This window comes from Mus musculus, chromosome 17 (genome assembly GCF_000001635.26).
Source record: "Mus musculus strain C57BL/6J chromosome 17, GRCm38.p6 C57BL/6J".
In the NCBI taxonomy this organism is placed as follows: domain Eukaryota; kingdom Metazoa; phylum Chordata; class Mammalia; order Rodentia; family Muridae; genus Mus; species Mus musculus.
The window spans coordinates 4032199-4104287 of NC_000083.6; the positions used below are offsets into that span (position 1 = coordinate 4032199).

General features: G+C 39.6%; 1 long non-coding RNA gene across 1 annotated transcript; it reads right to left on the reverse strand.

Annotated features, from left to right (window-relative positions):
- Window positions 1–12459: 12459 nt before the first annotated feature.
- 4930470H14Rik (RIKEN cDNA 4930470H14 gene) lies at window positions 12460–50797 on the reverse strand. Its single transcript, NR_045764.1, has 4 exons — window positions 49632–50797; window positions 41096–41272; window positions 39489–39576; window positions 12460–12762 (listed from the first exon to the last, which is right to left on the reverse strand). It is a non-coding gene; the product is annotated as an RIKEN cDNA 4930470H14 gene (long non-coding RNA).
- Between the last annotated feature and the right edge of the window lie 21292 nt (window positions 50798–72089).

Genomic DNA, 72089 nt, shown 5'->3' on the forward strand with positions numbered 1-72089 from the left:
GAGTGAAATAAACCCTTTCCTCCCCAAGCTGCTTTCGGTCCTGGTGTTTCATCACAGCAATAGAAACCCTAACCAGGACACTACTTTTCCAGTTCATAAAAATGCCCCACACATACCCCATACACAACACACAAGTTTAAAAATAGGTTCCATGTATGAACCAAAACACAATGTTTTTCTGTATATGATATATTTTATTCAATTTATGAATGTGTTCTTTTTCAATATAATGATTTATGAACGAGTTGTTTTTAAACATTTCTCTCCAGACTTGGATTTTTCTGAATCCCCTTGCTGAAGGTTCAACCCTGCAGACTGTGTCTGCTCAATATTCACACTCAGGTTTCCAGCATAGAGAAGTCTTATTTTACAGGCAGATTGATGCAGACATTTTGAATAATAAAACATGGTATGTTGTGCTCTTTGTCAGTTCAGAGGAAATAGGCCTGCAGGTTTTACCTTGTACAATTTGAATATTCCAAGCTATAGCAACTATATCATATAATCGTATCTGACAGGTCTAGTAAACTAGATAGGTCTAGACAATTGATAACTAGACAGTTCCCATGGTGTCAGATGAGGGAGGTAGTGTCATGGTAACAAGACCCCTTTCCTGATTATGGCAAAGCAAAGCTTTGATTGTAAACTTTTCCATCAGTTTCATTTAGGCTATGAGATTGGCTTTCAAGAGTTATTTATCTATTTCTATTCAGATAAGCTATCATGCAACACAGGGTGTCCTCAAACATGGAGCTGAGAATGACCTTGGACTTTTGATCTTCCTGCTGGAAGTCCAGGTGTTTCCCAGCAGGGCCTTATGGGAGCTAGGAAACCACCACACCAAGTGAGCTACTCTCCAAGCCCCAAAGAAAATAACAAATACCCTTTTCGTCCTAGGTCTTTTATCCCCTTTCCCTCTCCTGATTCATGATTGAGACTCACTGAATTCTAATGCACAACAAACTATCTCATTACCTAGATGTCTTTAGGGTCATAAAACTAAATTCCTTCTTTGACCCAGAATGAAAAAAAATTGATACTCGATTAGACATATTTTTGTTATTTTATGTATTTCATCTGCATGTACATGTGTGTACCATGCATGCGCCTGGTGCCAGCAGAGACCGTGAGAGAGCATGGAATCTCCTAGAACTATTGTCACAAATGGTTGTGAGCTGACACACAGTTGCTGGCAACTGAACCCAGGTCCTCTGGAAGAGCATCTAGTGCTCTTAACCACTGAGCCATCTGTTTATATTTTTTTATTCATCCACCAGCTTGCAAAAAAAAAAAACTGTAGGTTTATGACATATGTCTTTAGGGTCACATATGCTCATGTGCCTGATGACTGACTCCACAAGAGCCAAATGCCATATTAGGGACTTCCCTGGAACAGAATAGAAAGAAAATCAGGTCTTGATGGGCTATCTATCTAAAGCAGAATTGTAAAAAAAAAGAAAACTAAAACCATCAAAACCAAACAACAAAACAACAACCCCCCCCAAACAACAACAAAGCCAAAGGAAGCCAAAACATAAAATAGACCTGCTGATCAAGAGTCAAAGAGGAAAAATATTTATAAGCTAGGAAAAGAACTATAACACAGTGAACAATGGACTACCTTATAAGTGGAAAATAGAAATATAAAGAAAAGTTGAGTAAAAGCCCCTTGAAAAATTTTATCGTTAACTGTTTTCTGTTTAAAAATTTTGCAACAGAGCACTTAATCCTTGCCTTTATTATTGTAGGTAAGCTATACTTAAGTCCAAGTTAGACATGCATGACTTGCAAAATGAAAATTATAATATCAAAGTGCTTACCAAAATTGATAGTTTAAATTTTCTCATGATATTTCCATTTTATTCATGCAACAGGTAGACTTTATAATTCTTTTGTAAAATATAATTAAGTGTATTCAATAAATGTGGCTCTGTACAATAAATGTGTACAAAAATAACATGCATCACTACCAATTAACAGACTGACTTGTTTATCTGCAATTTCTGAGACATTTGTTATGATATTAACTGGCTGACATAAGGTAGAACATACAAAGGGCCTCAGCATTGGCAAAGGTTTGAATACTGAGCAGAGCAGTCAATGCACAAGGAGGGGAAGGTAAACGAATGGCTGATTTAAGTTGGATGGGTTGATTTGAAATCCATCAATATTGTATTTCACATGCAAACCAGAGCAAAAGTTCAATGTCTGTCTTTCGGCCACCTAATGGACTAAAGCGGTCAGGTGGATCAAGGAGAGTACACCATGTGTACGCCTGAGCTAGGAATGCTTCTCATTTCAGAAAGAAAGAACTTCACGCACTTGTCCTGCTTCACCAGTGCTTGGCCCCTGGATGGTGGAAGATGCTGGTATCAGAACTCTACTGGAATAATTCAGTCACATTTAATTGGCTACAAGTCATTGAGCTTGCTCCAGTGTTTATTTTGCTTGGCCCTAGAAAGTGACCCAATAGTGTATTTTAAGGTTTGGAACTTAGTTATTTTTCCAGAGGTACGGAGTGTTCACAAAACCGTCCTTGAAGCTTGCTTTTATATCACTTCCTTCTAGGTACTAATAAGATTGCTCTCATCGTTATGCTGAGAGCCCCATTCTCTAGGATTCTGGGGCCTGGGCACATTCGTTCTGTGGGGACACTGCTGGTTTCTGATTAGTGTGTGCTTCAGAACAAGGGTCACTTTGATTTAACTCTAGCCAGGCCCCTCTGAGTCCTCTTCCTGATGAGGCTTCCATATGAACTGGGCCTTTGGCTTACTTATTCCAGTTTCAGCAAGAACTCTGCAGAGTCAGTTTAGCAAGAATCCTTCCCCACCCTTGGGATAGTTCACCCTATCTTACATCTGGCAAAAAGTCCTGCTAGATTTGTATGGCGATTTTCATGCTTCTTAGTGCATTTCCATTCACTGACCACTCTCTTTGGCTATAAATCTCAACTTATTGTGTTTGGAATCCAGCCCAGTCTCACTGTCTTGAATGAATCTAGCCTATTTGTCCTTAACAAGTAGCACTGATGGTTTTCTTCTTTAACAATAAGATTTTCCCATAGGAATGCTGCCAGCTATGAAAGAACCTAGAGGCCTTGCTAGAAAGGGTAGGCACTTTGCAATCAGAACGCAATACACACTTTGCAATCTGTCAAGTCATTTAATTTGAGCTGCAGGTTCTGGTGGGTAAATTTGAGTTAACAGTAACAGCTTTTTAGGTTCTGTAAGGATTAAAGTAAGTTGTATATATGACCTTCCTTTGTAAATGTGGAAGTAAGTCCTAACCTTTTGTTATTGTTAAAGCAATTTAATTTGCTGGCCACTCATAGATGTTTATTTTTCATGTTTCAAGATAAAACAATTTGCTTAGAAGGAACTATGCAATACTCAAATAATGCTTAAATTTAATTCTTGAGATCTTAAATATCTGAACACACAGTTGAGTTCCATATTATAGGAACAGCGGAAATTAGTCAGGTGTGGCTGAAGTATGAGATTCAAGGCCAGGATGTCTTCCTATACCTTAATGAGGAAAGAGTTATATAATCCAGGGAAGCAAGATGAACACAGATGATCTGAGGTAGCCACTTCATCATTTGATAGTAAAGGCACAGATATTCAGAATGTATATAGCGTGGAGTGTGCAGTAATGAAAACTTTTGTCCTACTTGATAAACCGCCATACTTACACACTACTCCTCAGACATTAAACCTCTTTAGCTTTCCACCCACCTCCAAACACAGAGGTTAGTGGTCCTTAAAAGGTTCCCCTGGTTGAACTCTTCTGTACAATACTTGCTTAATGAGCTGATTAACCACTGTTACTGAGAATTAATGAATCAAATCACAGTGGTAATCACCATATTGCAAATCGCTTTGTTGAATTAGGTTGTGATAGAGGTATACGTTTTACATTATGCAGAGAGGACTCTTTTGGATGATGAAGCCATGCAAGCAGATTGTAGCTTAGCTCTCCTTGACGAATCTTCAAGGCTGCTTTGGATATAAGAAAGCCTTTTAGAATTCCCTAAACTGAGAGCAACAAGAGATTGCATTTGTACCATTATTAGTCCATTATCATGGAGAGTGCTTTCACGATGAACATCTTATCCTCCGGATCCAAATACCGCAGCAGGATGGAGAGGTGGAAATAGTCCCTGTGAGGGGATTTCAGCTTTGACAATTGATTGCATTTCAAGATCGCTTTCTGCTAGGATATTTAATAAAATCAATTTCCACATTGAAGGTGGTTGTTGAAACCCTGGTCTTAAGTTTTGAATTATGTCAGCGATGCTATAGTAATGATATGACCTCTTAAGAAAGCTGCCATTAAAAGATGGGAAAGACGATCTGCTCTATAAGCAGCCTATGCTACTCAGCTGTATGCTGACATCGAAACTTTAACTAACTATGATTTTCTAAACATTTAGTTCAAAGCAAGATTATCTATTAACTCATAATATTTGCCATTTGCAATATAGCCCTGAAATTTAAGCATTTAAGGAAGTCAATCAAAATGGTTCATTGCTATCATACTGGGAAAACTGCTGATTGAATTACATATTTTTCGTTAATGTGGTTCGAGCTACATATAGGAACTCTATCAAATTCAGAATATTCAAACCAGTTTCAATTTATAATTTATTCTAATAAATAATAATTTATTTTAACAAATGAACATGATAGCACAAGGAAAAAACACACAAAAAAATGTTCCAAGTTGAGGTTAGTAGAAAATACTTGTTGACAACCAGGGTTTCATAATTAAAGAGCAGCTGGCTAAAACTTCTGACAACCCTGCTAAACATACACATTTTCTAGATAGACATTGTTTCAAAGAATACCTCTATCCTCTATTTCATCCAGTTAGTTTATTGTGAATATGTACCAAATTTTCCCTGGCTTTTTTTCCAACATGAATCATTTTTATAAAGCTGCCACTGAAATCCCTTACAAGGGTCAGAGTACAATTACTAAATAGAGAGTCTCCTGGGTCACATTTCCTGGGTCAAAAGCTAGTGACACTAGTGGTCTGTGTGTATATATAACAACTCAGGTTAAGTAAGAGGATGACATGGATGTGAAAGGTAGGGAGGGGTGACATGGGAAGTGTAGTACGGAAGAGGTGGAAGAAGATAATGGAACTGGGTTATCTGAAACCTGAAAATCTTAGGTTTCAGGTCTGTAGTGCACAGTACTTCTCTAAAAGAACCCAAGGTGAGGCACTGTCACCAGGGGAATTAAAAAATGCTAATTTGAAACCACGCATGCCATTTGCTGCAGATATAAATATAAACATTTATATTTATTTATCTTATGTATTATGTTAGATGCTATAAGATATATGTTACATTTTTATATACTATATACTATATAGTATACAATGTTATCTATCTATGTGACTATATTATATTTATATAAATAACACATGACAGCTTCTATTAAGCTAACACAAATCCTGACACAGAGTCCTCACCTCAGTGGCTAGTCCCTCTTAGCAATGCCTGCCTTTCAGTGGGTTAGATTAAACACAATCTGATGAGGCAAGACAATTACTGAAAGCAAAGTCAAGTACAGCCAAGTCTTTTGGTACATCTATTCTGCCTCTCTGATGACACAGAGGAAAGAACAACCCACTGACTTCCTTTCTGTACCCTAGAACCAAGGCGGGCACATTGAGGAAAGGGGCAATGATTAGAATTTGCTCCAATGCTTCCCAGACATTGTTGACACCTCTCAGGATGAGGAAAGACCTACAACATCGTGAATGAAGGAATTCAAAAGGTTATTTTCTAGAACAAAGCTCTTTCATCTGAGTGGATTTAACTACATGTTAATGCCATTCCTTTTATAGCTATAGACAGTTAAATGAGGCTGGCAACTGCTATGAGTTTGAGGCCCACCTATCTTTGTATCGAGCTCCATGTCAGTCATTGCTACATAGGGAGACCCTGTCTAAAAGAAAAACCAGCAAAATAAAGGAGTTAAGTTGGAGACATCTATCTTCCATGATCTGATAAGCTCAAGTGGAATCCGTAGGATGATTGAGGTGGTGTGTATATATTACATACTGGGTAACCAAGACAGTATGTCCTCAGTATTCCAAGATTTATGCACCCAAAATGAAGCTCTGACATGTTCTGTCTTTCTGGTTGTCAGGTATCTCCTGATAAAGAGGCTCTGCTCTCTCTGATGCTAATCTTAGTCAGATCTATCTGTGGTATGCTTTATTGTGTGTGTGTGTGTGTGTGTGTGTGTGTGTGTGTGTATGTGTGTGTGTGTGTGTGTGTGTTGATATCTTGAGTGATGCCAGTCTCTCCTTCAGATAGCTTTCAAATGATACCCCTCTGATCTCCAGTCTCTTGCTTATTGTATCTTCTTGAGTGCAAGAAGGTTTAGATGTTCCATCTCCAAGTAGTTAAGGTCTGCGTCCCTGTCCAGCATGGTAAGGCTTATGGAGCTTAGGACACCTGCCATAAAGGTTGAGAAATCAGGAGTTTAGACAGAATATAAAAATGGGAAAAATTATGGGGACATGAGAAATGATTGGAGTTCTTCTTCCTAGGACCTGGCTGACATCTCATCTCTCTCCAGTAGAAAAGCAAGGAATTCAGCACAGACTACACTCAATACCTTTTCTCTTTCCCAGCTACAAACCTGAAAATTTCTAAGATTCTCGCTAGAAAACATTTTCATTTACAGAGAAGGGTTAGGCAGCACCCACCCACCTGTCACTATGCATAACTCTAGTGCCTCTGTCTTAACTTACTGTATTATAACCTCACCCAAGAACTCTCCAGAACTAACTACCTTATAACTGCACTTAGCAAAAGAGAGGAAGGAGGAAAATGGCAGTGGAGGTGTTTTGAGCAGTCTTTATGTGTCTTTGTCAGCACCAAAATGTTATATATGGTTAATGCCAAGATAATCAATCCTGTTTATCATTTCCATATTCACACTTGGTTGTTTTGCTGTCAACAACTCTTGCTGAAAGAAGCCCACAGCCAAGCTTCCCGCTCTTTATTTCCAATCACCCCCATTTCTCCTGAACCCTTGTGCTTCTGGGAGATATTAGATTTCTAATAAAATCTCCAAATTTACTTCATACTTCCTGCTCTGAATTTTTTTTTTCGGCATCTAAGTCACTCATCTTGGCTTGGCCTGAGACTAGTTCCCTAAGAACCCAGGAGAACCCCTTGGGATGTTGAGGGTAAAGGTGTAAATGGAGCTGGGTCTCTGTCCACTCAATGCTAATGTGAACACATAGGAAAACATCTCATTAGATATATTCCATACAAACCTTTTAATATGCTCACTGAGCAAAGAAATGAAGAAATGGACCCTTTGCCCTTGCCTGTGTTCCCTACTCTTTGTGGTCCGGCAAGCTGTGGAGGTCTGTGAATTTTCCCAGTGTGATGTACAATATCTAGATGACTGACAGGTCCTATCTTCACATGATATAGGTCAATATCACCACTTCTGCCCATATCTGTCAGCTGAGAGGTTGAGTTTTACATGGGGGTTGGGGGCAAAGGTGTGCATAGTTAAACAGCCCTGGAATTACTGACTCAGCATTGCCTCTGCTCATCTCCTCTCCTACATGATAATCTGAAAACTTGTTAGAACACAGAAAAATCTCTTTCCCACAGCCGAGCTATTACTCTGGCTTTTACTGAGCTGCTTGTCTCAGTCTCTCCCCCTCCCCCTCCCCCTCCCCCTCCCCCTCCCCCTCCCTCTCCCCCTCCCCCTCCCTAGCAAGAGATTCCTGTCAAATCCCTTTTTTGTTTTTTTTTTTTTTTGTTTTTTTTTTTTTTTAGGGAACCATTGTTTTCCTAGACAGCTTGCCAGACAGAGGACATGGGTATCTCTTTCCAGTACGTTTCTCTGCCAGGATGGCTACAAGCTGTCCAATAAAAGACTTGAAGAGCTAACAGGCATTTGTTACTTTGTTTCTGAAGATCTCCAAACCACCCATTGAAACCCAGCCTAATTTGAACCCCTGCATTCTTTGTACTCACCAATCCAAACCTCCGCAGAGGACAAGGAGGCAAACACATGCCCAGCAATCAGCAAATAAGGAGGCAGGCAATTGGCAAGTCCGCCCACACCAGCACTGAGGCTGGAAAATAGCGGCCAACAGAATTCTTCAAGGACACTTTAGAGCAGTCTGGGAAGCTCAACATAGCTGTCATTAACTGGGAGGCTGCAAGAGCCAAGGGTGGTTCAGGGGCTCTGCAATCAGCAATAGGGTGGCTTGGTTCCCACAAAAACATCATGCTGATCATACAGCCTGAAATGAAGGACCATGAGTGGCTGGGAGTGGCGAGAGCCCTTAACCAAGCAGCTGACAATACCCAAATCAGTGCGAGGGGCAGCAGGTCACAGGCAATCTTTTCAGAGACCTTCCTTAGAGAGGAAGAAATAACATCAGTATTTTGCAGGCTTCTCTGTGAAGACATGACTTATGTACTGTGGTTTAAAAAGAAAAAATAAAAGGAGGGTAATTTAGAATCTCATGTCCCTTTTGTAGCTATGCAAGTTATAAATTATAGTGTTACAAAATGTAGCCATTTTAGTTCCCAGTGGGTCCTGTTCTTTGTGTGTGTATTTATCCAATTGTCTGATTCGCTTAAGTTTCTAACTACAGGGTCTTGTTCTGGCTTTTCCAAATGAATAGTTCTAAAAAAGGCAAAGCAACAATCAATTTTTAAAACCCAGATTTACTCTGCTTAGAGTCATATAAGGATAGTTACATGGTTATACAAAACTGCTCCGACCTGGAGACAAAAGGCCGGGGCAACACCTGCTAGTGACTGCAATTGTCATTTTTCTTTGCTATGAATGGTTCTCTATCTTTCACTGGGGTCGCAGCTCAGCCTGATATTGATCTCCTGGGCCTTGTTCAAAGTGAGATGACGGGTCTATTTGGAATGATAAGTAGATAAGGATTATAAATTCACCTTGAGAATAAATAAAAATAGCTCTTCTGACAATTTTTTTTTTTACAAGAAAGGGAAGTTAACCTACTTCATAACAAGCAAGATCCTTTCCTTCACGGCGATTTCATTAGTTACTAGCCTCAAAAATGGGCTTTATATTATTGGATTTTAATAATTTTTAAGCCACTAGAAGAATTATAGATTAAAAAAAAAAGATTTCTCCCATTCTGAACCAAACTTCCTTACTTCAGACTTCTTTTGTATTATATTTAGTGTGTGTGTGTGCGTGTGTGCGTGTGTGCGTGTGTGCGTGTGTGCGTGTGTGCGTGTGTGCGTGTGCGCGTGTGCGCGTGCGTGTGTGCGTGCGTGCGTGCGTGCGTGCGTGCGTGCGTGCGTGCGTGTGTGTGTGTGTGTGTGTGTGTGTGTGTGTGTGTGAGGGGAGCATGCATGTATAGATCAAAGGAATTCCTGTTCTTCTTTCACCACGTGGGTCCTTGGAATTGAACTAGGGTTGTCAGGAGTGGTGGCAAGCACCTTTATCTGATGAGCCATGTCACCACCCCATCACTGCAGACTTCTAAAATAGAGATCATACAATCCCACATTTACAAAATAATGTGTTCTGCTTCATCCAGATTCCTGCTATGCCCTACTTTTCATCTGTGATGCAAAAGCTGCTAACATAAATCTCATTTAACCTAGCAGACTACACATAAAGAATGCTTCCAAATCTGAACTGGAGTTAAACGGGAATGTTAATAAATGGAAGTAGACTGTATCATCCCTTGGCTTCTCAATCATCTTGCTGAGGTGTCTGTTTACTTGGGTTAGGGTCAATCTTGATTGTCAACTTGATGGGATTTGAAATTACCATGGAAACAAATCTCTGGGCTTGATGGTGAGATATGATCTCGATTAGGTATGTTGAAGTTGGAAGGCATACCACAAACATAGTAGCTTCACTCCATGGGGTAGGGTTTGGAGCTAAATACAAAGGGAAACTGACATCTGTCAATCATTCTCTGCCTCTTAAAAGAGAATGTAATGGCCCAGCTGCCTCAAAGTCCCGATGCCATGATACCACCTCCATACCCCAGTGATGGACTATAACCTCAAATTAGGAGCTATAATTAATCTTCCCTTCCTTAAATTGATTTTGCCAGGAATTTTGTTGTAACAAAACAACACAAATGATACTTTTACACAGCTTATATATGCACATATGTATTGGATGTCTACCACGTTTCTTATGCTTGTCAAGGTCTTGGGACTGTTTTAAAGCAAATAAACATTTTCCTTGCCTCTTACTGTTAATGTATTAGTGAACAATGTGAGATCAGAATATTCTAGAAACACAAAGAAAGGACATCACAGCATATCAATTAAGGGCAACCTCTCAAGTCTGATATGTTATATGAACTAGAATCGGCTCACCTGTTGTCACATGCTAGAACTCAACAGTAACAATTACTATTTCCTTAATGTGATTCTTTAAGAAAATATGCTATTAAAAATAAATAGAAGGCGAAGTTTACAGGGAGACCTCTCTGCTATATTTTGCAAGATCTTGTGAGCACATAATTATTTTTAAATTAGCTTTTAAAAGGGTCACTAGACAGATGATCCAGAGGTGTCTTGTTTCAATACCTTGTTATGCATATGTGACTTCATGTACAGGTGACCTGCACAGTCACATAAGAGGTCAACTCAGAACATCTTGAAATCATCTTAATGCGCTTCACTGTTTCAAGCATTTATTCTAAAGAATTTTCTCAAGATCCAATGGATTTATATCTACATAGATATAAGTGGTGTTCACACCCCACTTCCAGGAGCAACCAATGCTCTAGTTACTTTTCTGTTGCTGTAAGAAAACACTAACCAAGACCCACAGAAAGAGGAAAGGGTTTATTTTAATTGTTAGATTACAGTCCATTATCAAGGGAAACCAAGGCTAAAATCACGAAACAGGAACTGAAGCAGAGACCAGAGAGTAATGCATAAGTTGGTATGGGTACTAGCTTGCTAACACAGATTGCTTACACAACCCAGGACCACCTAACCAGGAGCAGCACAACCCACAGTATATATAAAAAATGTCCCACATGCATGCCCACCGGCCAACGGAATGAAGGTGATTCCATCTCAGTGCTCCTATGGCAACATTCTCAGTCACTTTAACATGGACCCTGACGATTCATTTTGCTCATGGCTCCCCAAATTACATACTTGAGTCTGCCATCCTCAAGTAAGTTTCTTACATTTTAAGAAATGAAGGTCTGGTTGGGAGGTTTTCAGAGAAAGAGGTTGAGGTTTGAGAACTGTATAAAGAAAGAACTCAGAATATTTGGAGTTTGAAATTAGATACCCAAAGGCATATCAGTTTCTGAAGTCAACTGTGTCCAATTATGCTTCTGCCACAGCATGAATTATCTAGAAGAGACTAAAGGATTCTGTATACCACTCGTCATAAGAAGTGCCTGTTATTAAGTCCAGTGACAAGGACTTGGAGATATGATAAAAGAACTTTCTGTGGTGTTAAGCTAACAAGTTTGTGGGAGATTGTTATGACATCACACAAAACTGATATATTAATGTATAGGTTGTATTTTAAGATCTATTTGTGCTATTGTAAATTAAATCTGAATATGTTCTATACACACAATGTGTGTGTGTGTGTGTGTGTGTGTGTGTGTAGGCACATATGTATGTGCAGGTGTCCAAGTAGGCCAGAAACAACAGATCATCTGGAGGAAGAGTTACAGGCAGTTGTGAACTGCCTGGACCGGGGCTGAGAAGTTAACTGTAGTCGCCTGGCAGTGAATGCACCTTATCACTGAGCATCTCTGCAGCTTGACAGATGATATTTAAGGATAATGCCATTTACTAGGAAAGAATGTTGGGGCATAAATAAGTGTGGATAGAAAAGAGAGATTTTTTTAACGTTAATCTGTGAGGTCTCCAACATTTATAGATAGAGAAAAATTGACCTGAATGAAGAAGCAACTGCTTCGTGTGCAATACCACATGTGTAGAGTTGGAAATGCTCAAATAGAACCAATTCTCCAATGAAGGTAGTAGGAGAATTTCTCTTGGAGTTTGCATAGTTCTTAGGAAATACACAGACTTTCTGAAGCTTATGAATTCTAATATCCATCTCATGTGTATCCCAAAGGATGGGCCACCATAGCTAAGATCTGGGTGTTGCCCATGGGAAAGTCACCCGGTAACTAATTGATTTATCATTGCAACAAACATGCATTAAAGAGAAAGGATTGATAGCAACATTGAGAAACACTGTAAATAAAATAATTCATTACTCCTCAATTCAAGCTCATCATGCATCGGATAGTTATTCTTGTCACAGTTCAACTTATGATAGAATATGTAAGCCTTCAACTAATTTAATCTCTGCTTCGAAAACAGGAGCTTCAGGCTGAGTCGTGGACTGGGTGTGTGTTCACTTTTAGTGATTTGGGTTCATGTTTTTTTCTGGCAAAGCAAAAATAAATGATGCCGTATGTAGCCTTTTAATGAAATAACACAAGAACATTTGAGCAAATAGAATGCTCTTGATTAAGTTGGATTGTTTGACCGATATGAAGGGAGATGGGAGCTGGTTTTGAATACTTGCTTAAAAACCAATCCTCCTTTCAGAAACTGTAGCGTAGGAAGCACGAAATTTACACTCACGTCACCAAAGCCACGGCTAGAGGCCAGAAACAACGCTGAGTGTGGACAGCTGGATCCTATGATGATTTCAAAATTATTATTTCTTCCTTTTGCTTCTTTTCTGTCATTTCCACTCCTTCTCCTTCTTTCTAAAAAATGAAAAGAAACAAAAAGAGAAAGAAAAACCCATTACCACAGACAAACCAGGCAAGTCCCTAACATCCTGCCAAATAGACAGGATATATTGAGCCAATTCAAAGGCGGTGAGCAGCAGCTGTGGTCCTACCCATGAGATGAGTTCAGAGGTGGCCTCTGCACCACCCACCATCAACAGGCACTTTCCTATCAACATTGAAAAAGTGTAGACTTAGAGAAAACCTATTTGCTGGGATTTTAGCAACTAAGACTCTGTAGCAACATGTACAAGAAAGAAGAAAACAGATAGGAAGGGAGAGAAATCATACTTTTTGTTCTGTGTTTAATTTTTTTTCCAAAGGCAGACAGATGTAAAACAGATTGACCTTTTATTACTTTTGAATTGAACAGCTACCTCTCTTTAAAGCTTTGATTACATTGTAGCCCTTCATAAAGATGATTTTAGGAGATACCATGGCAAGGAACCCAGCCAGGCTGTTCTGTGGTTGAACCATATGCCATAAACCTCTACAGTTTTGCCAATCTAGTATCAGAAGGGACTCAAACACAGTAGGTTTACCTGATTTTCTAAATGAAATTAGAAAAATAGAGATTTTATGAAATATTAAATATAAGGAGAGGGGAAAGTAAAGTGTGTGTGTGTGTGTGTGTGTGTGTGTGTGTGTGTAATAGATTAATTCATTTGACATGTTTTCTAAAGTGTGAAGGTAAAGTTTAGGGTTTAATCAGATATGAAACCATTCATAATTCTATGGGAAATGTTTGCATTTAAAGAAAGATTTGATAGTCTAAAGATTATACTATCTTCTTGGTTGTGGAAAATTATTCCTTGACCTGGAAATGTATACATAATAAAGTTAGAGGGAGAAGGATGTCATTAGCGGCAGGTATTATAGTCACATGAATCAAATATATAAAGCTGTTAGTGTTAAATGTCACATGAATTCAAACTGTAAAAACAACAGTGATAATATAACACCACTGGAGTCAAGTTTAATTGCATGCCTTGTTCTGCATGGCTCCAAGGACTGACTTGACTTGGGTGGTGAAAAGATGAAGGAAGGACACACAAGCAGACACAGAAATGGTGGAATTAGATGCTCTGGGTTTTCAGTCAGAGAGGCTACAGTACCTCAGAACTCATCATGTATATTATATAGAATTGCACAGGGAGGGGGGGTTGCATGTCACTGAACAAGAGGTGGGGTTATCACATACAGATAATCAAGGAGGCCCTGTTATTATATACAGCTGAAGGAGGCAGGTTTAGATCATCTCAGTAGGAGTAGTCTCTGTAGGTGAGACTTCTTCTTGTAAGCATGTCTTCATCTTGTAAGCATCCCAGGGCAGGGCTGTGATAGACATTTTCTGGACACATTGTCAACATTTGTTCGCACCAGTGGAAGGCTTTGCCATCCCTCCAAGCCTCTCCCAGGAAGTTTTTTTCCAGTGCCATAGGTTTAAATCATTGAGGTCTTTGACATGGTCCTGCCCCTGTCAACAACACACATAAGCTCAGGACTTCATTTGCTTGATACAGTTGTATACACAGGTGTCCCAACTCAAAAGACATGAGGAATGCTAATAGTAGTTACCATGAATTTTAGAATTGTATATTCTCACTGTGTGCTTTTCTGTTTTGTTTGTTGTATAGATTTATGACGTGCATGTTTTTGCCTGCTTGGCCTCATGCTCTCGATGACTAGTCCATCTGTCCTGTTGCTAGAGAATCCTTCACCGATATTAGAACCAGACTCTTCAGGCTTCCAATGCAGACTGAAGGCCAGCATTTCTCTAAGAATCATTCAGGACTCTAAAGGCCAACTTGGGCCTCTGAGGATAGCCAGTCTGATGGACTGAATCTCAGACTATCTATTGTGAGACGAGCCACGGTTGGACTCTCTAGACCATATCCTGTAAGCAAGCTAATAAATTATTAAATCCCCTTTTAGACATATCCACTCATTCCATCGGTTCTGTTGTTATTTGAGAGAACCCTGACTAATACTGAAGGGCTTGTCTTTTTTGACAGAGTGACATAAGACTGTGACCACAACTCACCGGGCTTTCTGTGAGCACCAAGAGGAACCATGCAAAGCATCTAAGGAGCAAGAAGTGTCTATAGATTATGCTGCTCAAAGGGACTGTCTTCCAAGTAAAGCCAACATGGACTGGGTTTGGAGAAGGAAGATGTTGATGCCATTGTCCTATGCTTTCTAGGTTTAGTCTGACTCCCAGAATTCTGAGTAAACAGGGGAAGATGGAATCACGGGGATTCCACATTCGATGCTGACCGTTTCACATTTTCCTGACCAATACTGGAAATACATTAACATAGAACTGTACAAAAAGAGTTATTGCTCTTGTATTAATGCCCATTTACCCATCCTTAAAGGAAGGGGGGATAGCCATTTTTAAAACACACTTCAGGGGAGATGATGAGACTCACCTATGCCATGGTCAGTCTGTGTCATTAAGTGTAATTGAGCTCGTGATGAGAAAAGTCTAAGCTCCATTATATTAGTCTTAATTTGAGTGTTTATTTTTAGACAGCTAATTTGCTTTCACATTCCCTACATTAGGAGCACAGTTAACTGCTGGTGTCTTGGTGTGCCTGGCTGGGAGCATCATAGGACAGGCTCCTGATGGAGCCACAAAGCAATGAAGACTGCTAGATTAAAAAGAAATCTCTTCATATATTTGTGATTAACTGGTGAGCATAAGGAGTCACGGGGAAGTAGAAATAAACAGAAAAGGTTAACAAGGCAGGACATGGGGTGAGTGTGTGCATCTTAGGAAGAAGACAGACAGCACACAAGATTGCAATCCTGCATTAGACCATTAGATAAATAAGTAATGGGGGAAGGGATTTCTGCCGTAAGATTTACACATTTCACACTCTTTTGGCTTTGACCTTTGTGCTCAGACTCAAATCCATGCTAAAGAGCAAACCTATCAATTATGGAAAGCAAGAGGCAGTTCAAAGTAGTTGTGTTAGGAATAGATAGCATCTAAATTTCCTGAGGAGGCAGATATCCCTGATAATGTCTATTTTCCAGTTTTAAGGATGATATACATTTATATAATATATGTAAATTAAATATATGGTCATATAAAATTTGACAACTTCTTTATTTCACTTACTACTACCCAAAAGATTTTTTTCCCTTTTGTCTAAAAGATAGGAGAGTAAAAGACTGGGGTAAAAGAACTGTGCATACAGAACATGGTTAACATCGTAAGATAAAATTTAGGGTTGTGTCTTTGAGGAAAAATTCGGGATGAATGACAGACACTCCAAACAGAAATATTTTGTCTCATTGTCAAAGATGCGTATTAAGAAAGTGTCATAGACTCCAGGGAAATGTGTGTGTGGGGGTATCTAATATCAGAGAGTAGACACCTGTACTGGCTGGTTTTGTGTCAACTTGACACAGCTGGAGTTATCACAGAGAAAGGAGCTTCAGTTGAGGAAATGCCTCCATGAGATCCAACTGTAAGGCATTTTCTCAATTAGTGATCCAGGGGGAAAGGCCCCTTGTGGGTGGGACCATCTCTGGGCTGGTAGTCTTGGTTCTATAAGAGAGCAGGCTGAGCAAGCCAGGGGAAGCAAGCCAGTAAGGAACTTCCCTCCATAGCCTCTGCATCAGCTCCTGCTTCCTGACCTGCTTGAGTTCCAGTCCTGACTTCCTTGGTGATGAACAGCAGTGTGGAAGTGTAAGCTGAATAAACCCTTTCCTCCCCAACCTGCTTCTTGGTCATGATGTTTGTGCAGGAATAGAAACCCTGACTAAGACAACACCAAAAGTGGCAGGCAGTTGACCACAGCTATAGAATCTGCGTGGTGTTCAGAGTGATTTGTGGTGGTTGATTTTAATTATTTTTTATTACATATTTTCCTCAATTACATTTCCAATGCTATCCCAAAAGTCCCCCATACCCTCCCCCCCACTTCCCTACCCACCCATTCCCATTTTTTTGGTCCTGGCGTTACCCTGTACTGGGGCATATAAAGTTTGTGTGTCCAATGGGCCTCTCTTTCCAGTGATGGCAAGGAAAGGAAGAAAACAGAAAGAACAAAAGAAAGAAAGAAAGAAAGAAAGAAAGAAAGAAAGAAAGAAAGAAAGAAAGAAAGAGAGGGAGAGAGGGAGGGAGGGAGGGAGGGAGGGAGGGAGGGAGGGAGGGAGGGAGAGGGAAGGAGGGAAGGAGAGAGGGAGGGAGGGAGGGAGGAAGGAAAGGAAGGAAGGAAGGAAGGAAGGAGAGAAAGAAAGACAGAAAGAGAGAGAGAAAGAAAGAGAGAAAGAGAGAGAAAGAAAGAAAGAGAGAAGGAAACAAACTAGGGGAAAGCAAGGTGGCTCAGAGAGTAACGGTGTTTTTGCCAAGCCTGATGACATGAGTTTAATCCCATAATTCTCATAGTAGAAGGACAGAACTGATTCCCACAGTTGTTCTGTGATTTTGACACTCCAGTAGTGTCACATCCTCTCACATGCACTTATGAACACAACAGATAAATGTTTTTAAAAGATCAACCAAGATTGAGCGACATTTGCTGCTAGTTGGTATTTGAATGCTATGAACTTGAACATTTGTATTTTTACAATACCTCATTTCTATGCTATATAGTGGACACCCCCTTCCCTGGGCAGAGATCTGGATTCACACCTATTAGCTCCATGGTATTGGAAGGATTTCTCTACTCTATGGCTTTTTTTCATGGCTCCATTATACATCTGCTTACATACATTGGTCAACTCAAAGCCTGTAGCTAGATCTAGCCTATTTGGAGGCAACTAAGTCTCCATGGAGAAAATACACAGGCCTATTCCCTAGCTTGGCTTAGTATGGATCAGATGGTGAGACATGTAGAGAGCTCTATAAGTCTGAAAAACTAATATTTAACAATAAAAACAAGAAAATAACTTCCAAATCCTTGGAGACCTAAGAAACCAGCAGGGTGACTTCAAATTAAAGATGTTTAATTAAAGACTGCTTATCAAAATAAAATGTTTATGGGATTTTGAGAACTTCTTCCTTATATGTTAACATCAAGCCCTTTTAGGGTTATATTTTCTTATACCTTTTGTATTAACTGTATAATTATGGGTTACCTGGCAATACCTACAGGAGAGATATTCCCCATTGGATCCTGGCTAAGATGTCTTACATTGGGCAGACTCAGCTGGATGACAAAGTCTGGGGGCCAAAGCTGTGAGCAGTGTTTCCATCTGAATCTGAAACGAATGAACTTGAACCATGAATCAAAAGAAGAAGAAAAAACTACTACAAGAAAATCAAAAGAAGAAAGAAGATAATACTACAAGAAAGCAACTTAGGTGTTTGCCCTGCAATTAACTCACAGGAGTATAATCCAAGCATCGCATTCAGCTTTGGTTCAGCTCTGGATGGAGGTACCAGGTTTCTCAGTTTCTGTGGCACAGTATTGACTCTGAAGTGAGTCAGATGACTCTCAATGAGTTGAACAACTATAAGAGGTTGCCATCCATTTAGGTGGTTGTGTTATGTTGCGCTGGGCCCTTCCATCTGGCTCTGAGAGCATGAATGCTCAGCGGTGTTAACAGTGTCTTCTTTCAAATGTGTGTGTGCCATGCTTACTTTCCAACTTGGCCCCATGGTGGTTCTTTGATAGCTAGAGTGGCCCCTCCCCGAACAAAGGGCTTCTTTGATTTCTAAATGGGAAAGTTCTTTGGGAATGGTGCCTTTTTGTAGTGTTCAAGTCCTCTAAAACCCTGGTTTGCCTGACATTTAACAGGTAATACTTGGGGAGTATCTACTGAACAAGGAAGGAAGTTAGGCATACAATGCTTCATGTGCAGAGAGATGGGGAAAATGGCAGCTAATATTTGAATAATACAGAGATAAACATTAAATAGAACCATGTAGTGAGAGAAGTTATTTCATCCTCCAATGTTTGATTTGATCCTGCCATCCCAATGGGATTTATTTCCCTTACAAATTTTACATGTGCCTGGACAAGTTTCCCCCTCTTTCCAAACCTGGTTCTCTCTCTCTCTCTCTCTCTCTCTCTCTCTCTCTCTCTCTCTCTCTCTCTCTCTGTGTGTGTGTGTGTGTGTGTGTGTGTGTGTGTGTGTGTGTGTAACCAAGGCATTCTACCACATGGCCTTCCAGTGCAAGTCAAGCTTGAGCCTGGATACTGTCACACTCTGGTGCTATATATTTATCACTTGGGAATATATCCATCTGCTTTTGAAGACAAAAAAAGGAAAATAGAATGAAAAGTTTCAAACATAGACTGTAGCTCAAAGCCAGGACACAGATTCCATCAGAGAGCCAGGTCTCCTTTTCATCTCCTTCTCCCTGCCCCTGCCCCTGCCCCTGCCCCGTCCCTTTCCTTCCCGTCCTCTCTGTTTGTGATATGAGTGTATATTTGATGTGTGTGTGTGTGTGTGTGTGTGTGTGTGTGTGTGTACTCACTTGTATCTGGAATCACTCATCTTTGTGTATGTATGTTGAGGCCTGATGATGGTATTGGGTTCTGTCTCAATCAAAATCAACTTTATTTATTTATTTTCTTTACAGATGGAGTCTCTTTGTGAAATGTAAAGCTTTGCCATGTGAGTTCTCAGATTCTACCTGTCTCTGCCCTATTGCCTCAGGGTTATAGAGTCTTATGCATAAACACTGGTCCTCATTCTTGAACAGGAAGCACTTTACTCACTGAGCCATCTCTGGAATCCCAGGGCAGGATTTAGTCATTAATGAGTCTAAGTCATTAATGTGTTTAGTCATTAATGTGTCTCAGTATGTACACCAAATACAGAAAAGAGTAGATGCTCAAAGGATTTTTTTTTAATGGGAGTGTTACTAACCTATATAAAATAGGCATTTCATGTTGGAGAAAAGCTCTTGACAATTGTTTTCAAAGTCTTCCACACTTAGTAATCAAAGAAATTCAGTTAAAACAGTGGGGCATGGCATGCCATCAGTTAAAAGGATGGACGCTGAAAAATTAACACTCCATCATCTACAGATGATGTACAGCCCATTATTTTTATCCTACGTTAAGACAAGCTTTCTGAAATTCAGAGTGGCACTATTCACTAGAAGGTTTAATTCCACATGGAAAAATGCATTTCAAGGAAAGAATTTCTACACATAGATTTAATTTTAAGAATGTTGGATGGGCTGGGGAGATGGCTCAGCGGATAAGAGCACTGACTGCTCTTCAACGGGTCCTGAGTTCGATTCCCAGCAACCACATGGTGGCTCACAACCATCTGTAATAGGATCTGGTGCCTTCTTCTGGTGTATCTGAAGAGAGCAATGGTGTGCTCATATACATTAAATAAATAAATAATCTTTTAAAATATTGGAATGATATTTATGGCCACAAAGTTCTAAAGTAGCCCAAATATTCGATTTCTAGGCAGTTGGGTAGACAAAGGCTGATAGGACATTATTATTTTTTAAATTATCTTATCATTTGTATAGAAGTGTGTGAGTGTGCACAGGGTATATGGGGACTTCATATGACAACTTTTAGGAGCTTTATCTCTCCTTTCACCTCAGAGAGGTAGGATCCTGTGGAGAGAAGGGGACTCCCTCAGTGAGTGTGTAAGGGGCAGATGAAGGCCTGAGTGAATGTGTGTTGTTGACAAGCACACAGCCATGTGAAGGATACTGTGGCCTCAGAGCCCTGAGAATGACAAAACCTTCCTCTGGTCCATGTGCATCCCTGTGGACAGTGTGTGTAGAAATCATCAACTGTCACTTCCTCTGGCATATTTACAGCCTGGAATTTCTCCATACTAGAAACCCTGGATTGAGGTTAGATAAGCCTTCCACTTTATTCAGCTCTCTACGATGGACCCACATCTTCCATTCACACGTATAAAATAAAAACAAATGACTTTTGCTACTGCTGTTGGTTGTCACCGCTAGCACATAGGCCACCCCATCCCAGGTTCTGTCTGTCTGTAGTTCCATTCCCTGTTGCTCTGGTTAGGTGAGGCCCTAAGGCCTGCAGGTCACAGCAATGTCTCTCTTTGTTTTTTCTCCCATGCTCTATACTTCAGGTCAAGTGTCCCATAAGCTCCTGTCTTCCATCTCCCTGTGGGAGGGTGGAGATGACAGATACGTGCCACCTGATACAGCTGTGTGTAGGGTCTGGGGACTGAATGAGGATGGCCAGGCATGAATGGCACCCACTCTCCTGACTAACCACCTTGCTGGCTCTGATAGGATATGTTGTAATGAAATGTGAGTTAGCTGTTAAACACACTACATAGGAGTATTCATCTTCTAAAAAAAGCAACTAATACATGAAGTGATGGACATGGGCAGGGCAATTGTATATAGCACATATAGGCACATATAGACCACTAAAAAAGTTGCCATGGCATGTGCACCACATTGTAACCATGGCTGTATCTGGGTAATGAGTATATCCACTTTTATCATCTCTCTCTCTCTCTCTCTCTTTCTCTCTCTCTCTCTCTCAATTTTTCATGGATTCTACAATGGCCATAAATGACTCTGATAATGAAATAATAAATGACTTTAACCTAAAATTTTGCCTGTAATCAATGCCGACTTTTAGGTAATCCTTTTCTGATGAACGCCTTAGTAGGGTTCTAAGCATACCCAGGTTTTCTTGCTCTGTCATTAGCATGGATAAATGAATCAGATTTTAAGCTCTTTAATGGCTGGGTTTATACCTTTTCTTTATTCTTGAGAGTATCATGTACCCCTTCTGGCTGCTTAATAAAAATCCACCGCTCTGAATTACGTCCAGTGCAATTTCAATTTCTTCTCTCATTAAGTGTCCCCTATGAATCAATTTAAACGGTTTCAGTAATGGCAGTCGCCCCAAGGTTTCTTCTTGCTCTCTTTAGTCTAAGGCAGTTCTTCACAATTTCCAACACTAGGAGAGTGGAGCTTGTGTGGAGGCTGAAAGATATTTGTTTTGTGTTGCTACAGGGTGGATGAATGAAGCAATGGAGAAGTCACCGTATCCAGCCCACCTCAGAACTTCTAATTATTAAGAGGTCCATCAGAAGTTGGTGGCTATGGATGGCTCATGAACTTTCGTTCACTCAGGAAACCTGAGCTGAGAATGAAGTAGGTTGTAAATGATGCTGACCCTGCCTTATTTCTCTTAAGCCCTATCTGGTGCTAGGGAAAACCAGGCCCCAAGAAAGGGAAAGTGCAAAGCAATTGTCTTGTTCCACAGAACTGACCTCTAGACTCTACAGTCAATGGAGAAGCCCCACCTCACTCTTCATGGTTTTCACAGACGGCTCCACCCCCACTGGAGGCCTGTCAAGAACTTGTCTTCCTTCCTCCAGTGGCTATGACAAGCATGAGCTGTCATTTGAAGATTAAGCCTTTACATGTCATTTCTTAGCTAAGTGCCCTGCTGAACAATGGCCATCAATTGCTTTGCAGCACACTCTCCACACATGTCTGTGAGCTTGGATCTCAGAAGTCAGAATACCAAAGGTGAGGAAGGGTTCAGTAATGAACCTGAGCCACCCTGCTCACAGGAGTAGATGGGATTCAAACTCAGGTAGGATCTCTTGCAAACTGTATGGAATGTAGGGATTGATGTAGCCCAGTGACCAATACAGTGAGTTCAGGCTTAGCACAGTGCTTTTGGGAGCTGCCCTGCAAACCACATCTAGGTCTACTTAACTCATCCATCTCCCTCCTTTCTGCTTCCTGGTTAGCTTGGTGTGCTAACCAAAGAACAAGTACCTTTCACCCTTCCAGCTACAATCCCCACTGGACTCCCAAGTAGCTCTAACCATAGTGTTTCTTCTTATGCCAAGCCCCAAACTGCCATGATTATTTACATTGTAGTGTCTTTTGAAGAGGCACTTGACACTCAGTTCATGGTTGATGTGATATTTATCATGGGTCAACTTGACTAGGTTAAGGAAGAGATACCCTGATGTCTGACAGAGGGTCATTTGTGTGTGTGTGTGTGTGTGTGTGTGTGTGTGTGTGGTGTGTGTGTGTGTGTGAAGTTGTGCAGTTATTTCCATAGGCAGAGGGTTGAGACCATGATCACTTGGCTTCATTTTTCTATGTCTGTGTGGTGAAGTAGAACACTAATATAGTGTCCTATATTGTAGGACAAAACACTATTTAGAAAACACTCTTCATTTCATGGTGGCCAGAAGGGACAGAGACAAAAGAGAGGGAGAGAGAGAAGTATTACACCTTATTCTTTCCAATGGGATCCTATGACCTTCCTCCGAACACACTCACCCCATAGATTTAACCACCTCCAAATAGTCTTTTAAAAGTATCAACTCATTAATGGATTGATTAATTGATAAAAATCTGGGCTTTGGGAATCAAATTAATTCCCAAAGGAATTGACCATTGCCTCACTGGGGGTCCACACCTCCAAAGCAGAAGCCAGATCCAATCCATATCAGCAAACTGGAAGGTCTGTCTTATCCCTACCCTCAGATATCAGAATGGCATTGGTCTCTGGGATGCCCTAGTCCTCAGTTCTTTAGCCTTAATTGGAACTTATACTATCAGCCCTCCTCGATTCCGGGACTTTGGGCATAGACTGAATTTCCCTGTTCGTGGATACTCCCTAGTTCCTGGGCCTGCAGAGAATGTGTTGTGGGGGCCTCTTGGCCTCTATAGCTATTTGAGCCAGTTTCCACAACAGTTCTGGTTTCTTAACACATCCTGCTAGTTCTGTTTCTCCAGAGAATTCTGACTAGGAAATTCTGTGTTTGTCTTTGTCCTTCCTTCCAGAGCAGATTCTTCTAGAACCTTCAGCACACTTCAGAGTGAACTGATCACTGGCTGTACATCCCTTCACAGATGGCCTGCTGTGTCTGTCTTATGTGGCATCTTAGTTCCCTGAGGCAGAGAACCTCCCCAAAAGGCACTCTGTTCTTCAGTTTTAAAAAGAAAAAAATGAAACTGGGAGCTATGGTTGAAATAATCCATTTTGGATTCTACACTGCAAGCCTTTCCCTGTGAAACACACTTTATTGATCCATTCCTTGCATCTTAAGCTTTCCCGTGTGTGTGGTGCACCCCTGGCTGGAAGCACTCTAGGTTATGTTAAAATGAGCATCATCCATTCTGCTGTGAACTCGTGCACCACTTTTAACTCTGTATGCAGTCCCAGAATCTTGGGCTACGGAGCAGAAAGATAGACCAGGTTTATCTGCCACAGCCAGAGCAGCCTGGGGATACTTATTTCAGAGCTAATGCCAGGAGGATACATTTGTTTATAAATATTGATGGATCCTGATGCCCTGCTTCGGAGTACTTTAAAAAAGACTGCATAACTACCCTCTAGGTTTCTATTTTATAGGGATTTCATGAAATTAATGCAACAAATTCCCTTTAGTACTACTTATACAGACGCCATAAAACATATTTTTAAATGTCCAAAGAAGGCCTTTAAGAAGTATGAAGCCTGAGAAGAAGCTTAAGGAATCCTAATTCCGAATTTCCTCCATCACAGGGTATGTCACATGCTGGCTTCCTAGTCTCCTCTCCTTTACTCATCACAGGGCTGTTGCTCTCCAATCTTGAGTCTAGTCCCAGTTTTGAGCATGTGTGGTTGTTATGGCTATAATACTTGCATTTTGGAGACTGAGGCAGAGGATTATATGAGGTTGTGTTCTTCTGCCCAGTGAGTTTCTAGACTGTAGAGAATGAGAAGAGATGCTGTACTAAACCCAGCTCTCAGAAGAAAGGAGGGCAGGAGGGAGGCAGGCAGGAAGAGGAAAGAGTGAGAGGGGAAAGGGAAGGGGGAGATGGGAGTAAGGAGAATGGGAGGGAGGGAAGACAGAGGTGGGGAAGAGAGAGGGGAAAGAGTGAGAGAGAAAGAGAGACACAGAGAGAGAGACAGAGAGACAGAGAGAGCCCAATTTCTGTTGGCCTTTGGGATTCCTGAAGTTACATGCACTGTTTTTTGTTTTTATGACATCATGTAATTCAAATATTTTAGAATGCCATATTTTTGTAACCTCAATTAATTGGCAGCTATTTCCTGGAAAACTAGAAGTGGCTTTATATGTGTCTTTTCCAGAATACTAATTTTTTGGGTTATTTTGTTTTGTTTTGTTTTTTGTTTTTTTGTTTGTTTTTTTGAGACAGAGACAGGTTTCTCTGTGTAGCCCTGGCTGTCCTGGAACTCACTGTGTAGACCAGGCTGGCCTTGAATTGAGAAATCTGCCTGCCTCTGCCTCCCAAGTGCTGGGATTAAAGGCATGTACCACCACTGCCTAGCTCAGAATACTAATTTCTATACTGCATAATATTGGTAGCTGTTTTTTTTTGTACCAGTTTCTCTGTCTAGCCACATTGCAATATAACTTTGTAAATGTGAAGATATTGGCTATATGACTCCTGGCTGTAAGCTTATTGCCTAAAATGGTAGAATATCAAGAACTGTTGTCTCCAAAAGACAATATTGGTACATTGAAAGACTTAATTAACATAATCTGTCCTATGAATGAATGAAGGGGAGAACAGCTGATTATCAGATTAGAAGCAGAAATATCATTAAAGTTTAATACTTCCTCATAGTATACTTCCTGGAAGTTAAGAGAGAAAACACCTTTCAGGTCCTGACATAGGTAACCTGGAAGAAAGAGAAGGAAAATATAATAAACTTAACCTAAAGCAGCAGTTCTCAGCTTGTGGGTGGTGACCCTTTGGCGGTCAAATGACCCTTTCACGGGAGTCACATATCAGATATCTTACATATCCAGATATTTATGACTCATAACAGTAGCAAAATTACAGTTATGATGTAGCAAAAAACTAATATTAAGGTTGGTGGTCACCACAACATGAGGAAACGTGTTAAAGGACCACAGCGTTAGGATGGCTGAGAGCCACTGATGTACAGACAAATCATCAACACCACCACAGTCTTTGCTCGAACGTAACAGGACTTGCCACTCTTAATGTCCTCAATAGATGTGCAGGAACATAGGCTCAACTTGATCTTGGTTTAATTTTCATTAAGGTTTGTATGCTTTAAAAACAGATTTTACAATTTGTAGAGAAGAGTAAAATGGACAATCACAGAAGTGAAAGGTGAGTGAATAGAGACATAAGGCCATGTAATTAAGCAAAGGGACACTGATGCAGAAAGCCTAACTATGCAGGAAGCTGAATGCATTCCAGGATGGACCTTGCACATGAGTGGGAAAAGGTGGATGTCAGTCAATCAATGGTGCTGGTAAAGTTCATTATTCATAAGAAAATAACTAAAGCTGACTTCTTTGTAATATGCCAGAAAATATACCCGTGCAATGTCAGAAAAATTTAATATCTATATTTGAAAAAAAGTTGAAAATAGAAAGTTTAACATAGGAACATTTTATAATCTTGAGGTAGAGAGAGATTTCTTATATAAAATACAAAATTAGTATCCATAAATGTTTGAAAAGTAGATTTTGTTAAAACTATGAGCTTCTCTGTACTTTTATGGTCATATCTAGTATTCAAATTATGTAATTTGTAAAATTATAAAAAATACATAAAACAACAATTTTAAATAGATGATAGATATGAACAGAAATACAAACATCTGAGAAGTTTATATAAAAGTGCTCTGTCTCCTTGGCAATCTTAGAACTTACTTTGTGAGTGCAGGGATATTGGCTATTTAACCATAGGTTATAAACTCATTTTTGAGAAAAAAACAGGACTTCATTAGCAAGTCATGTTTCTCATAAGAAAATAGAGAGCCTCCCATGAGAAACCCATTCATGCAATCCATCCTAGAGTAAGACACATAGAACAGTGTGTGTAAAACATTGTGTAAAACACACTGTGTAAAACACTGTGTGATACCTGTTAGAAGAGAAGAACTGGGGAAGTCTGGCACTGGGAATGTTGAGCCAATGTCCTTCAATTTTCTGTCTATGGAAATTTAAATGATCCCAATTACTGTAGACCATAGTTCACCACTGTATTTCCTGTATTTTGATCATATTCTTTCCCCTTCCTCAGACCCTCCCCAGCCTCCCTACTCACTAAGCTTCATGTTATTTCTCTCTCTTAAACCACCACCACCAACAACAACAAAAACACACACTCATACACTCAAATGTGGAGTCTTTCTTGACTTGGCCAACTACTCTTGAGCATGAGTTCTGTCCCAGAGTATGGTCAATGTGCCCAGTGTCAGTCCACTGAAGAAAACTGATTTTCCTTTCCCCAGCTTCTATCAGCTGCAAATAGATTCTTGGTTAGGGGTGGAACAGTGTACAACTTTCCTTTCTCTGTACTTACATTTTCTGTGCTTGTGCAGTTCCTATGCATGCTATCATAGTCTCTATGAGTTCATATCTGTATGAACCCTGTTGTATCTGAAAAATGCTATTTACTTAGGGCCATCTCTTTCTCCCTCCTCTTCTGCATTGGACCCTGAGCCTCGAGGAGAGGGGTTTGATAAAGACATCCCATTTAGAGCTGAGTGTTACAAAGTCTATTACTGTTTGAACTGTGCCCAGTTGTGTGTCTCTGTGTTAATCACCACCTAGTGAAATAAGTTTTTCTGATGAGAATTGAAGAATTCTGATGAAGTTCTTCTTTGTGAATCTAGCAATATATTGTTTTATTGCTGTGTTTATTTAATAAAACAGTAGCAAGTTTTTCCCTAGGGCCTATGATCTATCTACTCTGGGGTTCTTGGTCTCATCTTCAGTGTCAGGTATGGGCTCCATATAACTATTCCATCTCATACACAATTGATTCTATCTTACAGCTCAACAAAAAGTGGCTGGATATTTGTATAACATTTGTGCCAGCTCACTGGATGTGCCAGCTAGCTGGAGGATATTGATGCTTACTTGAATCTCCCTAACACTCTGAATTCTAGTCAGAAAGAATGAAAGTGCCCCCCCCCCCCCAGGCCGCCATCTTCCTTCTGAGCCCAGCAGAGGCCACTAAGGGCTACAGAGTGCTCTCCATGCTGCAAGACCTCGGGATCACCTCAGGATCACTGGTGAGTGGAACGCAACATCAGCCCCAAAGAATCTCGGAGGGTCTTGTGCCTGCAGGAACAGGGACAAGGGAGCCCTGTCTTACCAGAGGCTAGGATCCATTCAGGTCGGAGCCAGCCCCACCATCTTCTGTGTGAACCCAGCTGAGGGCACCAGAGGACTCTACACGCCGCAGGACCCCTAGCATACCCAGGACCTCCTGATCACCTGAGAGCACATGGGCAATAGAAGCAACAGAGCTTCTTGGTCAGGGTCCCTTTAGGGTCTTCATCCTCAGCCAGGAGGCAGAGCTGAGACCCAGACCCCTGGGCACATTCCTTGCCAGAGGAGAGTCTCAGCTTACAGGGAGGGCTCTGACCCCAGAACTCAGGAGGTGGATCAGAGTTCCAGACTGCTGGACACCTGCCCTGAGAGAGGAAAGCTTGACTGCAGAGAGTGCTCTGACCACTGGAACTCAGGAGAAAGTTGGACTCCCAGGAGTGCTGACAGGAGCTAAAAGAATGACAGGAGGATCAAGCTCCAACCAGAGACAGCTTGAACATTAACACCAAAGATTTACAGATGGTGAAAGGCAAACTTAAGAATCTTACTAACAAAAAGCAAGAACACTGGGCATCATCAGAACCCAGTACGCCTACCACAACAAGTCCTGAATACCCAAATACACATGAAAAGCAAGACATGGATGTAAAATCATATCTCATGATGGTGGTGAAGATTTTAAGAAGGGCACTAATAACTCACTTAAAGAAATACAGGACAACACTGCTAAACAGCTAGAAGCCCTTAAAGAGGAAGCACAAAAATCCCTCAAGGAATTACAGGAGAATACTACTAAACAAGTAGAAGGCCTTCAAGAGGAAACACAAAATTCCCCCAAGGAATTACAGGAGAACACTGCTAAACAGATAGAAGTCCATAAAGAACTACAGGCAAACACTGCTAAACAGGTAGAAAAAAAAAAAAAAACCACAATAATCCCTTAAAGAATTATAGGAAAACACAACCAAATAGGCAATGGAATGGAACAAAACCATCGAAGATCTAAAAAATGGAAGTAGAAACAATGAAGAAAACCCAAAGGGAGACAACTCTGGAGATAGAAACCCGAGGAAAGAAATCAGGAACCATAGATGTGAGCATCAGGAACAGAATACAAGAGATGGAAGAGAGAATCTCGGGTGCAGAAGATTCCATAGAGAACATGGGCACAACTATCAAAGAAAATGCACAATGCAAAAAGATCCTAACTCAAAACATCCAGGAAATCCAGGACAAAAAGAGAAGACCAAACCTACAGATATTAGGAGTAGATGAGAATGAAGATTTTCAACTTAAAGGGCCAGCAAATATCTTTAACAAAATTATAGAAGAAAACTTCCCACATCTAAAGAAAGAGATGACCATGAACATACAAGAAGCCTACAGAACTCCAAATAGACTGGACCAGAAAAGAAACTCCTCCTGACACATAATAATCAGAACAACAAATGCACTAAATAAAGACAGAATATTAAAAGCAGTAAGGGGAAAGGTTAAGTAACATATAAAGGCAGGCCTATTAGAATTACTCCAGACTTCTCACCAAAGACTATGAAAGCCAGAAGATCCTGGACAGATGTTATACAGACACTAAGAGAACACAAATGCCAGCCCAGGCTACTATACCCAGCAAAACTCTCAATTACCATAGATGGAGAAACCAAAGAATTCCATGACAAAACCAAATTCACACAATATCTTTCCATGAATCCAGCCCTTCAAAGGATAATAAAGGGAAAACACCAACACAAAGATGGAAATTACACCCTAGAAAAAGCAAGAAAGCAATCCTTTAACAAAACTAAAAGAAGACAGCCACAAGAACAGATTCCCAACTTTAACAACAAAAATGACAGGAAGCAACAATCACTTTTCTTTAATTTCTCTTAATATCAATGGACTCAATTCCCCAATAAAAAGACACAGACTAACAAACTAGCTACAAACACAGGACCCAACATTTTGCTGCTTACAGGAAACCCACCTCAGATAAAGACACTACCTCAGAGTAAAAAGCTGGAAAACAATTTTCCAAGCAAATGGTCCAAAGAAGCAAGCTGGAGTAGCCATTCTAATATCAAATAAAATTAACTTCCAACCCAAAGTTATCAAAAAAGGCAAGGAGGGGCACTTCATAGTCATCAAAGGTAAAATCTACCAAGATGAACTCTCAATTCTAAATATCTATGCTCCAAATGCAAGGGTAGCCACATTCATTAAAGAAACTTTAGTAAAGCTCAAAGCACACATTGCACCTCACACAATAACAGTGGGAGACTTCAACACCCGACTCTAACCAATGGACAGATCCTGGAAACAGAAGCTAAACAAAGACACATGGACACTAACAGAAGTTATGAAACAAATGGATTTAACAGATATCTACAGAACATTTTATCCTAAAACGAAAGGATATACCTTCTTCTCAGCACCTCATGGTACCTCCTTCAAAATTAACCATATAATTGGTCACAAAACAGGACTCAACGGAAACAAAAGTATTGAAATCATCCTATGCATCCTATCAGATCACCACGGACTAAGGCTGATCTTCAATAACAGCATAAATAATAGAAAGCCAATGTTCACGTGGAAACTGAACAACACTCTACTCCATGATACCTTGGTCAAGGAAGAAATAAAGAAAGAAATTAAAGACTTTTTAGAGTTTATTGAAAATGAAGACACAACATACCCAAACTTATGGGAAACAATAAAAGCAGTTCTAAGAGGAAAATTTTTTGAGTGCCTCCAAAAAGAAATTAGAGAGAACATAACTAGCAGTCTGACAGCACACCTAGAAGCTCTAGAACGAAAGGAAGCAAATTCACCCAAGAGGAGTAGACAGCAGGAAATTACCAAACTCAGGGCTGAAATCAACCAAGTGGAAACAAAAAGAACTATTCAAAGAATCAACCAAACCAGGAGCTGGTTCTTTGAGAAAATCAACAAGATAGATAAACCCTTAGCCAGACTAACTAGAGGGCACAGGGACAGTATCATAATTAGCAAACACAGAAGTGGATGCTCACAGTCAGCTAATGGATGGATCACAGGGCTCCCAATGGAGGAGCTAGAGAAAGTAGCCAAGGAGCTAAAGGGATCTGCAACCCTATAGGTGGAACAACATTATGAACTAACCAGTACCCCGGAGCTCTTGACTCTAGCTGCATATGTATCAAAAGATGGCCTAGTCGGCCATCACTGGAAAGAGAGGCCCATTGGACTTGCAAACTTTATATGCCCCAGTACAGGGGAACGCCAGGGCCAAAAAGGGGGAGTGGGTGGGTAGGGAAGTGGGGGTGGGTGGGTATGGGGGACTTTTGGGATAGCATTGGAAATGTAAATGAGCTAAATACCTAATAAAATGGGGGAAAAAATCAGAAATGAAAAAGGAGACATAACAACAAATCCTGAGGAAATCCAAAACATCATCAGATCCTACTACAAAAGGCTATACTCAACAAACCTGGAAAACCTGGATGAAATGGACAACTTCCTAGACAGATACCAGGTACCAAAGTTAAATCAGGATCAGATTAACGATCTTAACAGTCCCCTCCCCCCTAAAGAAATAGAAGAAGTCATTAATAGTCTCCCAAACATACAAACAAACAAACAAACAAAAAGACAAGGACCAGATGGGTTTAGTGCAGAGTTCTATCAGACCTTCAAAGAAGACCTAATTCAAGTTCTTCACAAACTATTCCACAAAATAGAAGCAGAAGATGCTCTACCCAATTCATTCTATGAAGCCACAATTACTCTGATACCTAAACCACACAAAGATCCAACAAAGAAAGAGAACTTCAAACCAATTTCCCTTATGAATATCGATGCAAAAATACTCAATAAAATCCTCACTAACAGAATCCAAGAACACATCAAAAAATCATCCATCATGACCAAGTAGGCTTCATCACAGGAATGTAAGGATGGTTTAATATATGGAAATCCATCAACGTACTCCACTATATAAACCAACTCAAAGACAAAAAAATCACATGATCTTCTCGTTAGATGCTGAGAGAGCATTTGACAAAGTCCAACACCTCTTCATGATAAAAGTCATGGAAAGATCAGGAATTCAAGGCCCATACCTAAACATAATAAAAGCAATATACAGCAAACCAGGAGCCAACATCAAAGTAAATGGAAAGAAGCTGGAAGCAATCCTACTAAAATCAGAGAACTCCTAAACCGATAAACAGCTTCAACGCAGTAGCTGGATATAAAATTAACTCAAGCAAATGAGTGTCCTTTCTCTACACAAAGGATAAACGGGATGAGAAAGAAATTAGGGAAACAACACCCTTCACAATAGACACAAATAATATAAAATACCTTGGTGTGACTCTAACTACAGAAGAGAAAGATCTGTATGACAAGAACTTCAAGTCTCTGAAGAAAGAAATTAAAGAAGATCTCAGAAGATGGAAAGATCTCCCATGCTCATGGATGGCAGGATTAATATAGTAAAAATGGCTATCCTGCCAAAAGCAATCTACAGATTCAATGCAATCCCCATCAAAATTCCAACTCAATTCTTCACTGAGTTAGAAAGGGCAATCTGCAAATTCATCTGGAATAACAAAAAACCTAGGATAGCAAAAACTCTTCTCAAGGATAAAAGAACCTCTGGTGGAATCACCATGTCTGACCTAAAGCTGTACTACAGAGCAATTGTGATAAAAACTGCATGGTACTGGTATAGCGACAGACAAGTAAACCAATGGAATAGAATTGAAGACCCAGAAATGAACCCACACACCTATGGTCACTTGATCTTTGACAAGGGAGCTGAAACCATTCAGTGGAAAAAAGACAGCATTTTCAACAAATGGTGCTGGCACAACTGGCGGATATCATGTAGAAGAATGTGAATTGATCCATTCATATCTCCTTGTACAAAGCTCAAGTCTAAGTGGATCAAAGAACTCCACATAAAATGAGAGACACTGAAATTTATATAGGAGACAGTGGGGGAAACCCTCGAAGATAAGGGCATAGGGGAAAAATTCCTTAACAGAACAGCAATGGCCTGTGCTGTAAGATCAAGAATCAACAAATGCCCTAAAGTTTCTGTAGGGCAAAAGATACCGTCAATAAGACATAAAGGCCACCAACAGATTGGGAAAGAGTCTTTACCAATCCTAAATCTGATAGGAAACTAATATCCAATATATACAAAGAGCTCAATAAGCTGAACTCCATAAATTCAAATAACTCCTTTAAAAAATGGGGTACAGAGCTAAACAAAGAATTCTCAACTGAGGAATATCGAATATGCCGAGAAGCACCTGAAAAAATGTTCAACATCCTTAATCATCAGGGAAATGCAAATCAAAACAACCCTGAGATTCCACCTCACACCAGTCAGAATGGCTAAGATCAAAAATTCAGGTGACAGCAGATGCTGGCGAGGATGTGGAGAAAGAGGAACACTCCTCCATTGTTGGTGGGATTGCAAGCTTATACAACCACTCTGGACATAAGTCTGGCAGTTCCTCAGATAACTGGACATAGTACTACTACTAGATTCAGCAATACCACTCCTGGGCATATACCCAGAAGAAGTTCCAACTGGTAATAAGGACACATGCTCTACTATGTTCATAGCAGCCCTATTTATAATAGCCAGAAGCTAGAAAGAACCCAGATGTCCCTGAAAAGAGGAATGGATTCAGAAAATGTGGTACATTTACACAATGGAATACTACTCAGCTATTAAAAAGAATAAATTCATGAAATTCTTAGGCGAATTGATGTCTCTGGAGGATATCATCCTGAGTGAGGTAACCCAGTCACAAAAGAAGTCACTTGATATGCACTCACTGATAAGTGGCTATTAGCCCAGAAAACTAAAATACCCAAAATACAACTTCCAAAACACAAGAAAATAAAGAAGGAAGTCCAACGTGTAGATACTTCATTCCTCCCTAGAATAGGGAATAAAATATCCCTTGAAGGAGTTGCAGAGACAAAGTTTGGAGCTAAGTCGAAAGGATGGACCATCCTTTCAGTATTTGGGAAACAGGCAAAAGGATCAGGAGTTTAAGACAGCCTTGATTACTTAGTGAATTAAAGGGCAACACAAGCTACAGGAGATCTTATCTTAAAAGGCCTCCCCCACAAAAAAGAATTTGTCTTAAACTATAAGCAAACAAAGTCTGATTTGGTTTATAGGACAATTCTATAAGAAGATGTTCATGAATAACTTTTAGTGGCAGAAGAATGGCTGCTGTTATTTGGATAAGAATGACCTCCACAGGCTAATATATACTGCTTGGTCTGAGGTTGATAGGACCGTTTGGGAAGGATTAGGAGGTGTGGCCTTGTTAGAGGAGGCATGCCAGTGAGAGTGGGTTTAAGATTACAAAAGCTCAAGCTATTCCCAGGTAGTTCTTCCTTTCTGCTCATAGGTGCCATAACTTTAAGCTCTCAGCTACAGCTTTAGTACCTTCTCTACCTGCCTGTTGTTTCGGGTTTCACCATGATGGTCATGGACTAATCTTCTAGAACCTTGAGCCTCAAATTATACACGTTCTTCTATATGTTACCGTGGTTGTGATGTTCTGTCGTGACAATAGAAAAGTAACCAAGACAATGTTTGTGGTGACAATGGATTTAGTTAAATACTGTGCACAAATAGAAAATAAGTTATCTGCAAACATTGGCCTCAAGTTTTGAAAACATAATATTGACGAGAGAAGGACCAAGAATCCATATAGTAGTTTTATTAACTTTAGCAATGTGCAAAAATATTTATTACCAAGATTTAGTAAATATACAAAGTAGATTTTTAAAGCAAGGGTATACCAACACACCAGCATTTATGTCAGTAAGGAAGCAAAGGAGGGATCGGCTATGTTATGTCTCTGGATACTTGGTGTAACATCACGGTTTCTGGTTAATATGTTTACTAATGAAAATGAGAAAAATAACTGACTTGTCAGAGATGATACAAATATTTATTAAATCTGTTTTATGCTGTAAAATGTTCATGATAGCATATGCCACAGTGCATTAATTATTTGATTATCACACCCAACAGCATTACATATTTTATATGGTTTTTTTTTGGTTCATGTTTTCATATTGAAAAATATGCAAGATTTATAAAAACGCCCTGAATGGGGGACTCTCCAGGGAACATTTCCACTGATGTTATAAGTATCTTTGAATAGCATTCAATGCAGTGACTTAGATTGTCCAAATCAAGGTAAATACCTAATATATATTCTGTTAAGTGATAATATGTCCAGTATGTCCAGATAAGTGATTTTAAAAAATTATTTCTTTTAATGCTTTTAATGTCTTACATACTCCTGAATTCCCTTTGGAAGTTAGCTTGAATTTCTCAATGGTAACTAATAAGATATTACATGTTAGGAGTGCAGCTAAAGTCCTGTAGAACACAACAACTTAGTTAAAAGGTACACCTTGACATTGGTTTTCTTTTTGTATTACTTGAAAGTGCATGGCATTAGAATAAGTGCTTATATGAGAATATATCCTTTTATAATAGTTATAAATTACTAAATCATATTCTGCAAAATGATTGGTTTAAATTTCTAACTATAAATCAAGTTTAAAAATCTGCAGTTCTCTATATATGATGAAATTGAACTCTAAGCCACTATCCAAAGCTGTGTGATTGCAGCTCCAAGGGAATTGTGTGGCAACAGTAAACAAGGTAGAAGAGAAAGCCTTTATTTGTTATCTGTTGCCAAAATACTCTTGCAAATCACACATGAAAAAGGTCATTGTGCAGGTATACTGGCTGGTTTTGGGTCAACTTGACACAATCTAGAGTTATCAGAGAAGAAGGAGCCTCTACTGAGGAAATGTCTCCAGGAGATCCAGCTGTAAGGCATTCTTTCAATTAGTGATCAATGGGAGAGGGCCCAGCCTATTGTGGGTGGTGCCATCCCTGGACTGGTGGTCCTGGGTTCTATAAGAAAGAAAAGATGGCTAAGCAAGCCCTTTGGAAGCAAGCCAGTAAGCAGCACCACTCCATGGCCTTTGCATCAGCTCCTGCCTCCAGGTTCAGGACCTATTTAAGTCACTGTCTTGACTTCCTTCAGTGATGAGCAGCAATGTAGAAGTTTAAGCTGAATACTTGCTTTTTGGTCATGGTGTTTCTTTGCAGCAATAGAAATCTTAACTAAGACATGCAAGCCAATAAGAAAAAAAAAACTACCTAGCTGGAAAAAATGTGTTTTTACAATGAGATAAAAAGTGCACAAAATAAATACATGTAATCTAAACATCTACCTAGATAGATAACTCTGTCACTTATGTATACACAATTAATTGAAAGTGAATTATCAAGGAATTAAAACCCATTGGATATCTTGCATGTGTGACTTAAAGAGCAGTAATGAAACCAGGAGGGGCCAAAAAGAGTAGGAAGAACATCATGAGGCAGATGAGAATAACTACGATTTCTTATTTTGAATTCCAGAAATGTATAGATATCCATTTTTGTCTGAGCATAAGCATAAGTTTGCTGGGATTTACTAATTTCTATCATGTTTGTGAGCTTTCAAAATGATTATTATTTTTGGTGTCAGAAAAGAAATATAAAACAGAAGAATTGCTTTGAGGTCGGAGTGCCCTTTGTTTGACATGGTGTATTTGTGCTGTTAACAACAAGCTTAGAGCATGAGAAGAGAAATGATTTCGATTGTGTGCCTAAATCAAGGCAGGCACCATAAGACAATGCCTACATTTCTTTCCTAGTTCCAATACAGCTGTGTAAAAATACGAACTTGAAGTGACACACTATTAATAAGGATCCCTTGCAATGCACATAAAGCTTTGTAATTTATGAGGCAGCCCTTATGTATGGGGAGGAATATTACCACTTAAGGGATGCAGACAGAATATGTGTAATATTCAGGATCATGAACATTTTTGGCATTAACAATGTATTATTATATTTAACAATATTTAACATGATATATTTAACAGAGCGGTGTTATTTCTTCCATGTTTCAGATGAGAAAACAAAGATGTCAGAGAATGTGAGTGGTCTGTTGGAAGTCCTACCTGGGAAGTGTGGAAAGTGGATTTCAAACTTGAATTCATTCACCGGGCAACTTCTTTGTACACTGCCACTAAAGCCACCAGGTTGCTATTAAGCCACCTAACATCTGCAACTTACAATAAGGCTATGCTACAGGAGCTTGTTGTCTGAGTCACTGTGCTTGGCTTCCCAAAGATCCAAGACAAGTGATTCACTCTATTCTGTGAATGCCTGAAATAAATGCATTAATAAAATCTACAATTATGAATCCTGAATAGGAAATATTCCCTATTTTCAGTTTTGCAGATGAAATTCCAGTCTCTTTGGGCAAGATCGATGGCTTATAATAAACTCACTCTAACCATTTAGAACGTACAATAGTAGAAACAGTCATTTAGAACGTATAACAGTAGAAACCGTCTTCACTGATTTGTCCCAGGAGAGGAAGAAGCCCACAGTACAGAAATAAATGGGCAAAACCTATCACTGAGAATACGGAAGAATTTGAGAGAAAATGGAATGTAGTGCTCCACTATAAATAATATTTGAAAACTGAGTCTTTAAAATTAAATCATCAAGAATTTTAGCAACTGTGCCCCATGACAGTAGTGAAAGCTTTTACTGGTGTACATCTCAACTTGTAGTTTCAAATATTCATTACAACAAACTCAAGGGCTCAGCCTATTGCCCAACTGCTATCTGTGTCCTATGTAATTTAATACAATTCAAAGTCTACTTGCTGGGGCAAGGTGTGGTTTGAATATGCACTGCCCCTCGTAGAGGCATTGCATTGGAGTCAACTGTGTTTAAACAGTTGCTTCCCTCCTGAGGGCTCTGCTTTAGGCGGTCTCTGGAACCTTTAAGAGGAGGAGCCTCACCGAAGTAAGTGCATAATAGATGGTGGGACTTGAGACCTTTTTAGTCCTGTACTACTTCCTGTTCCCTGCCTACTTCCTGGATGTACTGTGGTCGCCTTCTGCCAAGTTGTTCTGGTCTTGGGTGGAAGGTAGCGCAGGAACTAAAAGCCAGAATAAATCCTGAGTCCCTTAAACTGCTTCCTGTGGGGGCAATTGGGCTGAGACATAGGTAAAGTAACTAAACAGATGAAAAGAAGGATGTCCTTTGAAAAGACTCTTCCAGGAAAATAAGGGGTTTTGGAGAAAGTCTGCCATAATGTCTACGTATTTGCTGATGTATCTGGTCTTTCCAGTTAGCGCGCCTTCACTTTTACACTTTTATCATTTGGATTTACCTAGCAGAGAGGTTTTTTTTTTTGGTCTCCTGACTCTGATTCTAAATCATTCTCTTCCACATTTGCCCAGATTTAACCCTAGGATACGCAGGACTGAGGTGTGAAATTTCAATTCCCATAAGTATCTGAATGCTACCTGCATTCATGTACACGCGGCATCTTGAAAGGAACCGTAGGCATGCCTCTTTGGTCATATGTTCGATGAGCCAGGCCTGCTTCCGTGGGAGAAAACAGACTGCTATAAAGCGAGAGATACCCGAACCAGAGAGGCTGAAGGGTGACCTAGAAATCTTAATATTAGCAATCATAGCTGTAGCTGAATTCAAGTTTACAGCAGCAGGGGCAAAATTATGGTACAAATTACCATGGTAGGCCCAGGAAATTATTCTCTGCTGCATGGTTATTAACTGATAGATAAATAAATAACACTCTAGGACTGATTGACAAAATAAGAGTGACCTAAAAGCTAACAGGGCACCATGCAAATAGTAGCGTGTAATCACTAGGCATTTTGAATCTGAAATGGGGTTTGGCCCGTCAGAGAAATCTAATGCTATCTGGGCTATCTGCTGGAGCTATCACTAAAGAGATTCATTGGCAGTTCTCAAACCCAAGAAACTTGCCACCCAGTGCCACTTATTATTATTACTATTATTATTATTATTATTATCATCATCATCATCTTCATCATTATTTTACTTTTGTGAAGTACAACTGAAGACCTGGGGCAGTGCTTGCATCAGAATTGTTCGGAATGATGATATTTTAGCAAGGTGAAAATGGTTGCCTTTCCCTCACAAGTTATCATCTCTGCCACATGCTGATTTCCTGGATTTGATGAAGTCTGGTCCCAGTGACAGATAATTATATATTCATAAGTATCTTTTGCTGTCTCAGTTAGAAGTATAAAGTACTAGTTAGCCCTGAAGGTAATATTTCTGCTATGGCAGATACTGTGTCTTTGTATTTGAACTAACTACCAGAGTCCTCTGCCTCCAGACAGCCTTAGAATGGAAGGACACAATCAACTGGGGTAGAAGATGGACCAGGGTTCACTTTGGAATGTCACACCACAAGGTATCAAAGATAACGTCTTGACCAAGTACCCAGCTGCTGCTCACTTACACTTCTTACGTTTATCAGTATTTGATATTACCCAATGATATCCGAATTATTTTGTATCAATTATCTGGGTTTTGGATTTTACCAGTAAATTACTTATTGTGTTTATTAACACACGGGTTTTTGGATATTTGGACAATGTTAATGACCCCTGCACTCCACTGTCTCTACATTTCAATGCCATAGTCAGAAAGACAAAGCAAACAGACTTTTCTAACATCTACAGAGGAGCAATTTGGAGGCATAAGATGTCAAAGATGAGTCTTATGGTCCAGAAATACTCACCCAAGCATTGTTTCTGGATCATCTTTCTCTGGGAGAAAATACACCCATTCTTGTGCAAGAGTTGAGGCTTGGGTCTCATGGCCTGTTCCTGCAGGAACAAGAGCAATAGGAAATAAATGGTTCATTAATTTGTCCCAAATAGGGAGACTTTGAAAGGTCAAAATTACTAGCTGTATCTATATAATAAAATATCAATCTTGGATTTAAAACATATCTGAAGGTCAAAGCATGCCATAAAATCATGTTTATTGAGTCTTCCTCAAAGCTACTGGCTGCAGATTATCTTCCACAGACTAGCAAACTGTTTCTTTCTCTGCATCCAGGAGATAAGCACATCTGGAAATCGAGTAGGAATGTGGCTGAATTAAATGATGTGCTTAGCTACAAGGCCACACGAGATGGTAACCAGGGAGGTTGAACAAGGAGGCCTGTCTCATATTCAGGAGTTTTGATAAGGACATTGGCTTGAAAAATCCACTTCGGTCCTTTGAAACAGCACTTTTTAAAAAAAATATTGTTAATGTGTGTGTGTGTGTGTGTGTGTGTGTGTGTGTGTGTGTGTGTGTGTGTGTGTGTCTAATGCATGTATGTTTATGTTAAAATGTCACACTGGTCACACCAAATGTTTTTAAAAGGAGGAAAATAAGTAGTCTCAAATCCAGAGATAGAGAGAGACAGAGAGAGAGTCAGACAGTCAGAGACAAAGAGAGACACACACACACACACAGAGAGGTAGAGAGAGGCACAAAGAAGGAGAGAGACAGAGAGGGACAGAGACAGAGAAAGGGACAGAGAAATAGAGAGGCACAGAGACACAGAGAGAAAGAGAGCGACAGGGACAGACACACACACACACACACATACACACACAAACACATGTCTTTGCTCCAACCTTTTTCAATCTCAGGTCCTAAATTCATGTTGTTATTAGTTTGCTGGTTCATAATTTCATTCTTTCTTTCTATCTATCTATCTATCTATCTATCTATCTATCTATCTATCTATCTATCAGTCTATCTTCAGCACACTTTCTTCTTTGTATTCAGTTTAGTACCCCAGCCCATGAGATATTGCTGCTCACATTTAAGGTGGTCCTCGACCTTAATTAACCCAAAGTAGAAACTCTCACAGACACTCAGAGACCTCATTTTATATCTTGATTAATGATATTTTGTTTAGTCAACAAGAGGAAAAATATCTTCCCTCTGTTACCTGACTGTTCCTGTAACAGTCGGCATTACCAATTTTTGTCTAAATGTTGTCTTCAAGATTTCATTGATTTTTCCTTGAAACATTGGTTATTGTTGAATGCTGTTTTTTCCTCCACTTCCTGTCTGGCTCTTTCTCTCTCCTTTATCCCTGGTCCTCCTAGGTCCCATTCTTTCTGCTACATTTTTCCTTCTTCCTATGACTCCCTCTGAATCTGTGGTTCATGGTTGCGTGGCTTTTCTCTGCTTTTCTTTTCCACACCATAGAGCCTTTATTGAATGTATCTGATAGAAGGTGAGTAGGACTTTTCTCTGAGAACTCATGACAGCAAGCTTGTTTCCCACCAAATGGACCGACATAGCCATCATGTCTGTCCCAGCATCTGTGTATGTTTGTACCTTCTTCTCCCTGGACGGAGTCTATTCCTTGAATCTTCATAGGATTTGTTCAGTATAGGATCATTCCATGCTGGAGCCTCTCCTGTCAGCCATGATGATCTTGCCTGGCATTCAAATTGAGAAATAAGCATGGAGAAGGAAGCTGAAGGAGACTGCTCACATGGACAGGGCTGTGCTCTAGAGTGGGAGAGGGAAAAGAAGAAGAAGAAGAAACATAGACTGGGATTTTTTTCATGTATGCGTGAAATGCTGATTTGTATGGGTCTATTCTGGGACAGTTCTGCTTCTCCCACTGCAAAACCTCCCACAAGCCTGTCAGTTTTCATTGCAGGCTCCAGAGAGATCAAAAATCCTTTCAGAACATAAATCAACAGCCTGCTGTGAGGTCCAGGAAGTGCTTATTGCTAGCTGTGAGGTGGAGGAGGGCCTCCCTGAGAATCTGAGGGTTCCACGCATGGACACTGAGAGGATCCCTCTGTGTTCTTCCTGGGGTCCCAAGTCACCTGATTATCCCAGCATGTGTCTTTCTCGGTGGCCTGAAAGGATGCACTGGTTTTGTTGTTGGTGGTGGTGGTTTTGTGTTTTGTTTTTGTTTTTGTTTTTGTTTTTGCTGCATGCCAAGCACAAGTCTCAGTAAATCATTTTTTTCTTTAAAATTTGATATTATTTCTCTTTTGTTGTTGTTGTTGAAGATTTCTTTATTTATACTATGCATGTGAGTACTGTCGCTGTCTTCAGACACACCAGAAGAGGGCATCAGATCCCATTACAGATGGTAATGAGCCACCATGTGGTTGCTGGAAATTGAACTCAGAACCTCTGGGAAAGCCTTAGCCATCTCTCCAGCCCCTTGATATTATTTCTTAAATATGTTTGTCTCCTCGTGAATTCTCTTTGTTCCCTTGGGTTTATAAAGAAGGAAAGAAAAGGGATGGAAACTATCTTCTTGTTTTAGTGACATTCCAAAGAAAAGCATCTATGGAGCCATGCCTGAGGGCCTCTCCTGGGAACCTCAGTATGGGTGTGTAATTCCTGCAACAGGCTAGAGTCATGGTTATTCATGGTGCCATCTTACCATAGCATTATACTGGCTTGTGTTGCAGTTAGCAGTGAGTTAGCTTTCTGTGACATGACATAGAATTATGCATCAACATTAAATTGTATGTTAAACATAAATTCCTTGGAGTTTTAAAGGACTAAAGTAAAGCTCGAAGATTCTTAGTGAAAGAAAGTTGTTCATTTATGTATATTTTAGATTTGGGGTTATTTTCATTTAAGTATACTCTGAAATCACAAGACAGTCTATTTAAGGAACAAAATAGGTTACCACCTACAAGTTCTAATTAATTAATGCAAATGACAATCATCTCTTATGCTGTACAACTAAAAATTGCACAAATAAACAGGAAACAAGATGCAACTCATTTATAAATAAAGGAAGTAAAGCATGATTTTGTATTATAAATATGTACATATAAAGGTATATGCCTATTGACATTCCTAATCAGTTTCAAATTTTAGATTTGTTAAGAGAGCCTCACTTTTTCAACAATCATCAATTTAAAAAGAAATATCTTATTCATGTGAATTAAAAATCAATATAAGGAAGTCTCCTTGATCTGTTTCATGGACATTATAACTGTAAAAATGTTTTTCTTGGCCAGGTAGAATGAGAACATGGAGGAAGGAGAGAGAGAGAGAGAGAGAGAGAGAGAGAGAGAGAGAGAGAGAGAGAGAGAGAGAGAGAAAACGAGAACCAAATCTTCTTTTACAAATTAAATGATGATCTTTAAGCTCCTTTCTGCTCTGCAATTTTATCCTTGTAAGTCTCTTACATAGCTCTGTCTTACCTCATCTGTAAAATTGCTATAATAATACCTGAGCTTGGAGAATTATGATTGTTAAAAATTAGGTGTTGTGCGAGGAAGTATAAATTTCTTTTGATATATGATTTATATTATTAATCAAATCCCAAGGAATTTTTTTAAAGGAAAAGATCCACAGAATTAGCCTCCAGCCTGTACTGTCCCTCTCTTCTGATAACATTTAGATACATCATGGCATCTGTTTGTCTTCCTTCCTGTATCTTTGAGTCTTAACTAACCATGTACGTTGATTCAGTCAACTCAACTGTCTGCACACATTGCTGTCCCCCAGGAGAAGCTCCCAGTTATAATTATGCAGCTCTTGGATTTCTCTGGTGGTCTCATCCTTCCCCCAAAGCTGACAAAGAAAACCCAGAGAGGGCAAAACTTCTAATCATTCTTTGTGGAACCTCCTTCATGTTAGCTATCCTGTACATGTATGTGCTAAGAATGGTCATCTAAACTTGTCCAAAACATTTATGGAACACAGCTTCCCATTTCACTCCAGTCAGCATTTTGACTCATATCTGAACCTTTAAACCAAAGATATGGGAATCAGTAGTATTCATTTGATATCATTTTATGACTTTTAATGGACCTGCCAGAGAGTCTTTTTTTTTTTTTTGTGGGTTATATACAAAGGTTTCTCCTTTGTTGTTGTTGTTGTTCCATGGGGGTTTCAGAGGTGATTTTCTAGAGGAAGAGAAATCTTCCCTTCCCTTCTCGAAGTCCCTTAAAAAACAAATACAAACATTGCGAGTTACTGGTTTCCCACTAGGGATACAGACACAGTGCAGTAGCCCAAATAGCCAAACACTCCCAAATTTACCATCCACTGTCCAGGAGAAAAATCCTGCACGACATCCCTCTTTGTCTGGGTAAACTCACAAATTACACATCCACTTTGTCATGGTGATGCCCATCCTGGATCCACCTCTAATCTAATGTCACTTTGCTCAGCCATCAATCTCAAGCTGTGTTTGCACCATGGTAGGTAATGATAGCAGATAGCTCTCTGCCTTAATTCCTGATGGTGAGGCAAGGTTAAGAACTCTTCAGAGAACCGCAATGCTTAAACACTAGGAAGCTCTGTGTATAAGAAACATGTCTGATATGTACAGCAATGGTTGTTGGCATTTCTTACTTAGGGAAAATATTAAAAGGTACTAGAAACTACTGACAATATTTTATTTTTAGAGATTTGGGGAGTGGAGCTGAGTCTCAAAGCTGCCTATGGGTTCCTTATAGACTCTTAACATACATCCTTATATACAGAGGTTGAGAAGGTAGCCCAGTCTGATAATCTTATGTATTGAGAATTAAACATCACTTATAGATGGCATTTCTCACGACAGGAAATTACGAGTAACAGATGGAATTAGTTTAATACCTGCTCAAATGCCTCCTAAGTAAGTATTAGTTTTAAGTGATGGGCAAATGGGAAGGTGTCTGATGTTCATTTGAAGCTCATCTGGGTACAGCCACATAGTGTTGACAGTAGTGATGAGTGTCGTGATAACATATGGAACACTTCCCAGCTTGGGTCATTCAAAATGCATTCTTTCTATTAAAAGGCTCCTGGGAGTCTTATAGTGCCCCCCCCTTCACTTTTTCTTTCTAGCCTAAACGTTTAAAGCCAATAGAATATTAAATGGTTATCAGAATTGCTGGTAGATAAGAGACTCAGTAAGTAAGTAAAGAAAATATGTGAAGGGAGAAAAAAATGGACCTTCTTAGTAAGAACAAAGCAGAGTGTGAGGTTGCCCACATTTGCTTCAGTGATGCTGCCACTGGCCTATAGCTCTTGTCCTTCCAAAGCTAGTAGGAAATGCTGATGGTTTATTTCAATCACACTGTACAGATGGCAGAAAGGCTGGAATGAGCTGAGCTCAAACCTGAACAGCTGATGCTTCCTCCACTCTTGCATCTCCCTACAGGTCTCAGAGAATGGAGCAAACTCGGAAAGTGCTATGGAGCAACAGACCCTTTCCTGGGTTCCACTATTGGGCTCTAATGTCATTAGTGACCTAGAAGGCCAAATAAGCACACTTTACTTTCATGGTTGTTGGAAGATGTGGCTTGGCAGAGGCTAAGACCTCTGCAGAATGCCACAACAAGAAATCAGGACTTCCAGACAGATGGCTTTGTGGGCCTTGCTGATAGGATTTGCAAGAGTAAGTTGCATCTCAAGTCATTCTGTAGGGATTCAGAGAAGGGTCAGGTTAGGGGAATATTGGTCCTGAGTATCATAGTCCTGAGAATAGTTACAAGAGTTAGATAGTCATAATAGACCAGAATTTGGAGGACTATCTTCACATACATTTATCCATTGATCTGTGTCTTAGATAGGGTTTCCATTGCTATGAAGGGACATTGTGACCAAGATAACTCTTATAAAAGACAGCATTTAATTGGGGCTGGCTTACAGGTTCCGAGGTTCAGTCCATTATCATCATGGCAGCATCCAAGCAGGCATGGCACTGGAGGAGCTGAGAGCTAGATATCTTGTTCCAAAGACAAAGAGGAGAAGACTGGCTTCTAGGCAGCTAGGACAGAGGCCTTAAAGCCCATGCCCACAGTGACACATTTCCTCCAGCAAGGCTACACCTACTCCAACAAGGACACACCTCCTAATAGTGAAACTCAGTGGGCCAAACACATACAAACCATCACAGTTTGTAACTTTAAGGAAATATGCTGAACTTATATCAGCTGCTAAGAGACCTTAGATAAGTACAGATATTCAAAACTACATACTTGTTCTCAGCAGCATTAGTACCACAAGTTGTAAACTAGCCAGAAATGAACTCATATACTCTGGACTGGGAAGAGTCATGTCAGTCCAGAAAACATGGTATTATTGGGGACTCTAGATTCAGTATGTAGCTTCAAATGGATGTAAAGAACCCTCAATAGTCCTCTCAGTTAGAAAGACAGAGATGGAGAGAAAAATATAAGATAACATACGACACACACATACACACAGAGAGGGGGAGGCAGGGGCTGTCTAAAGCAAGCAGACATAGTAAAGCAATCAATATATTGACTTGCATGATGAGAAACTGAGGCCCTTTCTCTAATGCCCTGTCAGGGACTAGGAACTGCCTGTATCATAGGCATAGCTTTAAACAGATCTTTAAACTTCAATGGAGTCAGGTGATGTATTAGAAAGCTCTTGAGTCAGGATATCCCAACTAAACTAGCAAAATGCTGATTATAAGGAGTAACAAAGCTAAAAATCATATAATTTAATCTACATGGATAAATATTTAAATTATATGCAAAAGTCTAAAAACATTAAAATACAGACAAAAACATATAAAAAGAATTACCCAAGTGCATGTTACCTACAATAAACTCATTTGAAACATAAAAGAATAAGTAAATGAATTGAAATGAATAGAAAAGACCCCCATATAGACGTTAATGAAAAGAAAGGTTACATGGTAACATTAATTTCAGACAAAGTAGATTTCACAGCAAAAATTGCCAGAGATTGAATTATTTAATGATAATACTGATTTAGCAAAACTGTGTAACATTCCTCCATAGGCACACAACTGACTGCACATGTGATAATGCAGGAAGCAAAAGAGACAAAATTTAACAGAGAAATTGATAAGGTCACAATTACAGCTTTTAGACACAATTCTACTCTTATATTTCTCTACAGAAGTAGAAGACAGGAAATCAACAAGAATACAGGACATATGGATGAACATCATCAACCAGGGGGTCTAACTGAGTTTTACAGAATATGTCACCGGGTAGCAGAAGAATATAGATTTTTTATCAAGTGTACTTTGAACAGCCATAAAAATAAATCTCACCCATGAAGGAAGAGAGAGTGGGGGTTGAGGAGACATCTTAATAGGTGAAATTAAATCATAAAAGTAGACTGCCTACTCTATGAAAGTAAAGTGGATTCTATAACAAGGGAAGCAAGGAATAGCTCCAAGTCTTTTCAAACTGACAAAACCTTTGCCAAATAATTCACAAGTCAAGTAAGAAACAGGGAAGCTAGAAAATGCACTGAGCTGAAACAGTTGCATCAAAATTTAAATACTAGGACTAAAGAAATGTTAATGAAATTAAAACACAAAACCAATAGGGGAATCAGTGGAGACTGACTCTTCAGCAAGATCTGCAAGATAGGAAAATTCCAGCAATACTGGCAAATTATGAAGGAAAGAAGAGAAAAATTGCTTAGACTGGGAATATAAAAGCGGATGATTCTATACTCTGTGGTCACTAAAGTAATTATGAGAATAAAGGCAAATCTGAACACACCAAGTTGTTGACCACAACATATTTAGGTTAAATAGATCAATTGCTTTGAAAGCTACTGACTTCTAAAACTCAGCTAAGTTAGAGAATTACCCTTGCTGTCTTATACTGACTACGGTAATTTAATACATAACTTAAAAAATATTAAGAAATAAATTACCAGATACACATGGATAATTCTACCAAATATTTAACAAATAAAAAATATCCACATCATTTAGACAAAAATAAGAGATATTTAACAACTCATTGAATGAAAATAATGTTACTCTGATAACAAGCCAGCCAAATGCATTACAAAGAAAATAATTAGAGGCCAGAGGTGTCTTCATCCAGGACTCTACATTATTTTTGAGACCACATTTTTCATTGAGCCTGGAGTTTAACGATTCAGCTAGGTCAGCTGGCCAGCAAGATCTTCGGATCCTAGGATCTCTCTTTCTCTGACAACACCACTATCACCGTGCACTGGGATTGGGGCCACGAGGTACATGAACCCACACGTTATGCTGGTACTAGGGGTTCGAACGTGAGTCCTCGTGCTTCTAAGTCAAGTACTTTATTGATTGAACCATCAGTCTTTTTCCTTTACTAGGACTGAGTGTGTGTGTGTGTGTGTGTGTGTGCAATAAAGTTATAGTGTTCAAAACATAATTAAAAGCTGGTCCAAATGGCAGAGGTCTGAAATCTCAGTTGCTTGAGAGGCTAAGGCAGGCTGCTTAGATTCAAGACCATATTGGACAATTTAGTGAGAACTTGGTCTCAAAATAAGAAAATTACATAGATAATAGAGAGATGGCTCAGTGATTATGAGTGGATACGGTTCTTACAAAACACCCACGTTCAATTCCCAGCATTTACATGAGACAACTCACAGCTACCTGCAACTCCAGGTCTGGGGGACCTGATGCACACTTCTGGCTTATCTCAGGTGCCTGCCTATTATATACATATACTATATATTATATATACATTATAATATATATTATATATATGTATATAATTTTTAATATGGAAAAATGTAAGAGGGTCAGAGATTGAAACCAGCACTTTCCTAACTCAGATGGGGCTCTGGGTTTTTTCCTTGGTAATGCAAAATATCCAAGTAAACAAACAAATTGAATAAGAAATAACCCAACTAAAAACGGTCCAAATATTTGAATGTGATACAGCAAACACCATGAAATTTAACTACACTCCTATGACAAGGTCTTAAAATAAAAATGGAAATGTGGGAGATGACTGGGGTGGGGTATAAACTCGCATACCCACACAAGGAGCACAATTGGGAAGTTTCTCATAAAATTAAATTTATGCTTACTCAGCAATTCCATTCTGTGTTGTTTATACTTAAAGTTTGAAAATAATGAACATTTACAGCAGCCTCATCCATAACTGCCTGAAAATGAAGGAACATAACTTTTCAATGTATGAACATGCATACTATGGCACATGACTACAGATGAAAACTGTGGAAGGACTCCTGGGGAGGTAGACCAGTAGTAGGTAAAGTATTTGCATGGCATGGATGAGGATATGAGTGTAGATCCCTAGAACATACCAACAAATCCCAGCATTCTGGTGGGTTTCTATAACAAAAGCACTTAGGGAGCGGAGAGAGGAAGATCCTCAAGGCTTGATGGTTTGTCAAACCTGTGACGTCTGAGTTCAGAGAGAGACTTTGTCTTAAATGTCATCATCAACAAAAACAAGTGTAAAGAAGTGACTGAAGAAGATACCTGTGTCAATTCCTCACCTCCACATGCACATAAGTACACACATACATGTACCTAAACACACAAGCACACCCACCACTCTCTGGAGCACACACACACACACACACACACACACACACACACACACACACAGACTCCTGACACTAGAAACATCTTGAATTCAAATCAAAGTCATTTTTGAGTGGTACAATAAAAAAGGCCAAACATCCCATGCTAAACACTTCCAGGATTTGACAGATTTAGAAAGATGAACTCCAGGGATGGAGATGACATCACTTGTGATAGTTTAGGGACTTCAGTGAGAATGTGAACACACACACACAGACAGAGTGGGGGTTTTGAAGGTAATGAGTCAGTTGTGTTTACATATTGTGGTGCTTATTTCCATATTGTGCTATATCACCATTAAAAATTTGTGGGCCTACATAAGCAAAAACATTTTACTGCTATTCAATATTTAAAGTGAAGTGGAAATTAAGGTAAATGCTACACACTGTGTAAGAATATATTTTTAAATAAAAGATGGGCATTATCCTCAGGTCTAATGATGCTTGAAAACTCAACAACAACATCATTGTTGAAAATGTGACAACACAGGGGACTCTGGCAAACAAAAGCTGAACTGTGATCCTTGTTCTTTGTACTTACCTGAGCTTGATGACATTTCTGGTGCTTGTGGACAGGAGGACAGAGTCAATGAGTTGTAAATAGGACAGGGTAGGAGTCTAAAGCAAAGATCTGCCCATCAGACGGGAAGCTGACATGCACTTGGGGGCAGATGCTCTCGGGGATGGCTCCTCTGCAGAACATGGATGACCGTGAGGGAAACCAGAGCTTCTGAACTTCGCACAGGTAGATCAGTAGACACCAAAAGACTTGGCCTTCTCGGTTTAAAATTAGGAAATAACCTATGGCCCTTCCGCTCGACTCGAGACTCGAGCCCCGGGCTACCTTGCCAGCAGAGTCTTGCCCAACACCCGCAAGGGTCCACACGGGACTCCCCACGGGACCCTAAGACCTCTGGTGAGTGGATCACAGTGCCTGCCCCAATCCAATCGCGCGGAACTTGAGACTGCGGTACATAGGGAAGCAGGCTACCCGGGCTTGATCTGGGGCACAAACCCCTTCCACTCCACTCGAGCCCCGGCTACCTTGCCAGCTGAGTCGCCTGACACCCGCAAGGGCCCACACAGGATTCCACACGTGATCCTAAGACCTCTAGTGAGTGGAACACAACTTCTGCCAGGAGTCTGGTTCGAACACCAGATATCTGGGTACCTGCCTTGCAAGAAGAGAGCTTGCCTGCAGAGAATACTCTGCCCACTGAAACTAAGGAGAGTGCTACCCTCCAGGTCTGCTCATAGAGGCTAACAGAGTCACCTGAAGAACAAGCTCTTAACAGTGACAACTAAAACAGCTAGCTTCAGAGATTACCAGATGGCGAAAGGCAAACGTAAGAATCCTACTAACAGAAATCAAGACCACTCACCATCATCAGAACGCAGCACTCCCACCCCACCTAGTCCTGGGCACCCCAACACAACCGAAAATCTAGACCCAGATTTAAAAACATTTCTCATGATGATGATAGAGGACATCAAGAAGGACTTTCATAAGTCACTTAAAGATTTACAGGAGAACACTGCTAAAGAGTTACAGGCTCTTAAAGAAAAGCAGGAAAACACAGCCAAACAGGTGATGGAAATGAACAAAACCATACTAGAACTAAAAGGGGAAGTAGACACAATAAAGAAAACCCAAAGCGAGGCAACGCTGGAGATAGAAACCCTAGGAAAGAGATCTGGAACCATAGATGCGAGCATCAGCAACAGAATACAAGAAATGGAAGAGAGAATCTCAGGTGCAGAAGATTCCATAGAGAACATCGACACAACAATCAAAGAAAATACAAAATGCAAAAGGATCCTAACTCAAAACATCCAGGTAATCCAGGACACAATGAGAAGACCAAACCTACGGATAATAGGAATTGATGAGAATGAAGATTTTCAACTTAAAGGGCCAGCTAATATCTTCAACAAAATAATAGAAGAAAACTTCCCAAACATAAAAAAAGAGATGCCCATGATCATACAAGAAGCATACAGAACTCCAAATAGACTGGACCAGAAAAGAAATTCCTCCCGACACATAATAATCAGAACAACAAATGCACTAAATAAAGATAGAATATTAAAAGCAGTAAGGGAGAAAGGTCAAGTAACATATAAAGGAAGGCCTATCAGAATTACACCAGACTTTTCACCAGAGACTATGAAAGCCAGAAGAGCCTGGACAGATGTTATACAGACACTAAGAGAACACAAATGCCAGCCCAGGCTACTATACCCGGCCAAACTCTCAATTACCATAGATGGAGAAACCAAAGTATTCCACGACAAAACCAAGTTCACACAATATCTTTCCACGAATCCAGCCCTTCAAAGGATAATAACAGAAAAGAAGCAATACAAGGACGGAAATCACGCCCTAGAACAACCAAGAAAGTAATCATTCAACAAACCAAAAAGAAGACAGCCACAAGAACAGAATGCCAACTCTAACAACAAAAATAAAAGGGAGCAACAATTACTTTTCCTTAATATCTCTTAATATCAATGGACTCAATTCCCCAATAAAAAGACATAGACTAACAGACTGGCTACACAAACAGGACCCAACATTCTGCTGCTTACAGGAAACCCATCTCAGGGAAAAAGACAGACACTACCTCAGAGTGAAAGGCTGGAAAACAATTTTCCAAGCAAATGGACTGAAGAAACAAGCTGGAGTAGCCATTTTAATATCGGATAAAATCGACTTCCAACCCAAAGTTATCAAAAAAGACAAGGAGGGACACTTCATACTCATCAAAGGTAAAATCCTCCAAGAGGAACTCTCAATTCTGAATATCTACGCACCAAATGCAAGGGCAGCCACATTCATTAGAGACACTTTAGTAAAGCTCAAAGCATACATTGCACCTCACACAATAATAGTGGGAGACTTCAACACACCACTTTCTTCAAAGGACAGATCGTGGAAACAGAAACTAAACAGGGACACAGTGAAACTAACAGAAGTTATGAAACAAATGGACCTGACAGATATCTACAGAACATTTTATCCTAAAACAAAAGGATATACCTTCTTCTCAGCACCTCACGGGACCTTCTCCAAAATTGACCATATAATTGGTCACAAAACAGGCCTCAATAGATACAAAAATATTGAAATTGTCCCATGTATCCTATCAGACCACCATGGCCTAAGACTGATCTTCAATAACAACATAAATAATGGAAAGCCAACATTCACGTGGAAACTGAATAACACTCTTCTCAATGATACCTTGGTCAAGGAAGGAATAAAGAAAGAAATTAAAGACTTTTTAGAGTTTAATGAAAATGAAGCCACAACGTACCCAAACCTATGGGACACAATGAAAGCATTTCTAAGAGGGAAACTCATAGCGCTGAGTGCCTCCAAGAAGAAACGGGAGACAGCACATACTAGCAGCTTGACAACACATCTAAAAGCCCTAGAAAAAAATGAAGCAAATTCACCCAAGAGGAGTAGACGGCAGGAAATAATCAAACTCAGGGGTGAAATCAACCAAGTGGAAACAAGAAGAACTATTCAAAGAATTAACCAAACGAGGAGTTGGTTCTTTGAGAAAATCAACAAGATAGATAAACCCTTAGCTAGACTCACTAAAGGGCACAGGGACAAAATCCTAATTAACAAAATCAGAAATGAAAAGGGAGACATAACAACAGATCCTGAAGAAATCCAAAACACCATCAGATCCTTCTACAAAAGGCTATACTCAACAAAACTGGAAAACCTGGACGAAATGGACAAATTTCTGGACAGATACCAGGTACCAAAGTTGAATCAGGATCAAGTTGACCATCTAAACAGTCCCATATCACCTAAAGAAATAGAAGCAGTTATTAATAGTCTCCCAACCAAAAAAAGCCCAGGACCAGATGGGTTTAGTGCAGAGTTCTATCAGACCTTCAAAGAAGATCTAATTCCAATTCTGCACAAACTATTTCACAAAATAGAAGTAGAAGGTACTCAACCCAACTCATTTTATGAAGCCACTATTACTCTGATACCTAAACCACAGAAAGATCCAACAAAGATAGAGAACTTCAGACCAATTTCTCTTATGAATATCGATGCAAAAATCCTCAATAAAATTCTCGCTAACCGAATCCAAGAACACATTAAAGCAATCATCCATCCTGACCAAGTAGGTTTTATTCCAGGGATGCAGGGATGGTTTAATATACGAAAATCCATCAATGTAATCCATTATATAAACAAACTCAAAGACAAAAACCACATGATCATCTCGTTAGATGCAGAAAAAGCATTTGACAAGATCCAACACCCATTCATGATAAAAGTTTTGGAAAGATCAGGAATTCAAGGCCCATACCGAAACATGATAAAAGCAATCTACAGCAAACCAGTAGCCAACATCAAAGTAAATGGAGAGAAGCTGGAAGCAATCCCACTAAAATCAGGGACTAGACAAGGCTGCCCACTTTCTCCCTACCTTTTCAACATAGTACTTGAAGTATTAGCCAGAGCAATTCGACAACAAAAGGAGATCAAGGGGATACAAATTGGAAAAGAGGAAGTCAAAATATCACTTTTTGCAGATGATATGATAGTATATATAAGTGACCCTAAAAATTCTACCAGAGAACTCCTAAACCTGATAAACAGCTTCGGTGAAGTAGCTGGATATAAAATAAACTCAAACAAGTCAATGGCCTTTCTCTATACAAAGAATAAACAGGCTGAGAAAGAAATTAGGGAAACAACACCCTTCTCAATAGTCACAAATAATATAAAATATCTTGGCGTGACTCTAACTAAGGAAGTGAAAGGTCTGTATGATAAAAACTTCAAATCTCTGAAGAAAGAAATTAAAGAAGATCTCAGAAGATGGAAAGATCTCCCATGCTCATGGATTGGCAGGATCAACATTGTAAAAATGGCTATCTTGCCAAAAGCAATCTACAGATTCAATGCAATCCCCATCAAAATTCCAACTCAATTCTTCAACGAATTGGAAGGAGCAATTTGCAAATTTGTCTGGAATAACAAAAAACCTAGGATAGCAAAAAGTCTTCTCAAGGATAAAAGAACTTCTGGCGGAATCACCATGCCAGACCTAAAGCTTTACTACAGAGCAATTGTGATAAAAACTGCATGGTACTGGTATAGAGACAGACAAGTAGACCAATGGAATAGAATTGAAGATCCAGAAATGAACCCACACACCTATGGTCACTTGATCTTCAACAAGGGAGCTAAAACCATCCAGTGGAAGAAAGACAGCATTTTCAACAATTGGTGCTGGCACAACTGGTTGTTATCGTGTAGAAGAATGCGAATCGATCCATACTTATCTCCTTGTACTAAGGTCAAATCTAAGTGGATCAAGGAACTTCACATAAAACCAGAGACACTGAAACTTATAGAGGAGAAAGTGGGGAAAAGCCTTGAAGATATGGGCACAGGGGAAAAATTCCTGAACAGAACAGCAATGGCTTGTGCTGTAAGATCGAGAATCGACAAATGGGACCTAATGAAACTCCAAAGTTTCTGCAAGGCAAAAGACACCGTCAATAAGACAAAAAGACCACCAACAGATTGGGAAAGGATCTTTACCTATCCTAAATCAGATAGGGGACTAATATCCAACATATATAAAGAACTCAAGAAGGTGGACTTCAGAAAATCAAATAACCCCATTAAAAAATGGGGCTCAGAACTGAACAAAGAATTCTCACCTGAGGAATACCGAATGGCAGAGAAGCACTTGAAAAAATGTTCAACATCCTTAATCATCAGGGAAATGCAAATCAAAACAACCCTGAGATTCCACCTCACACCAGTCAGAATGGCTAAGATCAAAAATTCAGGTGACAGCAGATGCTGGCGAGGATGTGGAGAAAGAGGAACACTCCTCCATTGTTGGTGGGAGTGCAGGCTTGTACAACCACTCTGGAAATCAGTCTGGCGGTTCCTCAGAAAACTGGACATAGTACTACCGGAGGATCCAGCAATACCTCTCCTGGGCATATATCCAGAAGATGCCCCAACTGGTAAGAAGGACACATGCTCCACTATGTTCATAGCAGCCTTATTTATAATAGCCAGAAGCTGGAAAGAACCTAGATGCCCCTCAACAGAGGAATGGATACAGAAAATGTGGTACATCTACACAATGGAGTACTACTCAGCTATTAAAAAGAATGAATTTATGAAATTCCTAGCCAAATGGATGGACCTGGAGGGCATCATCCTGAGTGAGGTAACACATTCACAAAGAAACTCACACAATATGTATTCACTGATAAGTGGATATTAGCCCCAAACCTAGGATACCCAAGATATAAGATATAATTTGCTAAACACATGAAACTCAAGGAGAATGAAGACTGAAGTGTGGACACTATGCCCCTCCTTAGATTTGGGAACAAAACACCCATGGAAGGAGTTACAGAGACGGAGTTTGGAGCTGAGATGAAAGGATGGACCATGTAGAGACTGCCATAGCCAGGGATCCACCCCATAATCAGCATCCAAACGCTGACACCATTGCATACACTAGCAAGATTTTATTGAAAGGACGCAGATGTAGCTGTCTCTTGTGAGACTATGCCGGGGCCCAGCAAACACAGAAGTGGATGCTCACAGTCAGCTAATGGATGGTTCATAGGGCTCCCAATGGAGGAGCTAGAGAAAGTAGCCAAGGAGCTAAAGGGATCTGCAACCCTATAGGTGGAACAACATTATGAGCTAACCAGTACCCCGGAGCTCTTGACTCTAGCTGCATTTATATCAAAAGATGGCCTAGTCGGCCATCACTGGAAAGAGAGGCCCATTGGACTTGCAAACTTTATATGCCCCAGTACAGGGGAATACCAGGGCCAAAAAGGGGGAGTGGGTGGGCAGGGGAGTGGGGGTGGGTGGATATGGGGGACTTTTGGTATAGCATTGGAAATGTAAATGAGTTAAATACCTAATAAAAAATGGAAAAAAAAAAGAATGAAAAAAAAAAAATAAAAAAAAAAAAAAAAAAAAAAAAAGGAAATAACCTATGGGCAACACTGCTCTTTCCTGGCTCTCTGAAGATCAGGGTTGGGGTCTAAGGATACCCCCAGAGCTTTTATGTAGGATGTGTGCCTTTAAAATAGTTCACAATTGACAGAAAGCCTAGCCCATATTATTCATCAAAGGGAGAAAAATACTTCCAAATACATGCATGGGTGTTGTGGGCAGCCATATACAGATAGTTTAATAAAAGAGACATATCTTTATACAAAATACATAACTTGAAGGCACGCTTTTATTTATAAAATATATACTGTGCAACCATTAAAGCAAATGAGACAGCTCTTTGTGTAGTGACACAGAAATGCATGCTGCCTAGAGAATAGGTCTGAGAACTCATTCCGGTTAAAAACAATTTCACACAAATCTATCCATAGATATACGTATTGTCCTCTGTAGGCAGTGCAGAAGCTTGTATAGGAAGCAGGAGAGCAGGGAATGTTAATGGGATGATCTCAGAGGTGGGCTTCCTTGGAGAAGAAAATTGTAGTGGCTATTCCTGGTTGTCAACTTGACTATATTTGGAATGAACTACAATCCAGAATTGGAAGGCTCACCAGTGACCCTTATCTGGAGACTTGGAGATAGAAGTTTCTGATCTGGATCTTGGTATGGAGATCTTGAGGCATAGTGGCTATGGATTTCAGAAGATTAAATCTCCGAGTTCAAGGTCATCTGGGATTAAAGGTGTGGTGGAACACACCTTTAATCTGGCTACACCTTCTGCTGGATACAATATAAGGACATGGGAAGAAGAGAGTCTTGCTCTTGCTCCTTCACCTGCTTGCTGTGTGAGGCTGAGTAACTGGTAGATCCTTGGACTTCCATTCACAGCTACTACTGAACCATTGTTGGGAATTGGGCTGCAGACTGTAAATCATCAATAAGTTCCTTTTATGATATAGAGACTATCCATAAGTTCTGTGACTGTAGAGAACCCCGACTAATAGAAAAATAAACGGTGAAAAGGAGATCTTCTGTGCCTTATAATTTAAGAAATTACTCTCTCATCCTAAATTTGAATAGCACACTTATAATTTCTTTGAAATGAGAGAAAAGACAAACGAATGCCCAGCAGATGATAGCATTGCCTCTCTTAGTCGGGTGTAATGAGCCGGAAACTATCTTCTGGTATCATTGTGATTTTCTGCATTGCCAACATTGCTGGAGTAAGTAAGTATTATGTTTTAGAAAACTGAAGCATTGTTTAAATTACTCCTTCATAGACCACCTCCACTGTGATTCGGGCTGGAATGCACCATCCTAGTCCCACCCTGCAGATATCCTCCTCCTCGACTTTTCACTTTCAAAGGAGGCAAGTCCCCATCTCCTCAAACAACTGAAGAATCTATCAAAATGGGTGAGGATAGACTCAAAATCATGAATCAAGAAGAAAGTGTTCTCCAGCATTCCAAAATCAGTTCACCTGCTGTGTCTTCACCATCTGCAACATAGAAGTCACCTTCCTTCCCAACCCAGGGACTTATTCATGGCTAACCATTAACATCCATATGTTTTAATAATTTGATCACCTTACAAAGAGTGCTGTGGCTGGTTGTATGCTGACCATATGTCTCAGTATTTAAAATTTTAAACATTTATTTATTATGTAGAGCGGAGGAGTGGGTGAACCCACCACAGTGCATGCATAGAAGTCAGAGGACAATTTGCTGGAATCAGTTCTCTTGTGTATCATGTAGGTGTTATGAATAGAACTTGGGTTGTCAGGCTTGGAGGCAATAGCTTTCCTCGCTGAGCCATTGCACGTCTCCCAGCTTCGGTGTCTTAAAGGTCCACATATCTACTCTGTACTCTTACTACATACATGGCTAAGTTCTTCACCTGTCATGTCTTTCCTGGGACTGGGCCCTGATTCATTTTTTTCCTCAGGAATCTAGGCTGAGGGACATGTTTCTCTTCGTTTCTGTATTGCCGAGGCAGCACAGAGGGAGGGTGATAGATCTCAGAGCTGGTGAGAGATACTTCCTATGTGTATCAAAGGAGGTAAGACTACCACGAGCCACAAAAAAAAAAAAAAAAAAAAAAAAAAAAGGTTGAAAATTAAATCCAACCATTTCTTGAGGAGAAAGACCAAATAATCATCTTTGTGAACTGAAGTAACCTGATCAAAATCATATGACAAGGGGTTGAAGAAATGGCTCAGTGTTTAAAAGTTTTGACCACTGCTCTTGCAGAGGACCCAGTCCAGCACCCACACAGTAGCTCACAACCATCCATAACTCCAGTTCCAGAGGATCAGGTGCCTTCCTCTGACTTGTTTGGGCAATGGACACATGTGGTACATTCAGTCAAATCAATCATATTCATACACATGAAATAAAAACAAATAAATCCTTACAAAATATCATGTAACAAGCCACTGTGACCATAGTAAAGCCCCAAGAAAGTTAGCCTGTCACATCGGTTTGGATACTGCAGATTGGTTTCACATTGCATTAAAAATATTCACACTTTATCGATTGTCCTAAAATCTTTTTTTTTTGCAAAAAGGAATTTGACAGATAATATTTCATCATTCTATGAGCAAAAGTCATTAAACCAATTGACCATTTTCATATAATAGCAATCCTAAGTCAATCTAGATAAATATTAGGAAGATTATTTGTTTGCTAGCTAATCAGAAGTACTGTCATTAGCAAAGTTTTTGAATATTTGTATTGATTCCATTCATTGACCTAGCTATGTGCTTTTCCCAAGCATTTTTCTGACTGTCCCCTAAGAGCTATAAGCCAGAGCTCAGGCGTTTGAGATGGACCCTTTGTCTGTTTGCCACGGATTCTAACATTTAGAAGTAAAGGCTAACCCTAGTTTCTCTGTAAATGAGCAGAAGTTGGTTTCTGGATTGCCTTAGCCTGGGGCTTGTGGCTTAAGCAGAGCTCTCTGAATTTTAACACTGGAACTTAGCCAGAAGCTTAAAATTCTGAACAAATATTTATGAAAATGTATGTGTTCGTGGAAGTCAAGAAATTATGACTTGAGAGTTAATTCTACCTTCTTATAAAATATTGATAAGGCGTTATACATTTCTTTTCTGCCTGTCTATTCTAGAGAGACCTCACCAACTTACAAACCATGTTACTGTACACAGTTTTATGGTCACCTCGATTTTCTCTGGAGAGAAAGCCCTTGGTTCAGATGTGAGGGTTCTGTTATATAATCCCTAAGGACTTATCAAAGATTGGAGTGCTTCATTTACCCCAGATACAAAGGAACTGAGACTGGAGAGATGGCTCAGTCAGTAAAGTGCTTGCCAAACAAGTATGGTGACCTAAGTTCTAATTCCCAGCACCAACCTGGGCATGGAAGCCTGAACATGTAATTCTATATGTAGGAGAGACAGGAGATTTCTTCAGGTTTGAAGAAAATGTTCAGCATCAATGTCTGCTTTCTCTATGCTTGGGCACACATGCCTATGTGCACCAGCATACACATGTATACATACACAAAAACATATACAGGCATTACAAACACACACATGTGCGCACATGTGTGCCCATACACACACAATGGATAAGCTTCCTACACACAAACCTCACAATCTCCCAAGAACTTTTTTGGTAGGTGATACTGTGGTTGTGTAGAGTCACACATTTTTGTTTTAATTAGACCACTCCTAAAATGTTCCAGAGTCCAGTCTTGAAATCAATCATCACACAATAGACCCTATTATTTGGGAATAATTTTTCTTTAAAAAAAGAACATTCACTGAATTAAAAAAAGAAATAATGGGAAATAATGTGTACCTAATTATTAATGTACTATAGAAATTAGCTTTTATATTGCAATTTATATTGCAATTACCTTCTTTGTGTTATAAAGCAGAACAATGCCAATGAAAAACTTCTTTATTAATGCCTAATAGCATGGCAATTTAAAATATTCAAATTTCTTTAATAAGGTAGTATATGAAATGTTACTTAATTTGACAAGATTAATTATACAATTAATTTAAGACTGCTCTCAATTAAATTAGTAAAAATTCTTAAGCTTGCTGCTTTTGAAAAGAGTTCTGGAATCTAGCATGAAGTGAGATACCTATTAAATATGATATTAATTAGGCTGAGAGAGAATAATGCATGTTTGCTTAGGATAAAGGGCATTGTCAGCGAGTTAGTAAAGAGCATTGTCTTATTACTTTAATAGTAACAATGCCTTGGCTCTCTCAACAATACAGAAGTTTCCATATCAATACTGAACCACACAATGGCTCAGGAAGGAGAATGTTCAGAAGTGCTCAAGGCAAAAGGTGTGAACAAAAGCCCTGTACTTGGAGATCTGACCGCCTGTATTTGGAGTTTCTATTCAGATAAAGGCATGGCCAAGGTGCCCCAACTGTCAAATTACCTCTCCAGATACCTTGCTGAATTTATCATGGCCCCTGGTCTACATCTCAGGTTTTTAGGTCCATAGGTCTGTAGGCTCATCAAACCTCCACAGATGCTTAAATCCAAGTCTACCAAGAGATGCTGATTAAATGCATAATTTACTGATTGCAATCACAGAATCCTCTTTTGCTCATTGATAAAGGACAGATCTGACCATTGTGGGAATCAGAAGTTCTGATTTCCTAGGTACACACTGAGAGTTTTCATGGCGGCAGATTACTTGAAAGTCACTAAAGTGACCACAATGCCTTTGCCCAGACAAAGCAGTGTCAAGCACAACTCAAACAGGCTAAGGCAGAGTCCAAATCATTTCTATCCCATCCCAGAAAACACCTGTCCAGACCACTCTGGTTCTTTTTCACCCTATACCTCCTACTCCCTACCTGCAGGGAACATGATGGGGCAAGCAGATAAAGTCCTGAGTGGATGTTTATTGTTGATATGAACATGTACATATGAAGGGTCCCAGTGCCTCAGGCCCATGGGGATGTAAAACTTTCCCCAGGTCAGACTCAGAGGAATGGCAAGCCCTTCCGCTGGTCCAAGTGTGGATGCTATGAATGACTGACCATTATCTCGAACCAGTATGTTCTAGAACTATCAGCCTCAGCTTTTTCCTCTTGGATGCCTGTAACCTGAAACTGTTCCCCTACAGAGACCTCCTACCTAAATTAGCTAACCTCTAGTTCTCATTCAACTGTATACAATAAATCCATTCTGATGTATCAAACAAACACTGAGTTTCTGGGCTACTGCTGGATTATCTCAATCAAAGAGCACTTCCAACCTGATCCCATCGTTTCTGTCCTGATGTCTGTATTTTCTTTATGCCCTTGTCACCATACGTGGGATAAATCCCCAAAGCCATAAGGACCTCAGCAGTGTGGGGTGACCCTATGGCTGAAGGACCAGGGCACAGGTGTTGTGACGGAAGGGGATGTGCTCATTTGCTTGTCTACACAGAACAATCAGAAAAGAAAAAGAAGGGTTAAGAAAATTCTGGGCTAGGTATCTCTCTAACAGTTTCATCAAATCCGGCATGGTTTGTATGGCACACAATGATTTCCTTTATCAGGCTTCATACTTCTAGGGAGACCCAAAGTCCCACCATTTTGAAGCTAATGATATCTTAAGATTCACTTTGAGTGTGGGGAAGACACTGGACTCTCTCTAGCTTCTGTACAAGAGGACATTCTTCAGAGTGATAAAAAGATAATTGTGGAATTAAGGTGTATATAGGTGGCAGACTAGGCTCATCCCCTTGATTTCTTGAATTTTTGCTCTTCCTTAGCTAACAGAGAGCTACTATCCATGCTCAGGGCAGAGATTAGCACCCAGGGCATTAGCTCATTGGAAAAGGGGGGACAGCAGGAGACTCACTGACCTCACAGTGTTACAAAGAATTCAGCAGAGATAGCTCATAAGAACAACGGCTAACACAGAGAAAGAAACTAACAAAAACAACCATTTACCTTCTCATCAGAGATCTAATGCTATGCTAAATGTATCAGCTTTTGAATGCAGGTTGCTCAATCAGTAAGCTGCAATCAATATTTCAGGAGAAAATATCTACAAACACATTGCCTTTTCTAATTTCACAATTTTAAGATGAGAAAAATGGCATGCCAAAGAAGCTCACAGAATAGTGGAACTGGCGCCCAGGTTTTCTGACACATGTCACAGGCTATCATTAGCTGCACACCATGTAAATAATGATAAGTAGATAAACCCCCTAGTTGCAAAAATTACTGGAAAATATTGTTTTTTGCTGAAATTATGCTTGCTGAAAGAGTAGTTGTCCCAAGATGATGGTCATTGTGGAAAGAGAGTAGACATTGGGTGTCACTGTGTACCCTTTTCCTAGGACTGGTCACTTTGCTTTTGACGTCGTCTGTTAAATGGGGCCAGGTTTCCTTCAAGACAAGTAATGGATCTAAAATGTTTTCTTCCCTTAAATAAAATTCTTAACATGTAGTAGAAAGAGCATCTCATTAGTATTTGCAGTCCTCATACATTTAACTCTTCTACCCAGCCACTTCATGGGTGTTTAAAAGCAAACTGATTAAAATGCACCACACATGCATTAAATTTCCATCCTACAAGGAGGCCTCTCTGTCTCTACCTGAGCTGAATGCTTAAGTAAAAATAATATAATCAGCCTCAGTAAGAACTCGGAGTGGAATAAATGGAGATGTATTATCTGTTATTCATCTGTCATCTATCTCTCTTATTATCAGAATCTATCATCTAACTACCACCTATCATCTATCTATCTATTTATCTATCTATCTATCTATCTATCTATCTATCTATCTATCTATCTATCTATCTATCATGTTCTGTCTGCAAGTCTGTTATTTAGCTATTATCTATCTACCTTCTACTTATCTATTTGTCTGTCTGTTATCTATCTGTCTGTCTATCTATCTATCTATCTATCCATCTAATTATCCATCTATCATCTTCTAGCTTTACTCTGAAATAGAAACCAACATACACATTGAATATTAATTTTGGGAATCTCAATATTTAGGAAATATCATATTACTCCACTACCAAAACTACTTCTCAGAGTGAGACTCAAAGATACATTATTTATACACATGAATGAAAGAAAATAACTTAAATACCCCTCAGCAGGGTACTGACACGAAGTAATTCTGGGCAAACACAGAACTGACGTGTGAAGACTCTCCAGATGCTGATGCAATGCTCTTTCTTTTGGACTGTCTACTATATAAGAAAAAAGGGAAGAAAAGGAGATACACAGTATAAGATGGTGTTTGGGGTTAAGATAGTGAAACACACACATCTCCTTAAAGTTGAGCCAGGTAGTATTGAAGAAGGACATAAAACACAGTACAGCACATGGGTGACAAGCTAGGCCTGGTGACATAGGACTCTGATCCCAACTCTCTGTGAGGATGAGATAGGACAATCCCAGTCCATGCTGACCTGAGCTCTAAGTGAGACTTCTCTCTCTCTCTCTCTCTCTCTCTCTCTCTCTCTCTCTCTCTCTCTCTCTCTCTCTCTCTCTCTCCTCTCTCTCTCAAAGGAAGAATTATGGCATGAAATGTAAAAAAAAAAAAAAAAAAACTGAGGCTCATCAAAAAAAAAAAACACATTATAATTCTTTTGGATCTAAAAGTGCTTGCTAAAATATAATGAGCATATGTAAACCCACATGGAATTAAAGGCACAATCAGACAAGTTGTGACTAAGGACTATATCCACCATGCAGTCACCTCTGTAAATAAGATAACCCACATCCAACAGCATAACCTTTCTCTTGCTCCCTTCAGATCCTGCCCTGGGTCTCAGAGCTTTGCTCCTCTAGGTCCCCAGTCCTCCGTTGCTTTCCACCATTTATGTCATTGGTTTTTCTTTGCATATCACTGTAATCCAACCATATGCATTTATGTTGGGCTTCTTTCCCGTGGCATAACTGCTTTGAGATTCATGGATTAATAATTTATTTCCTTTTATTGCAGAGTAGTATTTTACTGTCTAGCTACAGCTTCCTGTTCATCCTTTCATTGACTGATCCTTAAGTCCCCTGCATCTCTCCACTCCTGTATATTGACAATTACAAATAATGCAGCCAAGATTAACAGTGTATATGCATTGTGTACACACATCCCTTCATTTCTCTGGTATAAACATGAAGGAATAGAATCTCTGAGCCGTATGGTGGGCCTACGCTCAACTATTTTAAAAAGTGAGAAGTTTAACAAGGTGGTTTTGTTGCTTTAACTGTATGACCATTGTGCATAAGAACTTCCATTCCACTCTGCCAACACTGGGAAGGCCAATTGGCTTAGCTTCAATTATTGAAATAGGCATTTATGGAGAATCTCATTATGGCTGTATTTTGCATTTCCCAAATGACTAGTGGTAATCGTGTTTCTATATGCTTATTTGATGCATATGCTCTCTTTGGTGAAGTGTCTATTTCACTTCTTTGTCTAGCCTTTAATTGGATTTCAACAACTTTTAATGGGGGGTGGAGGGATGGTTTTGCAACTAAAAGCAATTCAAAGGACTCAGGTTCTGTTCCCACCACCAATGTGGTGACTCACAGTCATCTTTAACTTCATTTCCAGGACATCTGATGCTCTCTTTTGGCCGCTCCAGGTACTGTATGTGTGTGATGCTCACTTACACATCAAACACACGCACACACAGAGATTAAAAATGCATAAAACTGGTTGCTCAAAAAAGAACTATTTCTATATTCTTGATACCATACTTTCATTAGATTTATGCCACACTTTTGCTTTCTCAGTATATTACATTTTGCCATTCTTTGGGAATCCTATGTAATATTATCATCATTTTTGTTAAACAGTAAAGGAACCTTAAGAGATAAGATATTTATAACTTTTATAATTTATTATATGTAATTATATGCATACATTATTTTAAATGTACAATTATCGTTGCCAGTGTTCTTTGTTCTTTTCTGTGGATCTTATTTGTTCCCACACTCATTTTCCTTCTGTTTGATGTATTCACACCTAATCTCTTGACATGGCAATAAGACAAGGCAATCTACAAACTTATAGCTTCAGAAGTCCACAATGAAATCACAAAAATCACTTGAAAATCCTAATGATGTCTAAAATAAGTATATAACTTTTGTATCAGTCTACATTCATAGCTCTCATTGGCTGAATGCGACCCACAGGCAGGCCACAAGTTTATAGACCTGGTAGATGTCTTTGAACATTTCTTGTAGGACATTTGGTTGAAAATGAACTCAAAATATAATTGATTAAAACAAAACATTTGTTTCTGTTACCTGGTAGATGCCTTTGAATATTTCTTGTAGAACATTTGATTGAAAATGGACTAAAATTTCAACTGATTAAAACAAAAAGCTCTATGCCTCTTGGAAATTTGAAGAATACTTTAGCAGGCTATAAAATTCTGGGTTGGCAGGTTCATCTCCCTACTGTTCCTTTTTAAAGTCATATTTCAGGTGAGAAATGTGCGTTCATGCTTTTTCTGATGCTTTATAGTATTTCTTCTCCCTTTTTTTATTTCCTTCCCTTGGTTTTATGCATCTTGGTTATACCACATTTTGATGTAGATTTTTTTTTTTGGACTTTGTGCTTGTGCTTTTTTCTGCTTCCTGGATCTACATGTTCATAATTTTATCAGCTTAAAAATATATTCATCTAGTATTTCCTCAACTGCTTTTGCCTAAAACCCCACTACCACTACCTCCTTGGAGATATTAGTTGTATGTATCTTTGTCTCCTGGTAGCCATTCCAGGGATTTCTGAGGCTCTTTGTGTCTGTTCATGTGTTTATTATGTTTTTCTCTGATTTTGCTTTGTATAGCTTCTGATGCTATGCCTACACCATCACAAACCTCTTCTACAAATTCAGATTTGTCATTTTAAGCCTTGCCCTAGACACCCAGCCTGGATCTTTAAAAAAATATATATATATATATATTTTTTCATATCTTCCATTAACAACTTCAACCTGCTGTAGAACACAATTAAAACTTTGTCTTAAAAGGTCTTGGCTGATAATTTTAACATGATTGTCATTTCTATATCAGTTATAATTTCAGTTTTTCCCCCCTCTGAAAGATTTTTACTCTCCTCCTCTTCTTCCTTTGAAAGCCATGTAGCTTTGTGTTAGATACCAGAGATTTAGGCAGTTTGCTTTTCTGTGTGCCACATAGTTTTGCATAGTCTTGAGTTTTACTCTGAGATATAGTTGAATTTCTCAGCAACAGTCTTATGCTGTTGGATTTTGCTTTTAAGATCATGACATGGCTATAAAGTGTTTAGTTGTAAACTAAACAATTAGTAGGCATGTCATGTCCAGCTAAAAATCAAGGAGAGATCTTTCTGCAAACTGGACTGCTACAGGAATTATGGAGCCTAATAGACTGTCTGGAAGCCATCCCTCTGTGTACACTGATCACAGTTACTTATAACTCCAAGAAGTGCTCTCTAGACCTTGCATAGTGCTCTGACTCTCCTGTGAATCATGTCTCTGACAGCATTTGCAGGAGAGACCTTGTGTGCACCTCTCTCTGCCTATGTGCTTCTCACCACAGCCTTCCTGGGTTCATAGCTCTTGTTCACCAACTCAGATTCTATCACATACTGCCTGGATTTCCTTCTTTAGGCAGTAAATTGGGTCAACCATGTCCCAGATTCCCTTGCTATCTGTCTCTCAAATATGGTCATCAAGATACCCAGTATCTGCTGGGCACTGGTGGTGTGCACCCTTAATCTCAGCTCTTCGGAGGCAGAGGCAGGGGGAATCTCTGTGAGTTCAAGGCTATCCTGGTCTACAGAGAGAGTTCCAGGATAGTTAAGGCTACATAGAGAAACCCTGCCTTGAGACACCAAAAGGAGGGTGGGTTAAGAAAGATATCCAGTATCTTGAATAGCATTGCTTTATTACTTTGTATCTTTTGCCCATTGTTTAAAGGTTTCGGGGAACAGAAATCTATTCTCTGTTTCCCTTTCTTAGCCTAAGTAGAATTACTGTGCTACTTTGTTAATTAAAAACTTAATCCAAAAGAAAAAAATAGTTTCTAAAACCTAATAAGAGGCTGAAATAAATTAACATAATTTCACACCAAGTGAAGGTCATAACCGTACAGAATAATTGTAGCAAGCATGTGAAATGCCCATTTGTGCTCTTCAGTTCCGTACAGATGCAAGAAAATCTCAAAATCCTACAGAAGTAGAATTGTGAATGGCTAATATTAATGCTATTCGAATCTAGCCAAATGTTCTAACATATCATAAATTAAAATATATATTAAGAGATCAAACTTTCCAGCATAAAAATTATAACAGCAAAAGGTTAATATCAGGGATAGTTTGATCAGAAATGGAAGTATTAATAAAAATCTCAAATTATTTTCTTTCAAACCTAAATTTCTCCTGGCTTTGTCCAGTCATGAAGCCTAGAACAAATGGCAATCCAATAGTATTTAATGTTCTAAGGGATCATAGTTTGGATTCAGAAACCCTTGGAGGAAAAGCTGATTCTCTGGGGTCTGGCCAGGTAAACAACAATAATACCACATATTGTGTTCAAAGGAAGGATTTGTTAGCTAGTAAATGAGCCTCATGATGAAAACACCTGGGGCCTCTCACTGGCCCATAATGACATAATTTGAACATAAAAAATGAATATGCTTATCTGAGGTATAGTACCAACCCAAAGCATATCTATTCATAATCAAGAAGAGAAGTCAATAGATTAATTGATTAATTAATTAAAAGTCATAAACAAGATAACTGTACCTTAATAAAAAGTATCAACTTCTTTCCCCTCTAAAATCTAGCAATAAAAATGGGTACAATTAAGCATTTAAGAAACAATATGCAAACTGTAGTCTTCAGAGCAAATGCAAAATAAGGTAAAAATGTAAGAATTCAGTTAAAGAAATGATTAAGCTCTTTATTTTCCCAGCTGTTAACATTTAGAGAAAGGTTCTTACTACGTAGCCCAGTGTGACCTCAAAAATGGGAACTTCCTGCCTCTGCCTCCTGGACTACAGGTGTATGACATCTCTGACTCCACAAGTTCTTAGTTGGTAAAGCCAGGAAAGGGTAAAGGCAGAGTAAGGTAGATTAACTGTGGCAAATGGGTAAGGTTATTTTAAAGGTTGCTTTTTCTCTGTGCTTTGATAACCACTTATGGCTTTATATAATATCCTCTCTCTGCCTGATAAGCAGATCAGTAGCAAAGAAAAGCACACCAACACACAAAAACTCACACTCGTTTGAAGGGCCTAAGCAATCTGAATAGCCCACTATCGATTTTGAGGCAATGATGTCCAACACAGGACAGCCATGCAAAGAGGATATAAGAAAGAAAACAAAAGAAATGTCTTTGCTTATAACTAAGTCACATTTGAGAACTTCCAGTAGGAAAGTCCTTTATAAAATAAAAGCCAGACATGAAAAAATATAATAAGGTAAACATCTCTAAAGGACTAGAAAGAACAAACATCAAACACACTTCTTTCCTAGAAAGATCCTTGACAAGGTCAGACAATTATGCTCTTCCAAGCACAGGGCTCTTGGAAGTCCAGCTGAGGATTGGTTTGAGACTAACTTGGAAAAGTTACTTAAACATTTCTAGGCATTAATTTTCTCTTGTATAACATGGGGATATCAAATAGAGCTACACAGAAGAATAAATAAGACAGTGAACAGAAATAATTAAAACAAGATAGTCCCATAATAATACAACTTTGAGATAATTATATTATTCATAGTGTGTGTGTGTGTGTGTGTGTGTGTGTGTGTGTGTTCATACACGTGAGTTTAGATGTACACTGAGGCCAGAACAGTGTATCAGATACCCTGGTGCTTGAGTTACAGGTGGTCATGTGTTGCCTAACATAGATGCTGTGAGAGAAGGAAGCCCTCTTAACTATTGAGCCTTTTCTCCACCTCCTCTCCCCACATTACATAAATTTTAAAATATGGTAACTTAGTCTTCAATTTAGGTTAGCCTAATGGTTGCAACTGTAGCTGGGACCATTATATGTTGTTCATTCACAGCGTAACAACTCTGGTATTCAATAAGAGAAACAGTCTCTTCAGACGAGTGAAAGATCCTTTGAGAAGGAAAGTGTGGGGTAAAGAGGGGTTGCTACTGAGAGAGGTGACATGTTTACATTGAAGATTTAAGTAGCCTAAGAGATAATTTTGCTGCTGTCTGGAGATAAACAGGAGAAAGAGTTCCTAGTCATAGCCAGATCCTTGATCAGTTCACCAGAATATTGAAGACATCTATTCCCTGCCCTCACCAGTGGGTCTTAGTGCCTCGTCTTTGACTATTACTCTTAGGCACCTCTGTCTTCTGAGAAAGAGGCCAAGCCTGATTCAAGGTCCCACTTCCTATTTCATGTGTTGTGTGCTCCCAGCCTTCCATTCTTTCTACCTAGGTGTATAAAAGAATGCACGTCTTCACGCTCTGATGCTTTCATGGTGAATCATTGACATCATGAAATTCCCACAAGAAAGGATTGCAAAGGATTGTGGCCATTGCTCATGTCAGTGACAACACTTAGGCAGCTTTGTGGGATTTCAAGTCGACCTTACCAGATATGAGAGCTCAAAGGAGGATGGGCAGAAATCTATGTATGTGGAGACAAGAGCAGAGGCTAGATTGGTGAGTGGTCATCAAAGAATTCCAAGGCTCAGTAGAAACCATCACGATCCTATGAGCTAATAACTTTAATAATTCTGAATTAAATATCTTATGCTAAAAAATGGTGCTATCCTGCATGTTTTTCCTACTTAAAGCAAGAGAATCCAAATCCTTATTGACTAATAATTTCTAGACTGAAAGGACTGCATAATAAATCATCCCCAAAATCAATTTAAAGACATCTACAAAAGAACAGGTCACTGACGTCCTTACAAATAGCTCTAGACTGATGTAATCTTCCAGGACAGAATGACAGGTCTGCTGGATTGAGGAGAAAAAGTGGAGACAATAGCTCAATCTATCTTGAGCTCATTGTGGAATAGGTCCTAATTCACATGACACCCTCATTAAGAATGCCGTATCATGATGTATCCTTCATCTATGCTCTCTGCTACACTGCTAACAGGTGTCTTCTGGTTCCTGGTTCATTCCCAGGTTCATGAATCCAGATAATGAGTCCTAAGAGTCTCTGCAGTTGACCAGGCTGTGCCCTCCACAGGGAGGGTCTTACCCCACTTTACTTCCTTGGGCAGGAACAAAACTGCCAAGCTCCAGGAGGGGAGTCACTAAGTTTTACTGTGAGTATTATCCCTCTTTATTCTTATAGAGAAGGAAGTGAGTCTGTCCCCTTTATCCTATAGCTCTTTTCCCAACTCTATACTCAATGATAGACATGTAGGCTCTTGACCACCATGTTTGAAAGTCATGACATCTGAAGGGAGATAATGAATGTGTCAGGTTTGGTTAGCAACTCTACATTGGTAGGTGATTTCCACGACTGTGACTTAATGAGATTCTGAAATGCTCTCAGACCTAGGTAAGAAAATTTATAAGAGATGAGAAATGTAGCATGTGGTGGCATTGAATTCATACACATAGAGGCAGCTTAGACTCAGAGTGGCTAAGAGCTTGGACTGTGGACCCTGCATTATTGGGTCTGAGTCAAGCTACTTTACTAGGACTGTGCCCTTGAGTAACTCACTCAACTTCTGTGCTTGGAGGTTCCTTTCCCAGCCCCTGTTTCTAACCTTTATTTATACAACACAGTCCCTGAAGAACTGTCAGTTCTGGTGAATTAGCCCTGGAAGCATCAACTAATGGATGAAAATGGAAAGCTATAATCAATGGTCTCAGTCACAATATTGCATCCCAAAGAGCTTAAATTGGTTAAGCTGGCAGTTTTTGAACTCTGTTATTAAATGATCTGGATTTATGCATTCATGTCAGCAATTAACATCATCTGTAGTAGCATTTCATTGGCAAAATGGAAGAAATTTTTAGAATTTACTTTGTCCTGAGGTGAAGTCTGCCATTGTAGCTGAGTCTCAGTAACGTTAGAGATGTCACTTGAGGCACACATGATATGTCTTCAAGGGAAATCTTGTTTAGGCTGTTTTGTCCCACTTAGAATTAAACATACTTTAATGGACCAGGTATGCCTGTTTTTAAAGTCACCGTTTTGTTCTATTTTCTTTATTTCTTTTGGAGATAAGAAGTATGATTTTAATAAACATGGAGCAATCTACACTTCTATGGGTGTGAAACGGTGATAGCTCCAGTGAACTCAGCAGTCTTTGTGGTTCTTATCTCTACTGGTTAAAAGGTGGTGGTTGGCTCTGACTATGCATTCCACCACCCCGCCCTGATGGAAGCCTGTCTCTGACAAAGCCTAACTTCATCTTGACTTCATAGAACACCCTCTGTTTACTGGGAGCACTGAGTTGGCCTCTGGAGGCTGGCAAGTCTAACATCAAGGGAAACACAGATGTGATTTCTGCTGCCAGTCTTTCCTTCCTTCCTTCCTCCCTCCCTTCCTTCCTTCCTTCCTTCCTTCCTTCCTTCCTTCCTTCCTTCCTTCCTTCCTTTCTTCTCTCCTTTCTTCCTCCCTCCCTTTCTCCTTCCTTTCCTCTCATCACTCTTTCCCTCTGCTCCTTCTTCCCTTCCTTCCTTCCTTCCTTCCTTCCTTCCTTCCTTCCTTCCTTCCTTCAAGGTCAAGGCTGAATATGTCTTCCTCAATTGCTCTCTAATTGCTTATTTATTTATTTGCTGGCATAGGTCTTACAGTGAAGGTGGAGTTTTCCAACTCAGCTAGGCCTCCAACACTTCAACACTGGGATTACAGATGCTAACGCTGGGCCTGGATTTTCACACGGGTGCTGGGGATCTGATTTCAGGTCCTCATGCTTTTGTTCGAAACACTTTTCTGACATCTCCCAAACCTCTTCAATTTTTTTTTTAAACTTAAACTTCCTCTGTTAGAATTTATTCATGTATCTGAGGGAGTCCAGCTTTTCTTGGGAAGTTACTCAGTGTGGAAGGAACTCGCAGGCATTGAGAACCTAGAGGACTA